Here is a 67191-nt window from a genome sequence, read left to right on the forward strand (position 1 = left end):
TAAAATTGAACAGCTTGATTCTACAAGAGTATGAATGCACGATTGCACACAATTCATTTCCTTAAGGTCGTTTACGCCAACCTCCGCTACGTACAGATGTTTAGGAAACATGTCTTTATAGTAACTGCTTCACACATGCATATTACATCTTTCAATCATTTAATCATACTAAAACACCCAAAAATGTTTAAATTTAATCTTTTAAATTTGTAAATTGAATCGTCAAATCTCAAATCAGCAACTAAAATTGTCTACCGCATGATTTCTCTATGGCGAAAAATCCAGGTCCATATATTTAAAACATTCACTAGAGTGAGCCCGTATCCTATGCATGTTTTCAAACAAGACAAAATATATTTTTTCACCCAACAACATAAATAGACAAGAATATATATTTGGTGGGTATGAAACTATGAATCCCAATGCAAATATTTGGAGCATTCTCCATCTAACGGTGGAAATTGAAGTTACATATTTAGCTTACGTGGATGTTTCATGTCCGGAATTCTCATGTGTGATTGGTCTAGTTAAAGCTAAGAGCACTCATCTTTGAATTGGGCAGAACTAAGTTACAAAACCTCTTAGCGAGTGCTCTCAAAATTTTCTTGGATGGAAGATTTGTGGGAAAATTGGATTTCTTCTTTGGTAATGAAACATTAATATTAATTATAGTTTGATAGTTTGATTATTCTATATACAATGTTGTTTTATTGCATGAATATATATGATATAATGATTGATGAGCAAAAAAAAAATGATATAATTTTTTTTTTTGGAAGGAAATGATATAATAATGATTGATTTCTACATAGAATATAATATTTTTTTGCCCATGTGTTTAATTATAGGAAATGGGTGGTGACAAATCTCTCTCTATGGATGATGACAAGTTTCTCATAGAGAATGTTCAAGAACCAACTTTCCCTTTTGAGAATGCTAATAATTCTCAATTTTCAACCATTGTTCATAATGTTTGTGTCACCACCACAATTCATGAGAAAATGCTCAATAATAGTAATAGTTCCAACTCTCTCATTTCTCAAGAATATTATGATGCTACTAATTCAAAACAATTAGAACCTTCTCAATTCATTTTGTCTTTTGAAAACACAACTGTGGAACCTTCTCCTAATAGTGCCACATTTTTATCTATCATGGATAACAATGTGAGTGAATTACCAAAGGTAAAACAAAGAACCAAGAATCATAGAAGCTCTTCTGAAATACAAGAACATATCATAGCTGAAAGAAAAAGGAGAAAAATTATTAGTGAGAGGTTCATAGCACTTGCTGCCATCATACCTGGATTGAAGAAGGTTAGTTAATTTCTTATACAACTAACATCATCATTAATAAATGTTCAAAAGTTTGTTTCTTATATAATTTTTTAAGTTATTTCAATATCTATTAGTATTTTTTCTTCCTCTTAATTAGTTTTATAAACTTTTCTTATATACTCAGGGAAAAAATAAAACACAAGTACGCTTATTAAGAAAAACTACTACATTTAATTTTATGAGAATAAACAAAAAAAAATTCTTGAAAAAAATAAATGTTTATATTTTTCTCTTATAATTTGAGACACAAAAAGAGAGATTTCTTTAACATGAATGAATATCAATTTGTACTATGTAAGCGAGGATTCAATGGGACTGCAATGTTATTTGAACCTCAAAGGCGGAAAAGTACTCTCAATTCAACTCCCTCGTTCAGATTCCTATGTAGCAAGAAAGTTCCAACATGATGAAAATAAAATTAAAGTTTATAAAATTAATTAAAAGGAAGAAACTTTATTTAGACAAGATATTGAAAGAACTTATACTCCTTTAAAAACTAAAATTGTGAAAGTATGAAATAAATTTATTAATCACAAACAAATAATTATAAAAATTAATTTTTGTGAGATTATTAATCGCATGGCTCAGGACAGAGACGTTTAACAACTCTTACAAAATTTGATGTTGTCTGTGAAAACCTTGGCTGGTGAATGAATTCTAGATATACCATTAATGCACATAATCTGTTGTTTTGTTTTGCTTTCATGCACACACAAAAAACAACAACATGATCTGAAAAGTTCGACAAATATGTACTTTCGGCCCTCTCCACTCCACCATTATTCTGCCAAATTGTCAATTGCCCATGTGCATTCCTTTACATTATTATCAATTATCAATAGTTATCATAAAAAATTGTTAAAAAAAAAATAAAATAATTATCATAAAAAATTACTATTATCAATAATTATCATTCATATGTATGAATTAACTCATTACTCATTCATACTAACTAGAGCCTAGATATTAGGCACAACCTCAAATTTAATATGTTGGACATCGATACTCCTCCGTATAAAATATAAACAAAATTTATCCTTTTAAGTAGGGGTGATCGCGGTGCGGTTTGGTTCGGTTTTGAGCATAAAAGTCATCCTAACCGCGAGATAAAAATGCATGCGGTTCGGTTTGGTTCGGTTGATTTTTAAAAAGTCATCCAAACCAAACCAAACCAAACCAATGCGGTTTGGATGGGTTCGGTTGGTGCGGTTTAAAACATAACGATTGTACCGAACAATTTTAAGCATAAAAAAAAATAAAAAATTGAAGTTCCAAAATAACATTGTAGTACCAACAAAAATTATTTATCCAAAATAACATTATAGTAACTTACAATTTTAAATATATAAAAAAATTGAATTTTCAAAATAACATCACGGTACCGATAAAATTTGTTTATTTAAAATAACATTACAACACCAAAATAAAATTTCAGTACAAAAAATAAAAACAACTTGAAGTTCGATTAATTTGGTCGACTGACTTGGTAATTGGGCATGTATATTGGAATATAAATATATTTTTTTTTACGATATTGGAATATAAATATATAATAGTAACTTAATGCGGTTTTTGCGGTTATCCGCGGTTTTTGCGGTTTTTGCGGTTTGCGGTTTTGCGGTTTGCGGTTCAGTAAGAAAGCCATCCAAATACATCCAAACCAAATGCGGTTTTTGCGGTTTTCGGTTTGGTTTGGTTCGATTTGCGGTTTTACTTTTGGATTGGTTCGGATACGATCACCCCTACTTTTAAGTATATATATAATGAACTTAATTTTTTTTTCCTTATCACGGAAGGATATGTACATTACTTTAAAAATTAATTAATATTATATAAAGTGATTAAATTTTTTATCTTTATTGTACCAACGAAATTATTTTTTATCTTTAAAAAAAAATCATTTTTGTGTACATCGTGATTCCGGGTTGTGTCCATGAAAATTTTGCTCTATATATAGATGAACAAAATTAGCATCACATATCTTAGAATTTGGGTTGAGAGATGAGACTAACTAACTCAATTTTACAAAATTAACTTGTAAATTTTTTTTTTTTGTCTTATCTCATGTCTAGAATTGAAATTACTATTAACTTTTTTATCCGGTGTTTTTTTAAAATATGCGTAACATTTTTTTTTTGGCTTAAAAATGCGTAACATTTTAATATTAAAAAGTCTTTCAAAAAAATTCAATATTATTAGTAAAAAAAAATTAATATGAAAAAATTGATATTAAAAAGCATTTCTCTCTTCACTTCTTCTTTATGTAAGTTTATAATTCAATTTTTTTTTTCCTTTGTATAGACAGATAAGGTCTACATACTTGGGGAAGCATTCAATTATGTAAAACAACTTCAAGAAAAAGTAAAAGAATTAGAGGATCATCAAAACAAAAGGAAAAATGATGATTCAATAATACTCATCAAGAAATATCAAGGTTGCACAATAGAGGAAAAAGGAAATTCTTGTGAAGAGAATAGTGATGAGCATAGATATTATTATTCCAAGCAAGAACTACCTAAGGTTGAAGCAAGAGTGATAGAGAAGGAAATTCTCATTGAAATCCATTGTGAGAAACAAAAGGATATTTTGGTAAAATTAATGGCATTGCTTCAAAATCTTCATCTATCACTTGCTAGTAGTAGCGTATTGCCATTTGGAACTTCCACTCTAAAAGTTACAATCGTTGCTCAGGTAATAATCAAACAATACTTTATTTGTTGTTTATTATAATTTTTTTTTAATTCATTAAACAACTGATGTGATATATATATATTTTTTGATTTACTTTTTTCGTAATAAAATATAAGTAAAATTCTACTTTTTAGTACATTACATAATTGATGTATATTTAGTTTATATTATTTTGATCAGATACATCAATTATGTAATGAATTTGAAAAATAAAATTTTAGTTATATTTTATCACGGAAGAAGTAAAATATAAATTGAATATAACAATTATTTAATTAATCTAAAGAATGAATTTTTGCCTCATTCTAATTTCAAAAACAATTTTGAAAGTCAATATTTTATAGAAAATATTCATTGCATTAGATTTTTTATTTAGTTTAAATTTTTGGTTCTTATAAGTATAAATATAATATAATTTTTTTGTCTTTAATTTCTTTTTCTTCGGTCGGTATTTCTTTTCCTTTTTTTAGTTCAAAATTTTGAATTATTTTTTACAATCATGTGTAGTATATTAAAAAAAAAATCTATACTTTAATGAAAGAGAACATTATATTATTCTTAACATGTGTGCAAAAGCTTATTCACAAATAAATGTGAAGGGTACATGAATTGACTAGGCCCTTTATAGGTACTTTCATTGTGGAACTATTCTTGAGGGCCTCGGGATCCTTATCTTCTTTTTAAACGAGATTGCATAATGTCTCTCAAATAGGTGATAGAGATCCAAAAATTGAACTGATGATTTTTTTTTTGGAGAGTCACGTTAATGTTATTAGCTATACCTATTACCAACACGATATTTACAAGTCAAGTAAAAATATAAATAACAATTAAAAAATGATTTTAATATTTTTTATAAACATTATTAATTGCAATTTTATTTCTCTATTTTTATCATTTTATATATTTGGTTCATTCCATTTTAAAATCTGAAACTTTTGGTCTCTTCATCATACTTTTGAACTACAAAATTAGTGATGTTATAAGGTTCTCTTAAAAGTTGTTTCAAACAAGTTATATATAAGACATTAAGATTCTTTGTTGTACTTATTTCACGCAGTTAATAATCTCGAGTGTAGAAACATAATCATATCACCGTGATTAATCTAGTATAATTTAATTAATAATATTTCACAATATCAATCTTAATTGTTAATATTTAATCGGACGGTCACTAGTCGTTACTGCAATAAATCTATTTCCATATACGTAAACATGTTTTAAATCAATACTCTTTTTCTGTCCTTTTTATTCATCTTTTTAGATTTATTGATCAATAATTAATATATTTGGTTATATTATATTATAATTAAAACATTAAATATTCAATGAATATAAAAAAATAAAGTGTCTATTAAAAAAAATGGAAAAATATTTAATAGAAAGACTAAACTGACAAATTATTTTTTGCTCATATGTGTAATTATCTTATATATTAAATAATTATATAAAAAAATTATTTGACGAAATAGTAAAAATACAGACCAAATATAAGAAATTAATTAAAACTACACTTATAAACCTAAACGTGATTGTACTAGTATATATATGATAAATATAGACAAAAAAGATGAATATAATAAGGCACGAAAAAGAATTAGCGGCACAGTTTGTTGTCCATTTATTTTCAATTTAAAAGTGAAAGAAAGTTTATTTAAAAAGTTATATTTTCTTTCCTTCGCCATTAAAAAAAATATTTTCTTTCTTTTGGTTTCACCACATGGTTATTGAAAGAAAAATTAAAAATATTTGTTTCTTATGATGTTGACGTGACAATCATGCAGATGGATGATGATTTCTGCATGAGCATGGATGATCTAGTTAAAAACTTGAGGCAATATCTCTTGGAGTCACGTGACAAACAAAATAATATTTCTTAGTGGGCCAAATAAAATTTCAAATTAATTGTTATGTTATCTTTGAAGTTTGTAGAAACTGTGTGATTGGTATTAATTTGTTTGTTTGTAATGGAATGGACAAATCTATTTTGAAAGATAGAGGTAGATGAAGATTATGGTGTGATTAATGTGTGATCTTAATTAAGATTTGGTAAGCTCCACATATAATGGTTATCTTGTGATGTTTTGTGTGGAACTTATGTCATGCTCATATTCCACCGTAGAAAGTCATGTTGAAAAATATGCTCTACCTATTGTGAACAAATTCTCCATAGTCAAAAGATTATAGGTACAAGTCTTAAGCGTGCGAAGGATTTGGCCCGGCCAACACGATAACGAATCCACGCACCAACCACATATTTAGTGAGAGAGTTACAACAAATTTAAAATCATTTATGATCTAGCAATCAAACTTTGATCATAATAGACTGAACTGAATTGGAGAACGATGACACTATGACGGCGAATCAAAGATTAAAGTCGTGCACCAACAATCACCATGGAAGGTGGTTTAAAACTACCCATATGGGTTAAAAGAGAGTAAACTCACCCATCAAAATCTAAGACGAGCTAAGAAGGTGGCACCAACGGAGGTTAAACGACCTCGGCTAGGTAAAAAGATGGTGCTGCCATGAAAGACTAGTGCACCACTGATTTCGACACCATGTAGGCTTAAATTAAGAGAGAAGAGAGCTTTCTTTGTTTAAGAGAGCATGAATAATTATTATGTATTTAATTTAAGGGTATGTTAACATTTTCCTTAATTTAATATAAGGAGCTATAATCTATGATAGAAATAACGGTATCTTGGAGATATTTCTCTAGCTATATGATCGTAATGATCATCACGATTTAGCAAGCACCCATGAACGGGTATGCATTTTGATCATTTCTTCATTAGTTTGGCTATGTGGAGTAGTTTACATCTATTGCGAAAAGGAAAAAAAAGTGGAATAGTTTACGTGGTGTTCTATCATATATTGAGGACTAGTTTAGTGTAACGAAAGTACAAAACCACACAATTTGCTACAGAAAAAAAATCACAATTATTGATATTAAAACTTTTGGCCCCATAAGTTTCAGAAACTTGCAATTTTGGCCCCTTATGTTTCAAAATAGCACTTATAGCCCCCTAAGTTTCAAAAAGTTGCGATTTTGGCCCCCTATGTTTCAAAATAGCAATTTTGACCCCCTAAGTTTCAGTAGTTGCGATTTTGGCCACCTATGTTTCAAAATAGCACTTTTGGCCCCTATCTTTACCCCTTTTGCAAAAGGTCAATTTTGATCGAGTCAAAGTTGATGTGGCAAGTCACTTAAGTGACTCAGCTGCCACGTCAACATTTTTTTGTCATCTTATAATTAAAAAAACTAAAAGAATAAAAAAATAAAAGGAAGAAGTCACATGCTTTAAATTTATTCTTTCACTACGTTCAAAAAATAAAATAAAATTTATTCTTTCACTAACACACATATATAATCTCAAATCCTAAAGAATTAACCAAATACTTCGTGACGTTTATTCCAAAGGATTTTTCACTATACGTAAAAAAAAAACCTAATTCCAAATCCAAAAATAGGAAACAATGGAAATTGAAAACTCTTCGTGCTTTTTGTTATGTCTTTTTAATTATGTAATGACTTGATTTGTTATGTCATTTTGATTTAGAAAAGTGTCTTGAACTTCCATTTAGAAAAGTGTCTTGAACTTTCATTTTGCAAAAGGGGTAAACATAGGGGGCCAAAATTGCTATTTTGAAACATAGGAGGCCAAAATAGCAACTTTTTGAAATTTAGGGGGCCAAAAGTGCTATTTTGAAACATAGGGGGTCAAAATTGCAACTTCCTGAAACTTAGGGGGCCAAAAGTGCTATTTTGAAATATAGGGGACCAAAATCGCAACTTTCTGAAACTTAAGGGGCCAAAAGTACAATTTAGCCTAAATTAAATGGTTAAGATTTGTTAAAAAAATAATTAAATGGTTAAGATTACATATAAAAAATTAAATAAAATTGATCTTGGCCGTTAGTTTAAAATTAAATGGTGTAGCTGTAACGGTGGGAAATCTATTTCCATATATGATGAGTGAGAAAAATAAAATCGTTTACTCGATCGTAATTGCAGAAAATCGAACCGTAATTTTATCTTCCAAACTCAATGCATTACCATGAACTAACTGACGATTGATATTTTCGTGAAGAATTTTATTGATTCATTAATTATCGGTCAAAGGCATCATCTCCATCGGTCAAAGGCATCTATGTTACTATGTGCTGTATCTCATTTAATAGTACTACTACCTTAGTACTTACTGTGTTAATAGGCCTAGCTTAGCTAATAGGCGCAAGCTTTTTCCTTTTTTAGTAGTATAATATTTATTTATATTTTTACAGTTTTAATATGGATTGCAATTTATTACGATAGAAAATCATACATTTTTTCGAAGGTTTTAAATCTTAGTCGTTGATGATAGATTTGACGGTTTAGATTAAAGAAGTTTTAAAATTGCTCTAAATGATCTTGGCCATGCGTTTTAAATTGGATGGTTGCAATTTGCGGTAATTCACTACCAAATGTCCAATGGAAAAATAGTGAGTGCAATATTTAGGAAGACGCTCATAAAGCACCTCACATAAAACGTGTAACCGTCTCTTTCAACCATAATTTCATAAAAAATTCTCTTCGAAAGATCAATATCAACGAGAATCTTAGCATAATTTCTAAATGCTCCCTTCCTCGTCGGGTCGTCCAACATAATTAAAGGTATGCCATTTGCTATCTCAAACAACAAACGAGGCTTCCAATACTCTTGTGGAAGATCCAAAACACGAATTTACACCTGAATTACCCTTAACTTTAAACTAGAATAAATTTATGAGACAATATCAATTTTACTTAAGTATTTAGGTAGTAGCTAGATGTCTTGAGTTCGATCCTCAACTCAATTATAAAAAAAGGTTTTGAGTTCGATCATCAGCTCTATTCTAAAAAAAATAAATTTAAAACATGTCAAAATCATTTATGTCTTGAATCTTAATACATGTTCACCTTTAAATTGATTTTAATTTTATTTTCTTTTTGCAAACATAAGTACAATTTATTATTTTAATTTTATTTTCTATTTCAAAATCATTTATTCACCTTTCTTATTTCCATGTAACCGCAAACACAAACATGCCATGCTCTTCATGCCCATGTCCATGCGAATTTTATGGCATGCTATGACTATGAGTGTAACCGTAAATCATAAATTAACCATGAGAAAACCCTTTTACTAAAAATCACTACAAAACAAAATGAAAAACTCATAAATTAAATATTAAAAAATTAGAAAATTATCACGAAAATAGAAAGGTGCGTCCGTGCGTGTAATGCAAGCTTCTTCATAAATCACTTATCAAATCAATCACAGTAACATTTTTCATCATCACAAAAAAGGTAAAAAAAAAAATTTAAAAATCAGATTCTTCATCTTCTTCACACTCTCACATTTCTCAATTTTTTCTGATTTTCACATTTTTGCTTGCTTGAACTTGAAAATCACAATGTGTGTGTGTGATTTAGGTTTTTCTGTATTGTGTTTCTGTTTTTCTACTTACTCAGTGTGAATTATTTATTTTTTTTGGTTTTTTTTTTTTTTTTAAAGAAGCAAAATGCGTGTTGGATTTAGGGTTTTTTGTTTGGATGATGCTGAGAAAGTGTGGGAAAATGGAGGAAAATTTTGTGGAAAAGTTGAGTGGTAGTTATAAGTAGCTATAGCAGCATTTTCTGGAAACTCAGGAGCTAAGAAAAGGGTTTGGAGAGTTAAAGGTGGTAGTAACTTCAAATTTCAACGGTTGGGTTTGTTTATGTATTTGTATTTTTCTTTATTTTATATTGATTTTAGAGATGTGGAATTGATTTTGACAACAAAAAAAAAGTGATTTTTAATTGAAGCTAGAATTTGGGGTTGTTAACATGTTTCGTTGCTATAATTGATTTTTGACTGAAGTGTGATTCTAACTTGAAGTTAGAATTTGGGGTTTTTAACATGTTTGGTTGTTCTCGAGTAGAATTGATTTTGACTCTAAAAGTGATTCTAACTTGAAGTTAGAATTTGGGGTTTTTGACATGTTTGGTTGCTTTTGAGTAGAATTGATTTTGACTCCAAAAGTGATACTAACAAGTTAGAGTTTGGAGCTTTTTAATTGTATAATTGATTTTTAGTCTCAGTTTTTGTTTAACTCAGTTTTACATGAATGTTTCCGAATATAAATCATTTTATCTTCAACTCATCTTTAGCAGTAATCAATTTTTTAAAAACCAATTTTTGTCACCGTTGAAGCAAATATACATTAAAAAAAAAAATCTTTCTTTCTTTTTGTGTTTGTATAAGTAAGGAAATACATCTAGCTTCCATTTTTTCCGTCACTTTAGTACAAGGAAAATTCATTGGTATTGTTAATTTTGTTTTATTTTGAGAAAAGTAGAAATGCACTGAAAGTGTTTACAAATTTTACAGTGAGAAAAGGGGAAATGCATTACTAGTTTTACAGTGAGAAAAGTGGCCTTTTGTGGCAATAGGATGAGTTCTCATTGAATATCGGTGTAAAACTAATTTACATCGACATTACATTCCCATTAAACTCTTTTGTGCGACGGAGTAAGTTAAATAACATGAATGATTGGAAGGGGTATTGTATCTTATTATGAGTACTTCACCTATGTTAAATCAGATTTTGTACAGGATTAGAATTAGAATTGTAATGCATCTTTATACTTTTCTTGCAATTTACAAAGTCAATGTTTATTTCTTAGTAAATTAATAAAGATTATATGATTGAAAGGGGTGGACTACTAAAACTTATATATTTCATATTGCGCAGATTTTCTGAACCTACTTTTGAGCATTTAATGGCATCATCAGATTCAGATGAAGAGGGTGAGATTGTTCCAGATTCTGTTGATAGTTATTGGTTTGAGAATGATAAGGCGCAATTTGAGTCATTTTTTAATTTGACATTATTGTGGAGTGTTGATGAGGTCGAGTGTTTCTCAGAAACAAACGTGTTTTTACGTGGCACCACTGATAATGGCCTCCAGAAAATTCACAAACAAATTATAGGATGGAGATTTGAACTTTCATGTGAGCAGCCTGTGATTTCAGTGCTCTTGAGGCAGAAATACTGGATAACACTTCTAAAACCGAGAAAATGCTTTGAAAATACTATTAGGTCAGTCTTGGTCACAGTTTATTGGTTGCATTGTGTGAAACGGTATCCAGAGGAATCAAGAGTATCTATTTTGGTCAAACTTCTGAAGGAATTTAGGTGAGAACTTACTTTTAATCCTTGGTAGATTATTTTTATTCACGTATTCCAATTCAATTAATGAAATTAATGTCTGTTTTGTAGCTCATTTGATAATCCACCATCTGAGAATGATGTTCGAAGTCATATGACATTGATTCACGAGGCTTCCGAAAGGGACACTGATTTATCAAAATCAAAGGTTCATAATTCTGTTTTTGTTTTGTACTTGAATGTATGTTTGGATTTACTTGAGAGAAAATATCTCAGCTTCATGTAGTTATATTTATATTCAGAAATATATCTATTTGCATCAAGTGAATATTCTAGTTCTTTTTCTAATTGTATAAGATATCAACCAAATCAAATATCAATACTCCCCCTAAGCAAATGCATATATGTCACATTCATCAAGTTTGATACATGAGCATATTTTTAGTTAAGATGTTTACTAGTTTATCATTAGAATTCACAAACAAGGTGGTAATTTCTCCAAAAAGATATTTTCATTGATGAAGTCACAGTGAAGCTCCATATCTTAGTCTTCTCGTGAAAGACTAGTTTCGAGGCAATGTGCAAAACTGCTTAATCAGAAATCAGTTTCATAGAGCTTATTTAGCAAAATTGAAGTCATTATTTCATCCGTGTTCATACATAGGAGTTACTATGGCTTGATACTTTGATTCTACTACCCTAGATCTTTCATTTACATTTTGCTTTTTCATGAAATGGTATTTGTTGTATAAACACTACTTTACGATAGAATATTACATTCGTTCCTCCTCTTGATAATGTGTAGATTTTATTTCCTTTTTCTCCTTATTAACATCTATTGGGATTCATGTACAATAGTCTATGTATTAGAGCCAGTAACGTATCAAATGATCTTTCAAGTTGGTATCAGAGCCTCCGATCCAGGCGACTTTGCTTCCATTTCAAAACCGTAGCCACCACTTTGTGCTGCCTTCATTGTTGTGGCCTCTAGCACCTTCATTATGTCCTTGAGCTACATTTTTTCCAATTATTAGACTAACTTGATAATTAAATGTACAAATTCTCTTGAGCTGTTGTGCCCCTTATTTTTTTAGCAAAATAAATGGAACCCGTGTGCCAAGTATATTAGAATTCATGGTAACTGATATTTTTACTAATTTTTTTAAATTTTATTGGACAGTATCTGCTTAATTTCATAGGAAAGACATGTTCAAATGAAGACTTCCCCGAGGTGAGCATGACTTTTTTTCCCCTTGTAGTTTGTAATATTTCATGTTCTTTCTTATTCATCATCATATTGGTTAATTAGCAGGATGTTCACACTACAAAGAAAACAAAATTTATAGTTGAATCAGAGGAAGAGGAGGAGGAGGGGGAGGAGGAGAAGGAGGAGGAGGAGGTGGTGGAGGAGGAGAAGGAGGTAGAGGAGGAGTTGTTGGTGGAGGAGGAGAAGGAGGACGAGGTGGAAGTGGAGGAGGAGGAGAAGGAGGACGAGGTGGAGGAGGAGGAGAAGGAGGAGGAGTTGGAGTTGGAGGAGGAGAATGACAAATCTGACGGTGAAGGCGAACTCATTGTAGATGAAGAGCAAAATATTGGATACGATACTGTTTGTGCAATTTGTGATAATGGCGGTGAAATACTTCCGTATGTATACTAGTCTCTGACCATAAATACATATTATTGTTCTTTTCTTATCATCCTTAATTGAAAAGTAAATAACCCATCTCTTCGTTTACTTAACTGTATATTTTTATGTTTTAATAATCCAGTTGTGAAGGAAGGTGTCTGAGATCCTTCCATGCCACCATAGAGGCTGGCAGAGATTCACTTTGTGATTCTCTTGGCTACACTATTACTCAAGTTAATGTAAGTGCTGTATCCCAATCTTCCTTTACAATATATTTTAATAAAATCCCAAACTCCTAGTTAGCATTATTTTTCTTTGATTTCAAATAAATTTGATAAAACCAAATCTTAACTTTGCAGGCTTTTCCAAACTTCTATTGTGAAAATTGTAAACATAAGAAGCATCAATGCTTTGCATGTGGCAGACTAGGTTCATCGGATGAATCATCTAACCCAGAGGTATTTTTTAGTTTTTTTCTTTCCTAATGGTTTTCTGTTGCTGATTTACAGAAGAGTTTCTTTATAATTTTGTGCAAAAAAACCAGGTGTTTAAAAATGTGTAGAACCTTTATTTCATTTATTTTCTGGCCTTCTGATTTTTAACCTTAATCCAAAACTCACTTTATTTAGCATGTCATTATTCTGACCGTCTAACTAACTGCTCCATAATTGTATTATCAACCATTTCATTAATATGCAAGTAAATTTAAATGTAGCGATCAATTGATGTGTATTTAAACATTTCTTTTGTTTCTTCTTAGGTATTTCCTTGTGTTACTGCAAATTGTGGTCACTATTACCATCCTAAATGTGTTGCAAGACTACTCTACCCTGGCACTGACCCCAAACAAGAGGCAATGAGGAAGAACATTGCAACCGAAAAAACATTTGTCTGTCCTCTTCATATATGTTCGCTATGCAGAAAAGGTGAAAATAGAAATGTTCATGATTTGCAATTTGCGATGTGTAGACGCTGCCCCAAGGCTTACCACCGGAAATGCTTGCCCAAGTAGGTTCTTGTTTTCATTTCTTCCTGTATCCACTTCAACAGTTTCATGTGTTCTATGTTGAATACCCTTCTATTTCTATATTTTTCTTATTTATGCTTCATGCATGCTATGTCTCATTATCACAAACTCTTTCACTTTCTTCAGGGAAATTTCCTTCACATTTGATTATTATTTGGGCATTGAGCAGAGGGCTTGGGATGATCTTCTTGACAACAGAATTTTGATGTATTGCTTGTAAGTTGTTAGTGTTTAGTAATTGGAGATTAAAATGTGTTTTGATACATAATCCTCATATTAATAGCCAAATAAGGCCTTACACTGTTATTTACAACCCATTGTTGTTTAGGGATCATGAGATAGTTTTGAAACTTGGAACTCCTGCTAGAAACCATCTGATATTTCCTAATAAGGAAGTCAAAAGGAAGTTAGTCAGTTTCAAATTATTAAACAACGAGAAGGTTGCTATACCGTTGAAGAGAAGTTTTGATGACCTTCCTCCTAACAAGACAGTGGTGCCAAAACTAATTTTAAAGGAAAGAGCTGGCCTTCAAAGTGGCAGTTCTTCGAAAATTATGGAGAAAATATGCTCTAAGCCAGATACACATCTGTCAACTGGACCAGATAATTTTGACAGGGCTAGAAAATATTTGAAAGTTGAAACGGCGTCTGGGTCAAATAGGTCATTACCAAATTATGAAAACAGAGTGCCTTTGAAAAATAATAACTTGTCCTGTATTCCAAGGCAGCCTGAAGCTAGATCCCAACAGCAAAAATCTGTTGGTAGAATTGAAGAAACAAGCTTAAAGATGCCTCTGGTAAAAAAAGTCAAAACTTCACTCGAGCATAGAAAAGCAGAAATGGAAAGCCGGTATTTTATGTGGATTATGATATGATTGTTCTTTTTATTGGGTTAATTGAAGAAAAAGATTGATTTGTAAATTCACCTGTTTATCTTTGGACATTATGCTGTACAGAATTTTATCTTTAATGGAAGAAGTCACGTCTAATCTGAACATGGAAGAATTTAAAAAGGACCATCAACTCTTTTCAAGTTTCACAGAAACTGCATTTCATAAGAGTGTTACTCACGGAAAAGTTGAAGGTTCTGTTAAGGTTTGTCTTCTCTATACCACTTCAATGTAGATGTCAGCATTGATGTCAAGTAGAATCTGAGCAAGTTAAATTCAAATGGTTAATTATTTCATTTTACTTATAATAGTAGAATCTCTGACTATTTTGCAGGCTATTAAAATAGCTTTGCAGAAGTTAAATGAAGGATGTAGTATTGAGGAAGCAAAAGCTATTTGTGGGCCAGAAATTATTCGTCAGATTTTTACTTGGAAGGTTAAAACAAGTTGTTCTAAATACTTTTACATAGTCCTTTTTAGATTCATAGAAGTGTAATATACAAACATTCATTTCTCTTTGTCTAACTACTCAAGCTATTTCCATGAACAATTGTGCTGAAAGCTCAAGCTGTTAGGTCAAGAGTATTATGCAGACATTTTCTATTTTTCTCACCCTTTTTCTGTAAATTAAACACCTCTCGAGTAAATACTTTTCATCTGATTATAATTCACTTGCAGAAGCAGCTCAAGGTCTATCTTGCACCTTTTCTTCATGGCATGCGATATACTTCATTTGGTCGCCATTTCACTAAAATAGACAAGTTGAAAGAGGTAAGCACATTCTTTTAGAATATTTTTTCAGGCATTGGTTGTGTTGAAGCTGAACTTTTAGTACATTTCTCGGGATCTTTTTCTTGAGCTGTGTAGGATAGATGGTCATCAAAATTTATGCTTGTATGCCTTGTCTTGATGATAAAAATGAACGCTATAAAATAGTCACAACTATCACATAGTTATTAACTTATTATATAAGCATGATATTGTTCATATTTATCAACACACCTTGGGAGGATTCATTGTACATTACTAAATTAGATACCTATATTTCGAACTCCAGAACTCGGCTGTTTTACCTTGCTCTTAGCCTCAGTGATAACTGATTGAAATGAATGATTTTATGAATTAAAATGTTAGAATAACTTTAATTTATGAAGTCATTTATGTTGAATATTTCCTTGAATTCTCTCTCATTACTATATAGCTAATGTAGAGCTCTCTAATGCAGATTGTTGAAAGGCTTCATTGGTATGTGCAAAGTGGTGACACGGTATGTAGTTGTCCTTTATGCATATCTATTTTGGTATTATACACCTTACTGTCGTTGTGTAATTGATATTATTTTGTAACTCAACTCTTTTGTTTGGATAATAGAAATAAAAAATATTAATATAGATTTTGAATTCAGAGGATTTTAGATAAAATGGAGGGTAGAGAAAGATTGAAGATATAATCGGAGATAAAATGGAGAATTTTAGATTTTGTAATTATGGTTTTTTTATGATACAAAAGAATAAGCACTAATCCTTATTATTACTAATACTAGAATCCTAATACTTACCAGATAAGAATACTAATCTTAAGAGATAATCTGAGATAAGATCAAAATGTTATAAGATAATTTACATACACAATCTAGCAAAATGTTTTTTCAAATTTTAATGTTTCACGCTGCTCTTGTTCCTAATATGTATATTCTATATGTAGTTGCAGTTCGAAAGCTGCTCTTGTTCCTAATATGTATATTCTATATGTAGTTGCAGTTCGAAAGACTAGGATCATTATTTTTGCCTTATAATGAAGTAACTTTATTACGGATCCGTCGTTGTGGGGATTATTTGTGTGCATTTGGAATGTCCTACTTCAATGAAGTATGGGAGTCTGATAGTGATATAAACATTTTCATAAAAATTGGGCGGACAAACATTTCTGAAGTAGTTTATAATTGTGTGTATGCATTTGATAACATTTGCTTGGCAGATGACAAATTCTTATATGAATGATTGCTATTGACAGTTTCAATTTAACTTAATTGTTGTTTCAACTAACTTGCATCCTTTATATTTAACTGTTACCTTTGCCAGGTTTTGGACTTCTGTTGTGGCGCAAATGACTTCAGCTGTCTAATGAAATCAAAGCTTGACCAGACTGGAAAGTCTTGTTCATTTAAGAACTATGATTTATTCCAAGCTAAGGTACATTTTTCATTATATATTAGTGGCTTTCCCAGATAGCCTCTCTGCATGAATAGTGTTTTGTACATGAAATGGACAAGTCTATAGTTTAGAAACTCGAATTCTCACTCTTGAGATTTATAATTTTTAATCTTCCTTGTAACTGTAGAATGATTTCAACTTTGAAAAGAGAGATTGGATGACTGTCCAGGCTGAGGAATTACCCCATGGTTCTCAACTTGTAAGGCCTTGAAGCTATTTTTCTCAATTAGCTTATATAGACATATAACCACTTTCATGTTTAATATTTTTGTTAATATGTTCTTTCACTTTGGTACTTGATTAGATCATAGGGCTGAATCCTCCTTTCGGTGTCAACGGCTCTCTTGCTAACAAATTTATTAACAAGGCATTGACGTTTAAGCCAAAACTCCTTATACTTATTGTGCCAAAAGTAACAAGAAGGTTAGTATTGTTTCTTTTTCAGTCCCAATATTTATGACATCTATACCATAATATAAAGTAAAATAAAAACATAACAATGAGAAAAAAAAAACTAATGTTTCGACTAATTTCTACTTTGGCAGACTTGACAGAAACAAAGGTGGATATGATTTAATTTGGGAAGATGACGAAATATGTTCAGGAAAGGTGAGTTTGAGGTAAAACTCACATGATTTTAATCCAAGATTGTGTGACTAACTCAAGGGCTTATATATGTTTTGCATTTTGTTCATTCCACCAGTCATTTTATCTACCTGGTTCTGTCGATACTCAACATAAGCAATTGGAAGACTGGAACCTGAAGGCACCGCCTCTTTACCTTTGGAGTCGCCCTGATTGGACTTCTTGGCACATGGGAATTGCTCAATATCATGGCCACATAAAACACAACGTGCGTAATAATAATAATAATAATAATAATAAAGGAAAAGAAATGATGAATTATCTTATGGAGGAGAATCATGATTGTTATCAGAATTACCTTGGGTTACATGCACCTGATAATTTTTTAAGCATATTTGATGGTGTTCCAGATGATAATGGTGACATTTTGCTACAGGATTGTGCACCTAGCTTTGCTTTATGAAGTGGAATAGAATGGGAGGATGGATTACCTAAAATGAAGCTGAAGATTATTTTTTCTTTACATGGAATTATTATCTCTAGAATGAGGATGATTGGGTGTAGAAACATTACAATGATAATAATGTAAATAAAAATGTTATTGGATAAAGTATCTAGTAGTTTAGTGTAAGGTTTTTTTTGTTGTTGTTGATAATCGTAGTTTAGTGTACGTAACACTTGACCTATAGGCTAACTAATGTGTTTTGATGATGGTATATATAATGACAAAAGGGTTTTGTTAAACCCCAAACAACAAAAACTTATAAACCTTTTGGAAAGAGGTGTCAGCGCCATTGGCCAAAGCGTCAACCGCTTGATTAGCCTCTCTAAGCGTATGAGAGAACATTATGCAGTAACCAGCGATCAATAGAGTAGCCACCAGTGATAAAATTAATTGCTGCTGGGGAGTCCAATTCGATCCAAATGTTTAGGAAACCCTTAGAATGAACAATTTGAAGACCTCGATAGCGCATAATTTCACAATAGTAATAGAACAAGCTCCTATGTTCGAAGGCAACAAGGCAATCTATGACAAACTCTCCATCTGAATTTAGTAAAACGCTGCTACACGCGGCCATTAAACCATGTACGTTAACAGCATCATCGATAATTAAATTTGATCCAATTCATCGTAGGAGGTACCAACGCTTGCTTGATTGCCTCTACGGAGTTCTGAATTTGCTGCACCACAACATAAGCAACAAAACTCACATCTCAGTTTGTATCCCTACATAACATATTTACATATGTTCATGAGATTAAATACATATATAACAAACTGAGATGTGACTCAACAGAAAGGTTTGAGAATGTAGTGATAACCTTAGTGCATTTCTTCTTTTTATTGATCATGTTCCCTTCACTTAAGATGATGTCATCATCATATGTTGAAAAATTCAAGGTAGATCTATGACACTATTGTAGCTTCAAGAATCCACTATATGATTCGTATAATATGACAAAGTACAAACTCATGAGGAAGACTTTTATGATCACGTGATCATATAATAACACTCATATAATTTTTTATTATTTATGAAATAATTAAAATAATAAAATAAAAAATTCAAATTTAATTTGTGAACGTAATTAAGAAATTATATTTGATCACATGACTATATAAAAATAATTTCAAACCCATAGCACAAATGTATATAAAAATATACACATCACATCCTGGATTATTGAAGCTAGCTAAGACCCAACAAAGTAAAGGCCTATCAAGATTTATTTAGCTATATAATATTTATATCATAATAAATTCATACAAGCAAAATATTCAAACGTAACTATAGATATCAATACTACACACAAACCAAACCATGCATGGTTAGCCACAATGTCTAATTATCACGGCTTTGAGCTTTGCAGATTGGATCAGTTGGAAGACAATTGTAACAGTACATAGCACAGAAGAATCCACGTGGCATAATCGCGCACATTTCTCTCATTCGCGCGCATGGATCAACCTCCAATTGGTAACTACCTCTTCCTCCACCCTCAACTTTATAGCCATTCATAATTGTCCCAACGACAATGAGAAACAAAACAAATGAAATACTCATGATTTTTGCCATAACTATATCATCTATGAGAATGTTAATTACTCTTTCAAACTTTGTTTTATATTTTTCTTTTGATTTCATGAATGAATTGGATTCATAGTTGCACTCAATTTATAAGACTAATGTTTTGTTTATATGAAGTGGAATTGATTAAATTTGATTTTGCGTGAAGATAATTATTTTAAAAAAAATTGAAAACGTGAGGGAATTCTATGTAGCATTAAATATTTTCTAAGTGTAGTTTCCTTTTATGATTGTAGCTTTAACTTGATTAGCTTATAGTATTTATTAATTAAATTAAATGGGGGTAATTAAATGGTATAATATAGATGGCACATGGGTTTGTGGTTGGTGTGGATATATATCAAACTCAAGGCATTTTTTTGGTTACATGTTATACATCGAATCTCCGCCAAAAATATATGAGATGAGTTATTATATTTCAACCAATTTTTTTACGTGAGGATAATTAGTTTTTTTTTTTTTTGACAAAACGTGAGGGTAATTAGTTTTAAAATATTGAAAAAGTGGGAATTCTATATAGCATTAAATATTTTCTAAGTGGGGTTTCTTTTTATGGATGCAGTTTTAAGTTGATTAGCTTATATTTATAAATCTTTATTATTATTATTAATATAGAAGTTATAAAGTTTGAAGTTAACCCTAATCCTCCAAATTTTAAGAACTTTGTCTTGCCTCTTATGATATATTTTGTCCAGTCTCATAATCAGTTTCTAAATCAAACTGAGTACAATATAATTTGTCCAGTCCGATCTCTTATATATTTTTTAGCAAATCAAACTACAAAACTCAACCACTTGTGAAGCAAACTTTGTTGGTAATAGGTTCATTGATGAATTATCACTGCTTGAAGTCACAGCAAGAGTCTCATAGAAGAATGTGTTGATTGGTATGCAATGTGAGAAGAAGGAAAATGATGATATTGTGAACAAAATTGTGAGCTTGGTTACAAATCTTCATCTATCTATAACCAATACTAATATTTTCCCATTTGGTGCTTCGACACTTCAAATCACAATTATTGCTGAGGTAAATGCATACAATTATAGATTTATTGTGTTAAGAACAATTAATCGAATAAATTAACAATGAAATGAGAGAAATGGGAGAGCTGGATCCAAAATGAGAAAAGGTTAGAGACTAAGTTAAAAGAGTTTTTATTCATTAACCCTACATAATTAGAATCTTTGACCTCGAGTAGACACTCCAAAGTATCACACGACTTAGGTCATTTAAGCTCGCAGTGTTGGTAAAACATATGATATTTTTATTTTATTTAATTAGGATTGAATTATCTCCTAAATAGACAACTCTAAGAATCAAACTCAGGTTCTTTTCTTAAGAAAAAGTTACTTTGTCAAGTCTCTACTCTACGGTGTTGGTAAAAGAGAATCTTATCAGTAATGTGTGTTATTTTTTTCATTTGAAGGACAAAGTGTTAGTGTTAGTATGTTAGTGAATAGTGACCACATGATAAATGGAGTGTAAATTTTCTTTTGTTTTTTTAAGAAGTTAAATTAGTCCATCCAAATTGGCACCAAAGATAATCAAACCCAAGATCATAAAAAGCAACACACTCCAAATCCCAAGCTAATACCACCAGACAAACCTAAATTGATTAAATTTCATTTTGTCAGTGTTAGTGACACTTATTTAAACTATAATGTATTATTAGTATTATTAGTATTTAAACTATAAAGTGAGTAATTACGTTAAAGATAAAATGTTCTATACACATAATCAATTTAAAATACCATAACACACATTATGGGAAACAACACAATAAATAGTTGAGATAAAGATTAATCCTTAAATCTTCTTCTCAAACAAACGATGATCTAAGATAAAGATTGATCTCATCCGACCCCACCCTCCCCCATCAACACCTTAGCCCCTTCTAAAAATCTCTCAATTGACACTCTCGAATCAACCGCTAAACTTGCCGATCTAAAAAACATCACTCCATCCACAGAACATCCCAAACTATGTTTTTCCCCGAGTAAACTGTTAAATATCCCATTGAAATTTTAAAATTCGTCAAATACCCCCCCTGAAATTTCGAAATAGGCAAATACCCCCTAAAATTATAAAAAGTCAATCAAATTATCCCCTGACACTATCAATCAGAGTCCACACAAGGGGGTAATTTGATTGACGTTTTATAATTTCATGGGGATATTTGCCTATTTCCAAATTTCATGGAATATTTGATAAATTTTGAAATTTCAAGAAGGTATTTAGCAGTTTACTCGTTCCTCCCCATTAGCCACAAAAAATAGAAGACTATATTGATAAACATAAACCACAATATCCACAATCCTATCTTAACTAGTAAATATCAATATTGTTACTCAAGTTCGAACTTGTAACCTTGCAATTTTGTGTGTGAATTTCACTGATATTTTTCACTTCATTTTATTTAAAATTAAAACAAAAAACTTGGATATTGGGCTGGGCTACACAATAACAAAGCCCAAAGCCCAGTTACAAACATTGCTTACAACCATTCTATTCTCTCTCTGTCTCTCTGTTCATTTTCTCTTTCTCTCTCTCTTTCTCTGTTTTCTCTCTCTAACGCACACACACTCATTTCTCTTTTCTCTCCGACTTGCGAGCCCGAGCGATCCAACCCTAACATTCACCATGTTCCGCCGCGCTACATCTACTTTCCTCTCTCGCGCCGCCGCTACCCGTCGATTCTCCACCGATGTGGCTACCCCTGCCGCCGATTCCGCTTTCGTTGAAGCTTGGAAGAAAGTTAGCCCCAATCTAGACCCACCGAAGACACCTTTCGAATTCCTCAAACCTCGTCCTCCAGTTCCTACTACGCTTCCTACTAAACTCACCGTCAATTTCGTTCTTCCTTATTCTTCTCAATTGGCCGCTAAAGAGGTTTCTCTCTTTTCATCTCGATTGGTTCCCCATTGTTGTTGATGATGATGATAATTTTTTATTGTGATTTGTGAGATTGTGTATGATTTGATTTTGATTTGTGTTGTTGATTTTACATTTTTGAAATTGGTGATTTGAGATTATTGTGAATGTGGATTAGGTTTAAATTGAATCAATTGATTGAAATTAGGATTTGAGTATGATCTAATTGTTTGAGTAGAAGGGGTAAGGAAAAATATAGGAAGAATTGATGAGAAGGATTTTTGGATTGAAATATTTGTTTGATATTTGATTCATTTTTAGTACGTTATGGTATTGTTAGATGAGATCGATGTAGTTTAACCCTAATTAGTAGAAAAATGTATTTTTTGTTGTTTTTAATTTGGGTTATTTAATTGGACCTATTAATGTTTTAATTTCCAAAGAAGAAAATGATACAATATTTGATTTCATACATAGTTTTTGGTTTTCCCATTTAATTTAGCTAAAAAGACTGAATATAGGATAGTGTTCATCGCTGTGTTTGTTGTTAAATTCTCTTTGTGGAGGAGATTTCTATTTTCATGTCTAGAAATGCTGCTTTATGTTCAGTTCTGTTTCGATGCATGGTTTTGTTGTCATTATGTTAAGTTTTTGTCTTCATATTTCAATTGCTTGAGGATTGAAATTCAACTTGCATTTTTTTTTAGTGTCCTTCATGGTTTCTTTTGCTGTGTATAATTATCTTTTGCAAGCGAAAGTAGGTTATTTGATCACTTTTTTATGATGTTTTAAAAATAATATTAGTTGTGATAGTTTTTTCTGATTTTTTTTTTTTTGCTTCTGTAATGTTGACTTCTTATAGAACCATCTATTGCTGAAACGTTACAGTTAGATTATTACAATATATAATTTCGTGCATATGGACTTTCTTGTTCTTTGTCATGTGGGAATAACATAATCCTCAGATTTTAGGATTTCCTGGACAAACTAATGCTGTAGGATTTCAGGTGCTTCTCCTTAGTGTGTTTTCCTTATTTCTTGATGAATGAATTGTTTAGTGATATAGAACATGAATTGAAGCCTTGCTATCTTCTCTTGTCATCCCCTTGTTTACATCATGTTATAATATATAACCCAACTAAACCTAGACAATTTTTTAACTTACTAAAAATTTAGAGAAAGAAGAATATTGCCAAACTGCAAAACAAAGTTTGTTGTGCTTAACATCAGTTAACATGGATAGACTTTCCTATAATCTATGAAAGTGGCAATTGAAATGGGTAGCAGTGTTATTTTTTACATTTAAATTTGAACACCTGATCATGTGGTGATTCTATGATCTGTATATCAGGTGATGTATTAGTATGTACACATTTTGGTCTTGGCATCATCTCTTTAAAGGACTTGGTATTGATACTCTTCCATTTAACATGTTTATATAAAACTATTATTGGTCAAACTATTAAGAAGGATTTGGATATTGGATTTAAGCAGTCTGTCTGTAGTCTAGTTCATGATAGGACATTATAGCATTGTTTCATCTCATGTGGTTGACCTCACCTAGTAGGAAAGGGTTGTAGTTGTTGGTAAGTGTCGTTTGTTTTGCATAACTGAAAACCTTTGAACTATTGAACTGTCCAGTGCAAGGTACAAAATACAAACCTGTCCATTTGCATTATCGTTAGAAAAACTTCTTTCTTTTCTTATGGCTTTAGCAATGTTTTAATCCAATTAAGTAATGAAAAATTGTCTTTAGGCTTTAGCAATGTTTACAATGTCATTACTGCCAGAACATATGCATTGATGATTATTTGCTCTTAGTCATAACCAGTGTTGTCAAATATCGGCCACGGTGGATTGCGTGGCAGATTTTTTGACAACCGCTATGGCCAATTTGTGAAGGAGGGTGGCTTAAAATGGCGGATTTTTGGCTTTCTACCATGGTCCGCCATCAATAACACTGGTCATAACTCGTAGTAAATTTTGAAAAAAGAAGTGACTGGAAAAATATATTAAACCATGAAAACATTCTCGATGACTCCTTTTGTAATGCTGCAATCTCACTGCCCACATGGGTTCCAGTGTTTTGGGTTTTGATAATTTTTTCTTGACTCAGGGTTTCAATGTTAGAAGATTCATTAATTCTCCTTCCCTTGCGTTGAAAAATGACACAATTTATGTTTTATAGGTTGATATGGTTATAGTCCCAGCTACAACTGGCCAGATGGGTGTTCTCCCAGGACATGTCCCAACAATTGCTGAGTTGAAACCTGGGGTCCTGTCTGTACACGAAGGGAATGATACAACCAAGTATTTTGTCAGCAGTGGCTTTGTCTTCATCCATGCAAACTCTGTTGCTGATATTATCGCTGTTGAGGCTGTCCCAGTGGATCAAATTGATGCAAGCCTAGTGCAGAAGGGTCTTCAAGAGTTCACTCAGAAGCTCAACTCAGCATCAACTGACTTGGAGAAAGCTGAAGCCCAGATTGGTGTTGATGTGCATAGCGCTCTCAACTCAGCTCTTACAGGCTAAGTACCTTAGTTGAGCTTTTTACTTTTTCAATTTGTTTATTTCCCCCTCGGTTATTTGTCTCAGTGTAATCAAAGTTGCTGAAGAACATTTTCATCATGTATTTTTGTGTTGAAAACCGAATTGATGAAATAATATATTTCAACAGCTTCCATCTATAGCTCCAGGAAGTTGAGCAAGACCTTGAAATTAGAAACAAAAGCTTGATATATATATATTTTGGATTATATGCAATACGACTTCAACTTCATAAGCCTGTGCTTTGTTTTGCTTATGCAGATGCATGAAATTTTGATGAGCTCACTCACACCTTTACCCTTTCCCTATAATGTTGCTTAGACCTATGCCCTCTGTTCAAGCACAAAGCGAAAAACAACACCCTCGAACCAAAATGAGATTAAACGTATTAAAATTCCATTTGAATATCAATTCAAGCATTTATCCTTGGCCATATTAATCCCAAAACTCCTTGTGTATTTTAGGTTAAGAAGAAATATGGCATTAAGATATTATTAGATTTCAAACTGAATGTGAGAACTGTCGTCTAACATCTGAGAAAGCAAGAGCGAGTTATCAAATATTTGGATGTCTTTCTCCTAAAGCAAGGTGCTGTTTGTATTAACATGAAAGGGTTGTGTGTGATATAGAATATACCAATGTAGTGCAGATATTAATGTGAAAGTGTAATGGTAGTCATCATCTGAGAATAACTTATTACATTATTACATGTTCAACTAATATAAGATGGTATATTTTCACTATCGGTAATTCATTTTCAATATAAAGTTAGCTCATTCATACAAAATTGATCTGTCCTAAAATTTAATAGTTTAAAAGTCTAAAAAATTCATCTTTAAATTTATTGATTAGTTTATTATATTTACGGTATTTTATTTGATATGTAAAAAAGTTATTAATCCAATAATATATGATTTCAAAGAAAATTCTAACAAACTATAAAGAATTAAAAAAACTGAAAAGTCAAAACTGTGGCGGAAGGAGAGAAAAAGAAGACGGGTTCTTCTTGTTTGTTCTTTTTTACATTTTTTTTAAAGAGGGCATTTTTGTCTTTAATATTTTTATGAGAAACACTTTATGATGCTGTTTTTTTCAAAGTAAAATAAGTGAGATCAAGTATCATTTATTACTCCTTAACATGTGTCATATAAGCACATGTTAATGGCACCCTTGATTAAATATGTGAAATAATCTGATAGACTGCATTTTCACTTGTGTGTGATAAATTACAAGAAACTTATAAACAAGTTCTTCTATATAGCTGTCCAATTAAATTTCACTTCACCATGGAAAGAAAGGGGAAGAGGGAAAGTGATTTGGGTTAGTACAAACTAATGAAAAAAAATCTTCCTAGTTAATGATAGTTCCCATAATAATTTTGTTGGTACCCTCCCATGTAGAGATTACTAGGTTGTTGATGTGCTGTAAATCCAACATGTCCTTGCATTCCACTATTTGCATATAGCTGCCACATTGCTTGTTCCTCAGCTAATAACCTTTGTCTCTTCTCAATCTCTGTCATTTGCACATAAGCTGGTGGTGCCACAGCCAATGATGCTGCAAATGGATCATAAGAACCATTGTTTGATGATGTTGGTGCTGGCAATGCTAACATTGTTCCGTAACCATTTACTCCTTGCATTGATGTTGGTGCTTGTTGATACATACTATCCAATAACAATGTATCAAATCCACCACCTAATGATGGTTTCTGATTAGGTAAATTGCTACTTGATTGAACAAGTGTTGTTTCCCAATCTGATTCATCATCAAAAGCATGCCATGGAAGAGCTTGTGTGCTATTACTTGTTGGTAATTCACCATCAAATAATGCCAATGCTAATTTGTTTTCATCATAATCTTGTTTTGTCACAATAATGTCATCACCTAAATCTAACAAATCAACTTCTGTTTGCACTATTTTTTCTTCTTTTTGTTCTTGTTTTTGTTCTATCTCTTCCTTTACAACATCCTCTACTTGTTTCTCATTGAATCCTTCTGGTGGTGGAAGTGCTTTGATTTCATTCATATCCTCTTCTAGTTCATTTTCGTCATTCTTTTCGACTTCTTTTTCTTGTGTACCAAGTTTCTTCTTGGTTTTTTCTTTGATGAATTGATCCATGAGTTCCAATTTCTTTGCTGTAACTCTTTCAATCTCTGGATACTCTGAAGATCTTGCAATTCCAATACTTTTAGACCAGGTGTAAAACAAGTCTAGCTCGTCATACTGTTTTCCAACACGGCAGAAAATGTCGTAAACCTTAGAGCATTCTTGTACCTCCATTTCAATGAAACGGTCGATGAAGACACTTAGTATTCGTGTCATGTCATGGTATATTTGAAAACTTTCCTTCACAATTGGGTAGAGTGCCACTATCACAATTCTATGAGACTTTGCTCTCCCTGTTGAATTCAAATAAGTATCAGATTTCTTCTTATGCTTTTATATGTTATTTTATTTTATTGAAATTTTGTTTGCATTCATTGAAAGAGTGCATTTTTACAACACCTATTGCTCCCTAACTATATAAGAATAATGTAAGATGCCTGTAGAGGTTTTGATCATGCAAATATATAGGTTTTTGCTTTTAAAATTCTTGTAAAATAATTCTTTTATTGTCCTAAGACATCTCAAAAGTGATGTCTTTTAGTCCCCGTTGTCGATCTGTTTATTTGATGCTATCATGTCTAACAAAAACAAACACGGTTTTCGCTACATAGGATTAATAATGATACGTGGACTCCAACTCACCTACATCTTCTTCTCTTAATATCCCGGCCTCAATATCGTAATAGAGGGAGTTAAGAGTCCGAGGAGTGACCCCGAGGGAAGAAGTGTTTCTAGATGTGAGTTGGAGTCCTTCTCTATATATGTGACATTATTAAAACATATCTGACAACGGTGATAAATAGAACTAAAAGCGAAAACACCTATAATCATATGAGGCGAACTTTTCATGTTCTAATTAAAAACGAACCTGTGGGACGACAAGTCATAAAGCGCTCGAGCAACACCTGCAAATGCTGCATTTTGGAAAATAGTTGCTCCGTCTTCATTTCACTCAATGGAGGAGATCTCACAACAACCTCTTTATCCTTATCTCTTTCTTTATATCTACCTCTTTCCCTAACCCTTGATTGTTCTTCGTCATCTTCATCAAACGAGAACCTACTACGCCTTCCACGCTTATGTTGCATTCTATACTCAAGCCTTTCATCTAGATACAATGCATAAGTGCGAACAAACGCTGAAAGATCCCATGTTTCAGTCTTAGACTTGTCTATAAAATCACACATGTTAAGAAGTCGAGTACCACGTCTAGTTGAGAAAAATATTTCTTGTTCATAAGCAGGATCACCTTCTGCTAACAACCTTTGAATCAAAACAAGTGTTTTTAAAGCAACTGTCCAACTACTTGTCTTGCTTAATCTCTTAGAGAGATTATTAACACAAGCACTTATGAATACGCGTGAGTAACATGTTAAACTTAGAATCTCTCTAATGTGTTTCTCTTCAGCTGGATATTCATTGTGGCTTGTTGCTTTTACAATGGCTACTTCAAGATCACCTTGTGAGGAGCTACTTCCAACTTTTGCTAGGCCAATGCTTGTTTGATCCTTTACTGCTCCAATGGCTCTTCTTAATGTGCTTTGTGACATTTTTTTTAAGAATCAATTTGACTTGTTTGATTAGGTTGTTAAATATTATAATTTTGAAGCTCTCAAATTCATTGATTGTGACCTGAAAAACAATTTTAATCATCGAAATTGTATCATTAGTCGATTTAGTTCATGAAATTAACAAAATTCTAAAACAATATCTCAAACGTAAAAATTCTTCGTCATATTGCGACCTTCACAACCTAGAAAATAATTTCGGAGATAAAATTGTCATGCATGTGCAAAAAAATAAACTATATATTGTGACAAGGAGATTTTTTATTTCAATAAATATTTTAATTTTTTTTTATTTTAGATGCTATATTATTAACATTTCAATGATCACGTCAATTCTAAAAAACAAAAAATTATGAAAAGAAAAATGGATATGTAGGGTGTGAAAATACAAAAAGACAAATAAATGCTACCTGCTTATGAATATCTTTGTATGCAGAAAATATTATAAACCCAACTAGCACAATAAGATTTTGCTAAAGATTTTGCTAAATGTTGAGAAGGAAAGATAGTTTTTTTTTTGTTTCTATCTTTCCTCTCTTTTTTCCTCTTCCTTCCCAATGTTCTTCTTTGTGTCAAGGCATTATGACCAAACTCAAATTGGCCAAGCATAGCCCACTTTTGTAGCATTAAAATGTGGAGAATGAAATGAGATGTAATTACATATGTATTTTTTATGAATGTTAATATGATTTTATTTTCTCATTGCCCTTTGACCATTTCAAGGAAAAATGGTGACCAAAACTTAAATTAATTTTTTATTTAAGGGTATATATGCTTAGGTTTTTCACTTTGTATTTTTTTATTTTATTTTTCAAGATTTTAATCATTTTTCTTATTTATCATGCTGATTATAAGATTGGTTTTTTTTTTTTAATTTTATAATTATTTTGTAGGCATATAATGTTATGTTTAGTCTTGTATGTTTTTAACAAAAGTTTGTTGGATTGCTATCATTAGGTGTTCTTTTTGTTGAAAAAATATTAGGTTGATATAAAGAAAAGCAAGAAGTTTTTTTTTTTTAGCTATGTTATAGTTGCATAATAAGAGAAGTTTCAACCATCGTTTGGTGCTGACTAATTTTCAACAGAAAATATGTTGGGCATACAATGTGCATTCTTTCCCTCTCAATTACTTTTTTTTCATGCGCAAGAGATAAAAATTGACCTCATAAGGTACTCAAATCTTAAATTTCTGAACAATCCATTGTTGGTAAAGATTACTACTTACTAGGTTATTTTTAGTGTATTGCACTTGGAGTCATTTCTCTTTTCTTCAACAGATTACGTCAACGAATGAACCATGTCTCCTAATTTTGGATTCATTAACTCTTTCAAAGAGTGTTAAGTACAAATTTAGGATTCTTGAGCTCAATTAAGTCAAGAAAAACATAAGTAAATGTAAAGTACAAAGAAAGGGATAAATGTGAATAAAATAGAAAGGGATAAATGTAAAATGGACTAAAATTAGGAGGACAAAAATGCTATTATAAAAGTTAATAAACTAAAATCGCAAATTTGTGAAAATTAAGGGGTCAAAAATACAATTTTTCCTTAGACAATGATAGAGAGCATGTAATCATTCTTGGCCATGAACGTGACCTACAAAGACTCAACTCTAACTGTCATTTATTCGACTAAACTTGTGAGTAATGCACATACATAAGATTGTTGTTGTGTGTAAGTGGTTCAATTCACTTCCAAACACATGTTATTTTGCCTTAAACTCACTTTTATCTAAAACCAATTCATTCAAATTTTTGTTTAGACCTAGAACATTTAAAGACATTGATGTAATGTAATTTTGAATATTTGGTGATGTCCTATCCAAATTGTTGATATCTCAAGTGTGAGTCAAAAGTCTCACATTAAAGTAGAAGTTAAGCAATATATATAAGTGTTGAAATTCATTGACTTAATATATTGAGGAGTAAACTGTCAAATATCCCTGAAATTTTAAAATTCGTCAAATACTCCCCTGAAATTTGGAAATAGGCAAATACTCTCCTGAAATTTTAAAAAGTCAATCAAATTGCCCCTTGGCACTACCAGTCATAGTCCACGCCAGGGGGCAATTTGATTGACTTTTAAAAATTTCAAGGGGGTATTTGCCTATTTTCAAATTTTAGAGGGATATTTGACGAATTTTAAAATTTCAGGGGGGTATTTGACAGTTTACTCATATATTGAGGTTATAGATCAAGATGTGGTGCCTAAATTTACTTGTATAGTTACTCTTAGTTTAGTATAATAATCCATCGAACATTTTAATCTCCTCAAATAAGATGACTCATATTCATATAAGTGAAATAATTCACATATTTTATATATTGTAGTTTCAACTTATATTCTAAAAAATAAAAACAAAAAATGTTATTTTTCTTAAGTAAATTACAACCCCTTAGCTTAAGAATGCAACATTGGTTTAAAATTTATATGCCAACCTATCCACTCATAAACCGTAAAATGTAAAGAATAATAAATGTTCAACTTCTGATTGCATTTGCCTCAAATAAGGAAAAGAAAGTTTGATTTGCATTGAAAAATTTTCAATAAGGTTGTAATTCAAAATCATAGTTTTTGTTTTTGCATCCTTTGTGAGATCTTTTTAGAGAAAAGTTAGATGTAATGGGATGACTTTTTTGAGATAAGACCAGATCTAATACTTATGTTTATCCATTTATGTCTAAAATAAATAATTCTATCAAAAGAAAGAAGAAAAAAAAGACTGAAAAGGCATAACAAAGGCCAATAGATAGAATCTATGTTTGTACATCTTTAAGGTATGTGGTTAAAAGAGAAACGAATCTCAAAATGTGTAATTTAAATTAGGTAATTGCTCTTCTCCCTCTTATATTACTAAGAATTCTCTAATTTTTACTACAAAATATCTTTTAATAGTATATTTTATCTATTTAAACAACAACGAAGGAGTGTCAAATTTTTGGATAACTGTTAAGTGTATAGCGTTGAAACCACTTATCCTAAAGGTTAAACCCCTCTTTATTATCTGTTTAGATCAACCAATCATTGTCATACTCAATCCTAGAGCTTGGCAAGGACTGTACATACGGTACAGGTTGGTAACATGCGGCTAGTGAAGAGTGGTGCTTGGTGAACACCCCTCTGAAGCTACTTAGGGCTTCATTTTTTATTTATTTTTTAAATTGAATCATGTCCTTCCATGTCTCTACATCTCTCTTTTCTCTCTATCTTTCTCTTGATTTGTTTATAATTTTTTAATGAAAAGATTGAAAATAAGAAAGAGATCTGGAAAAAGAGAAATGTAGAAAAATGAAAAAAAAAAAAAAAAAAAAAAGACAACCAAATCCTTTTTTTTTTCTTCCATAATTGCTAAGGGACGATGATTATACAATTCCAACAATTCATATAAAAAATTTTAAAAAAAAATCTCCCTATATATATATATATATATATAATAGAATATAGAATAATGGCCACCTAGTCCCCTAGGCCAGGTGTTTGGTCGGCCCTCGCGACCTTGGCATAAGTCCCTTTGCTTCTATGGCTCGGTCCTCTAATTATGGCTAAATCTAATGGAGTAAATAGCAAAGTACCCCATAAAATTGCAAAATTTGTTAAGTATCCCTCTAAACTTTTCAAAATGACAAATATTTCTTTAAATTTGTATGTCCGGAAGCAATTTATTTTGTCAATGAATAACTTATTTTAAGGACTTATTTTGACTTACTCCCTCCGATCCTTAATATAAGAAAAGTTTTACTTTTTAGATTCATTGAATAATTAATATATTTGACTTTAAAAATAGACCAAATACATCAAACATTCTATAAATCTAAAAAGTAAAAAAAAAATTATATAAGGGATCATAGAGGGAGTATTACATGACCCCTCCAAAGCTACTAGCCTAGGTTTTTTTCACATAATTATTGCTAAGGGCCTAAGTTGGCCACCTAGTCCCCCAGGCCATGTGTTGGGTCAGCCCTCACATCCTTGGCATAAGCCCGCATGTTTGTACAGCACGGTTTACTAATCAAATTTAATATAAAATTTATACCTTATCAAAAAATAATTAGTAATCGAGATTAAGAGAAATTTATATACACCACTAATATTATTTAAATCATCGAAACGCTTTTTCTACAAAGACAAACCGTTATGGGTTAACTTCAAAGCGGACAATTTCTTGAAGATGTGGACGTGAGGTCAGGTCGGAACATTGGCGTCGTCTATGGGAAACGAACCCACCCATGCTCGTGGTTCAACACCCTTTAGCTTCTAATTTGCCTCGATTGGGGCTATTGTTCCAGATGCATCAAAATAGTCTCACATCAATTGATAATTAAAGCTAAAGGTAGTTTATATACACCACTCACACCTTTCAAACGATGTAGATACTATTTCTATAAAGAACAAAATCGTGATGTATTAACCCTAAAACTGACAATCTTTCGGAGAGAAAATTAATATATACTTTAAAGACGCATGTTAAAATACTTAGTATAGTCTTAAAAATCATACATTAAATCATTTTAAAATCAAAAATTTATTTTTCGGAAAATGTTAAACAGTGCCCCTAAGGCCCTGGTTAAACATTCTAATATGGAAATTTTACTTTGAAACTTGTGCATTTAATACTTTAAAAACATAAAAATTCATCTTTGTAGCATTAACTTTATCTTTCAATTTTCATTTTTAGTATGCTTAACAAGTATTATGAGGACACTGTTTAGTATGACCGTTATTTTTCTTAATTAAAAACTTCCATTATATGAAACCAGATTCTCTCTATGGTATAAATACATTATTGATTCTATAATGTATCTAAAAAATCAACATTTATATATATATATATATATATATATATATATATATATATATATATGTATATAATCGGAAAGAGTATACAATTTCAAATTTCAATGCATATTTTGTAGTAGTATTAGTATATACTACTACTACTAGTATGTATGATTGAGTTTCCTTCCCTTTTGAGCAAAACCCAAATCATTTAGAAGCACGTTGCACGTGGAATCTTTCTTTCTAACACAGTTTGGAGTTGAAGAGACCGCACGTGTAAAGATGGCTGGCTGACCGGCATATACGGGCAGTTGTTGTGGGCCCGTAAGACAAGGACAGGTGAGTCAGTAGTGGTAACGCCAGCAAACAAGACCAATACATAGTGGGTCCCATTCTTCATTGTCTTTGTCTGCTTCTCGTTATCGTGGGTCCCTTGCCCCGTCAGCTCCAGGTTTGCTCTTTTCAACCCTTTACTCACTCTCGAAACTCATTAATAATAGGAGAATGTTAACTTGTGCCCTTAAAACATATGTTAAGGAAGCAAAAATAGAAATTATTAAATGTTAATTTGTGCATTTTGACTTTTGAAGCATTAAATTTCTTGTATCATTAAATGTTGAATTTCTATTTTGGTATATCTTAACATGTGTCCTAAGGGCACATGTTAACAAGACCCTTAACAATATTACTTCCTTCGTCCCAAAATAAATGATCTATTTCATCACATTTACGTTTATTAAAAATTATAAAAGTCATATATTTTAAAAATAATTATCAAGATAAATCAAACAATATCTCATACGTTAATATTTGCATGTATAATATTAATATAAAAATATGGTCAAAATAAATGTTATGAATAGTACACCAACTCAAAATCAGATCATTTATTACTAGTACTCCCTCCGTCCCAAAATATAAGCAAAAGTAGGTCAACAAAAGTGAATGTATTTGGTCCTAATCTTTAACCAAATACATCAAGTTTCTTTGACCAATATTTACTTATATTTTGGGACGGAGGGAGTACTCTCTAATGAGAGGTTACATCATTTTCTTCAACTTCTTAGGTGATTAATTTTTTATTTATATTTGTTAAGTTCCAATTTCTAGGGGAAGTAGCTTGGTCAAAAAATTGGAGTAAAAGTTATTTTTATTTGAGCATTGAACTCAAGATATTTATTTTTTAAGTGAAGTCTATTAAACATTTGACTGCAATTACTTAATTGATAATTAATGTCACTAAATAGTATGAGTTATGTTAATTAGTGTTTTTAGAGTACTAGTTAAAAAATTGCATTAGCAACAATAAATTGATTCAAATGGTAAGAGTTTTGGTCCTCTTAAGTATGTTGTTAGAGGTTCGATTTCTGATTCGTTTGTAAGAAAAAAATTCAGTTAAGAGGGGAGAACGCATTTTGTGTGTCCCACAAGTTTCCTGATAAAGATTAATCATCGCTAACGATGGTGAAAACTTCGTACTAATATCATGGTTATAAAAAAAATTATATTTAAATTTTTTTTATTAATATTTTTAAGATGTTAACAGCATAAATTTCAAAATAACTTTCCCATATTTTATTCTAGCATTTTCCATAGTATATTTTAGTTTTGTTTAAAATAACTTCAAATTTTAACAATTTACATGGATATCTTTAAATTTATTATTAAGTGTACAAGAAGTAGAACAATAATTTTTTTTTGACAAAACAAGAACAATAATTTTAAAAAATAAAACAATAATAGCAACCAATCATTATCTCATTAAATGAGGTTAAATAAATGATTGAATAATATCATAATGTTCTATTATACTTTTTTTTCAAATTATAAACAAAAAAATTGTCAAAAAATTGAAGTATTTTATTGAAATATTAAATTAAATATAGCAACTTTCTTTCATCCATTCAAGGTCTGTTTGGTATGATGAAAAGAAAATGAGAAAAAAAAAATTACGCAAAACAATGAATGAACTTGGACTATTTATGTTTATAAGACACAACACAAGAGTATCTTATTTTTATCCAACATATTAATCTCTAGATTTTTATCCACATAGCTTCTATCTATTTACCGGATTTGGATCTCTCCAATTTTCCCTCATGTTTTTTCTCTTTTTTCTTAATCTAAAGGTTGATAAATTACAAAGAATAAAAAAGAGAAAAAATTAACTATTGAATTAATAAAAATGAAAAATTAAAAAACATGAGAAAACATTAGAGAGAATCCAAATCATTTAAACCTAGATGTTACCCTAACTCTCTTTTGTTATCATTTCTAATTCCATCGTCTAATCACACATCCAACACAACACCATCATCTTTGTTACGCGTAATTTATTTTCGTGTTGGTTCTTTACGATCCAACACTATGTCGTATGTCCCATACAACATTGCCAGTCTTACATATGTTTTAAAAAAAAGTTATATCCTTCAGCCACTTTCTTATCACATAAAACACCTGAGACTCCATCCATTTCAACCATCCAACTAGAACTTGATGGTTTATTTCTCCTTCTAATTCTCAGACGTTTTAATTTGTATTATGGACCCAATATACATAAACTTTGTAACTTGCGATATGATATATATATATATATATATATATATATATATAAGGTTCATTTTGTTCCTCCTAACCAATATCTACCATGTTATAGTCTCTGATGAGATCTCATTTCATTCCTTCATTAAGTTGTAGAAATAATTCTTCCATTTATCCTAAATCAAAACTTTATCTTCATCTTTTATACACTTCACTTGATCCAAGTTTCTTGTCTTTCTTTTCCGCCCCTTAGCATGCCCATATATAGAATTTTCTCCCTCCTTGGTGCCTAAGTATTGAACTATATATATATATATATATATATATATATATACTCCTTCCGTTCCAAAATAAATAACTTAATATTGCTTTTGTATACTATTCATATGATCTACTTTGATTATATTTTTCTAATAATATATACATGTAAATATAAGCATATGTGAAATGTTGTTTAATTTGGTTTGTCTCGATGACTGATGAGCTTATAGTGAATAAAATATCTGATTAGAAGGAAAAATGATGCGTTATAAGCTATAAGCTATAAACTCATAAACAACTTGAAATAGCGTTTGAAAAATAAGATACTCCAAACAGAATTGTTGATGAGCTTATAGTGAATAAAATACCTGATTAGAAGAAAAAATAATGCGTTATAAACTATAAGTTATAAACTAAGCAAAAATAACGTTTGAAAAATAAGATACTCCAAACAAAATTGCGTTTGAAAAATAGCATTTAATAATTAGTAAAATTAACTATAAACTTTTTTTAAGAAACGTTTACTAAACAAGTCTATTTTAATTATATGAACTTATAAGCTATAAGCTGAAACAAAACTTTAAATTATTTTTTTTCTGCTGTTGATGGAAACACTTAATTTTTTTGTTTTGTTTTTTATATCATGGAAACACTTAGTTTTTGTTCGGGAGGAGTAGAAGTTGGCAATTAAATAATCCCACTATCAAATGTCTATTGCTTTGTTTCAATTCTTCTATAGTAAATGTGTGAAGTATGAGCTGGGGAAAGCAACTGCCAAATAGAATTGCTGGGGCTGTACACTGCATTTATATCATGAGTTTATTTGATTTTTATGGTATGGGAAAAGATGCAATCACATTTTTGCCCTTCCACCAACATGAATTTTGGACATTCTCAACTTTAAAAATCTCTATAGATTATATTTACAATATTTTTTTATTGTTAATTATGTTTTATATATCATTTAAGTTCAGCCAAATATTAATTTTGTTTTTTATTCAAAGTCTAATATTTAAGGTATAATCAAAGAGTATAATTAAGGCAATTGACTGTTTTTAATATTTATATATATTGGACTCACTTAACATTGTTTTTAACCCATTTGAGATATGTCTCACTTGAACTTACACAAGTAATAAAATCTTCTAGGATGATTCATTTTGAATTTTTTTTCATCAAATAGCCTAATGGTTAGAAATTTCACTTTAAAGATGAATAAATGAAGTGTCCAGTGTTCGAACAACGACTCCTGCACATATAATATGATATCTCTACCAACATAACTAAGCTAAACTCATGGGAACATTTTGAACATCTTTAATTAGTTTAAATAATTAAGATGTGAAATAATTCATAGATATATCGATATATCTATGAATTATTTCGCTAAATTCATTATACTTTCTTTATAGTAATCCAAAAGAAGAATTGAACTCATCTGAATGTTATTTTTTATATTAATCGATAATAAAAGAAAACATTTTAGCACTAAAGGAGGATTTCATATTTTCCGTATGCTATCTAAAAAATCAAAAAGTAAATTGATTCATTTTGTCAAAAAAATATTGTCATAATTAACCATCTTAATTTAATAAAGTATTAGAAGAGTCATAATTAACCATCATATTTTAGAGGGTGTGATATTCATAGTATATATTAACATTTATCGTAAAGAACAAATTCATATATTGCTGTTGTGGTAAAATTGTTTACTTATACTTCACTAATAGTTCACCATGAACAATCCTCAATTTTTCTCATTTGCTCTTTCAACCCTTCACTTAATAGTTTTCACTCAAAAACTCTTTAGAGAAAGCTTAGATCTTTTCTCCAATGATTTTTAACTACTCAAGTTGTTTATTATGTTTCCTAATCCTCGACTCGCACCCGAAAATCTTAACCCTTAGCGTTTTGTTTTGTTTTTTAAAGAATTCTCTCTTCTAGTGATGACCTGACTCGATCAAATCTATAAGAAAAAAAATCTATTTTATTTTAGAACCCGACAAAACTATCTCATTGCGTTCAAGTGAGACACACACAATATCAGTATCGTGTTTAAGACACACACAATAGTTCATGTATAGTTTTTGTAACTAAAATTAATTCATGTGTCACTTCATTTAAAGAAATAAATACAACTTATATAGTTCCATAGAAAAATAAATAATTACAACTATAAATACTCCTCTAGTCATTATTATAAAAAAAATTAAATTTTAGATTTATTAAAATATTAATGTATCTAATTTATAATATTAACTAAATACATCAATAATTCAATAAACGTATGTAAAAAAAATTATAATAAATAAATATTTTAAAACATGATAATTAGGTAAAGATGTTCTCACTCTAAAAAAAAAAATGGGCAACCACTTGTTTCTGTCCTTACAAAATTAGCTAAATCTTCTCTGTACTCCAGTAATAATAGATCCTTTGGGAAAGAAAAAAAAAGTATAATAGAATAGAACCATATTCTAATAAATCTAGTATTTTTTATTAAATGGACACCATTATTAGTCACAATAATGGATCCATTGTTTTTTTTTTACAATCACAATTATAGATCCATGTATAGCTTCTTCTTTTTTTAATATGAACTCATATTCTATTGGACTTTATATTAAATAAAAAAGTCCAAGCATATGTGTCAAAATGTCATATGAATAAAAATAGGAGAACGTTAACATGTGCATATATGGCACATGTTAAGGTAGTAAAAATAGAAATTATGCTTTAGAATATGTGCATTTTAACTTTTCAAGCATTAAATGTCTTGTATCATTAAATGTTAAATTTCTATATTAAGATACCTTATCATGTACCCTATATGCACATGTTAACAAGACCCATAAAAATAAGCATATATGAATAAAACCATGCGTCATATACCTCTTTATTTATTTTTTATATGACTTATATTATTACTTAGATCATAGACCTCACATGCAAGTTGTGTCTTATGAGACATACCAACCAAGCAAAAGAAAGATTCTTACTTCATTGTTTTTCCCCATTCATGTCACCCTTTAACGTAAAGGCTTTGCATTTGATACACTCGCTATGACACCAAATCTTAATTAAAATTGATTTATATTTTAACATTTCATCATTTCCTATGTGCCACGTTCTGTTCATTCGTGTTAAGCTAATGAACTTAGTGTATCATCTAATAATTAAAAATTTGTTAAAATACAAAAAGAAAAAGGATTCCCGTGCCTAAAGAATAATAGTCCAAGTGAAGAGAACCTAGTTGAGGTTTGAGACAATATGATTTTATTTAAATTCTTCTTTCTTGTTCTTTTGCTATTTGTTTGAGTCATTATTTATTTATGTACTATTCTTGTTATGAGTAAAAAGCAGCAAATTTATGGGGTGTAGTAAGAAGATATTTTTTAAGATACATATGTATGCTTTTCATTATTTTTCCGCTGATGTAAATTTAGATATTGTATTTAAAATTATGAATCCTCTTGCCGAGGAAAAAGCTAAATATTGTAGTTAAAGTTGTGGTTCCTTTTGTTGATGTCAAGTTAGCTAAAATTCTACGATGTATGCCTTCATATCAGCTGAATGTTTTACGATTTTAGGTTCAATATTTAACTTCGTATTAACAAGAGAATAACGAGGAACATCGTGTTTAAAGCAGTGTAAACAACTTAAGAAAAAAAACTCGGTGAAAATAGGTTTTAGATTCTAAAATTCAAATGTAATTTTAAATTATAGAATCAAACATGTAAATTTATGGGGTGTAGTAAGAAGACATTTTTTAAAACACATAATATATGTAATTTGGATATTGTATCTAAAATTTTATGTTGATAGATGAGTATTTCAAACCATGCGTTTGAATCCTAGAAACTAAACATATAAAATGAAGTTTGGATTCTAAAATCCAAAAAAAAAAAAAAAAATTGAAATTTAAGTGATGCGAGATGTGTAGGTATAAAAGAAATTAACTTGTGTTAGAGCATCCATAATGGAGATACTCATTTTTTAGTACTTAACTGAGCCCAACGTGTATATATCACTTATTTATAATTTTTTAATAATAATAGCTAATAAGTATTCAATCCCTCCAACCCAATATCTCTTAAAAGTTCTAAATAGATCCTACCAATAACACATCTGACCAATAACTATACATATTTATAAATGGGAGCCACAAAAACAAAATAGGTATTAATGCTTATTGTAGAAATAATACCTATTAGATGCTCAAATGAATATTGATCTAATGGTAGTACCTAATAAGTACCATGAGTACCTAATAGATACTACACCATCGAATATATGAGAAGGGACCCCATAGGGACCTCCTCTCATTCCATCCATGTCCGGACACAAATACCTAATAATAATGTGATGTGGAGTGCTAGCAACTCTCTTTTTTTTAACACTTACTCAAATCTTTATGCACTTTGAAAATAGGTTCACATGAAGTGTTGAGACCCCTATAAATTTTACTACCAAATTAGAGAGCATTATTGTTTACGTTTCTTGTTATGAGGTTTTTGAATTCTAAATTATTTTTTCTTTCTTTTATGTGCACTTGCTTTCGTATCTCAAAATTAATATTTTTACTCAATTATATAAGAGATGTAATGTCTAAAATTACGTGATTAATTAAATAACGCAATTGGACTGTGAAATACTCTCTTTCATTACTATTATAAATAAATTTAACTTTTTTTAGACATTGAAAAATAGAACTTGAACCGTTTTATATATAAGAAAATTTTTGTCTTTTAGATTCAAGTTTATGTATTTAGATAATATTATAGTCTAGATACATCAATTTTATAATGAATATAAAAATTAAATTTTTTCTTATATATAAGATCGGAGAGAGTAATGTATAGTATATGATCCATTATGAACTAAATATATAGTTTTTCTAATATACCAAAAAAACAAAATTACTTATAATAGTGAAAGAAATGAGTAATACAGCAGTAACATAAAAAAGGCCAAATATTGAAAAGGTTGGGGAAAGTTCTTTTGGAAAAAAGTGCAAAATGCATCAACTGGTCCCAATGGCTTTAACTTTCAAGTTTCAATCTCATGAGTCATGACCTATGAAAACAGCCATTGCCTTTATTATAATTTTATTTAATTTTCTCTCATATTTATTTTTTCAAAAAAGATGAGTTAATATATGGCCCAAGTGTGGGCGATTCTGGTACACCATGAATGGTAAAGCACTTGGATGGTCCCTACTCGTCAAGCTCTCATCTCTTAACTCATTACATGATTGATTTTATTGAATAAAAGACAAAGTGTATAGACTATTGAATTATACTAGAAACACCTATTTTTAAAATATAAAAAAATAAAAATAATGACACCATTTTTTTTTTTTGCATAAATCTTATATTTAAAATAATTCTATTCTAATCATATTAGATAATAAACTTAAATATTCTTTTAATTGAAATTTGAACATTAATTTACACAACGTAAATCTAACTTTTTCTAAACACAATTTCTATTGATTTTTACTATTTTAATTGAATTCATATTATTCTCACTATTTCATACATACGCTCTTTTATTGAATTTAAATTATTCTCACTATTTTACGTGGATCTACATACTTTTGTAAAATACTATTTGAATTTCAACTAATACTATTTTAGGCTTACTAAACTTTCAATAAAAAGATATATATGCATCCATAGAAAGAAGGTATTGCGAAATATATATATGAGCTAATTTTTTTTATCAGTAGAAAAAAAAAATATATATATATTCTAATGTCTAGTTCTCAAAAAAATAAGATAGTTATAAATGAAAAATCAGAAATATTTTAATTTTTTAAATATGTGGCATCTTTAATACTTTAATTTAAGGTTCAATTTTTAACCGTGCATATAAAAATGTATTTATCGAGAAAAATAACTCTCTAAATAAATTGGTTTTGACATTTTTTTTTGCATTCATTGTGAATATTGAATTAAATAAATAAAAACTATGCATTTAGCTACATTATTTACAGTAAATAAATAAAAAAAAACTTGTAAAGTAATTAAATAAAAAAAACTTTTAAAAACTACAAAAAGGTAATTAATACTATTTTAGTATATTCTCAATCTTCCTTAAATACTCCCTCCGATTATATATAATTAAAATTCTATTTTTTAGATTTATTGAAAAAGTGATATATTTAGTCATTAATATATACTAAATATATTATTTTTTGAATGAATCTAGAAAGTGTTTTAATTATTATTTTTCAATAAATCTAGAAAGTAATATATTTAGTCTTTAATATAGACTAAATACATTATTTTTTTAATTGTAGTAAATGAATAAATTGTTTTAATTGTTTTTTCTTTTCTTTTTTTGGTACATTTTTTAATTGTTATTTTTTTCTAATTAAGGGAAATAATAATATTATTATTATACAATAGAAGGCCCCATAAAGAAAACAAATATTAAAAGCTCATGATTATAGAATACCTTTATTATATTACTATTATACTTCTATGATTATAGAATACCTCTATTATTATATTATTATTATACTCTATACTATGCTATGTGCTCTACCCTATACCGTCCAATTTTTCTAAACCTTTCATTATATAATTCCCCATTCTCCTTCATTTCTGCTCCCTGCTTTTTCCAACTCCTTCTCTCTTAAACTCACCTATGGCTTCTAACTATTCTTTCTCTTCTTCTTCTTCAATTCCTTCTCCAAAATCTAGCATGTTTTATTTTGGTGGAAGTGAAGATTTCTATGATGAACCTCACTTCCTCCAAGCTTGTTCTCTTTGTAGAAAACATCTTGGCCTTAACAAAGACATTTTTATGTACAGGTTAGTTCATAATTCATCACCTCAATTTAATTATAATTCATATTTTAGTCACACCCCATCTGAAATCTCTACTTTATATTCATAATATTAATTTTTTACACTTAATTTTCATGTGGGATAAGAACTATAGTCTTTTTTTTTACTATATGCTTTTGACTTCAATTTTCAAGTACAAGATTCATTACGCAAGTAGACGGTGAGATTGGTGTTCCTTAAATTAGCCGGTCTTTGGATCGGATACTGAGTTAAAAAAAAATACAATATTCATTGAATAATTCAGATCTAAAAAAAAATCATTTGGATGATTATATTTTTTTTATTTTATTTTAATTATGTGTATGATTGGAGAACTTATTTTGTTGATGAGATTTGTTTGATTAAATATTTTTTGGAATTTTTATTTTGCAGAGGGAATACACCATTTTGTAGCAAAGAGTGCAGGCAAGAACAAATAGAGATTGATGAGTGCAAAGAAAAAAGCTGGAAAATTCCATCCAAAAGAAGTGTTAGAAATTCAGAAACCAATCAAAATTCTAAAAATAATAAGGCTGTAAGATCAGAATCAGTTGCAGTGGCCTAAGACATGTATGAGTGATGAAAAAAAAAATCCAAATTTTTTGAAAAACATGAAGAAGTGGAAAATTAAGAGTAATTAATTTCCATGATGAAAGATTCTGATAAAACAAGGATGAATCTTTGCTCTACCTTTTGTAAAGAAATTGTTGGAGTTTCATGAGAGATAGAAAAAAAAAAACTCAACAAGGAATTTTGGCTCTTTTTTTTTTGTTTGTGTTTTTTATTTGATCTTTTTATTATTTTTTTCTCATATTTAATCTTTCAAGTTCTATGAGAAAAATGGATCATATATAATATGATGCTGTTTAATTTTCCATAAAATTGAGGTAACTAAAAGAAAGTATCAAAGATACTTTATGGAGGATCTAGATGGAGTGAAACTATGTTACATCATTTCAATGGAAAAAATATATTCATTTGAAAAAAAATCCATTGGTTACTAAAAAAAATGGAATTTATTGTAAAAAAATTGGACTTTATTCTATTAAAAAAATGAATTTATTTGCAGCATCAAAATCTAAATTTTAGGACTTCCATGATCACCGTCCTGCTGTTCATAATATATAAATGGAGGGAAGGGAAAATGATGAAAAGATAAAAGTTTTTTTTTTTGACACAAAGATAAAAGAAAATTTTAAAAGTGAGTTAATTAACCATTAAATTATTTGACAATTTTTTTTATTGATAGCTACAAAAATCTCGGATCTATCTATTCATTGGTAGAATCTAGAATCTAGAATCGATATTATCATAAAAAAAAAAATCTAGAATCGATACATGGAATTATGACATGGTAACAAATTAAAATTGGGTCAATAAAACCAGTCAAATAAATTTAAGACCTTTCGTAAAAAAAAAAAAAAATTTAAGACCAAGATCTAATTTAAGCACAAAATCAAAGGACAGGCAGATTAGGCTTAGTCCAGTTGCATCAAACAATATTGTTCCTCAAAACTATCGATTCTCCAATGTCACTCAATGGATCTTCTTAGTTCTTACTAGTTTATTTGGAAAAGACAAAAATTGGAAGGAGAGAAATTTGAGGAAGAGAAGTAAATACATAAATAAATTGCCTGTTCGGTGTGTGTGAGTGGTACAATGTTTTTTTTTTTTCTCGATTAGAGAGATATAGTTGATAGACGGAATGAAAAGTTGTTAAAAACTCACGCACACAAAGTGGAGTGACAATCATTGACAACATAACTCCTATGTAAGAAAAATCAAATGTTTCATTGATACGAAGATTAGTCTCATAGCAAGTTTAAGGGTCTGTCTGATCTACAAAATATAAGTAATGGATATAATAATACATGACATAATAGCACAGAAGACAGAACAAAGCTTAAAATGTTATTTTTGTATTTTAAACAAGGGTCGTGCTAACATGTGTCTTAAGGGCACATATTAATGAGCTTAAAATGGAAGTTTTGCATTAAAAAAAAATAAGATTTTGACTTTGTAAAAGTTGAATGCACAATTTTTTAGACTAATTTTTTATATGAAGTACCTTAAAATGTGTCTTTAGGGCATATGTTAGCTTTTTCCTTTAAACAATTGTGCAGAAGAAAAAAAAGTTGTACCGTGCAGATACAATGAGAAACAAAAATTTTAGTTTTTGTTCAATACCTTAACCTCAGTTTGTCCAATCCGGGTAACAATTTTAATTACAAACACAATACAACTAAAATTATTTTATCTAATCTTTTATTTTTAACGGATCAAATACACTATAAAATGCGGAGATAACTAAGATTACTCAAGAAGAGTTGAGAGTTATGGAATCACCAAAATAGCCTTAGAATTGTTTAGCGTTGTATCTTAAATTAATTAATAATATTATAAAATAGTTCTTTGAAACATTCAAATTATTTGATAAAGACATGTAGATTTAATTTATATGTTACTATCAATGTTAAAAAATTACACAATAAATTCACTGTAATTTCCAAATCATTAAACTCGTTTGCTTTTTTAATTATAATAATTCTGAAGTCATCAAAATAGTTGGTTGATTCGTTGACTTATATAACTCTCCCGTATCATTTCATAAGAGACATTTCACCTTTATAGATTTATTGAATAACTAATATATTTAATATAGACTAAATTATAGACTATATACATTAATTATTCAATGAATTTAAATTGTCACTATCATGAATTATTTTAAATTTCAATGATTTCTCTAGATTGTTATCAATCAATATCAATAATTAAATTGTACGCCCCTATCATGAGAAACATAAAATAACCTCATATGAAAGAAAAAGGCAAAGAAAATAGGCAAAATTACTAAAAAGTCTTTGATAAAATAATTGTATATAACTTTATGTGGAGCTATCAATGTCAATGTGGGTTAAAAGCAACAAACAACCATCCCATATGCTTCAACAAGATTGTTGAAAAAGCACAAAATGAGGGCGCCACTCTTGTCTAATTAATGAAGAGAAAGTAGATGGGAAATTTAAGTGAAAATACAATTGATATTTTTTATCACAATTTCGAAAGTTAATCATATACTATGTATATATAAGGGATATATCAAATGAAAATAGTGTTTTATTGTGAGAGATAAGATGATAAAATTGTGGCCCTTAGAGCATAGAACATAATTGGTTAAGTTTGTAAAGTGAATAATAGTTGAATTATAATGTAGTTAGTTCCTTTTTTTTATTTATTTTGCCATACAATAACCTATTTTTTTTGACGATATACAAGAACTTTTTGGAAAATACATTATGAACTTTATTCGCAGGGACAAAAATGAAATCTCAAAGGTATTGGAGTCTTGGAGAGTGTTTGGGGGAGGGTGGATTTTTCGTGAAAATCTGAAAAAGACCAAATGAACTAACTAGAAATATATTTTCTCTTCGGGCCCCTCATGTATTTTTTATACCCCCCAATATTCCAATTTTGCCCTTGATAAAAACTTCGGTTCGCAGAAACCGAAGTTTTTTCTAGTTCAAATTCAGGAAAATTTCGGTTAACAGAAACCGAATTTTGTTTTCAAGGCAAAAAAAAATCGATTCGTAGAAACCGAAGTTTTTATTGAAGGGCAAAAAAGTAAAATCCAGAGGGTGAAAAAGAACCATGGGGGGCCTAAAGAGAAAATATCAACTAGAAAGGGTAGTCAGAAAACAAAGACAGAAGCCCAAATCATAGGCCCAAGTTAAGCTGGCCAAAGAGAATGATTTTTTCTCTTCCCACCCACATATTTCTTTGTACCCCTGTTTTTCTATTTTTACCATTATATAAGAACTTCGGAATGCGTTTTTCGAAAAAAAAATTAGTTCCAATTCGAAAAAATATTCGGAAGACGCGTTCCAAAATTTTACACAAGGGCAAAATTGGAAATTCGAGGAGTAGAAAAGAAACACAGGGTGAGAAGACAAAAATTCGAAGAGAATGACAACAAACTCATCTCAGTGGGTGGATGTCTAATAAAAAACTCATTTTACTTTTGAAAATTAAAAAAAAAAACTAAGCATTACCCATATCTATTTTACACAGATAGGAATAATTTTCTTTTGTTGATATTAACACAGATAATTAATCATATTTCACCTTGTAGATATATGTGCATATATTCTAAAAGAAAATGTTATGTTGTGATTTTGCAATAAAAGATGATTTAATACACATATCAGACTCTTTTCTTAAAATTATATAATCAAGTTTTACTGGCTAACAATGGAGGCCAAATATTATTGTATGGAACATGGAGACCTCATCCGATGGTTTGTTGGGCTAATGGTTAATATTTCATTTTATTATATTACTTGGTAACCGAAGGACCAAGATTCGGTGCAATCACAAGTCGGTGACTGTATGCGGTTGTGAAGTTTTTGACCGTCTGATTTTGATGGTACTGTCCATACTTTAGCATCAAAATTTATATTAAATAAAATCGAAAACAGCTGTCTGATGAAGATATGATGGTTTTGATCTATTGACTGCATCTAATCCAACCCTCAAAGAAGACTTAAGCCTGAAAGAAAAGGAAAACAAAAGAGAAATTAAGCGCGGAGTACAAACTCCAAAACATTAACAAAGAGCAGATGACTAATTTTTGTAGGACACGACTCAAAGAACATCTAATGAATATCACTATCACATTCCATATTAGCAAGAGTATTGATATGTACAATGGTTGCATCCATAGTACGAGTGCTTCAGTGTTAGGGATAAACGAATGCCTTATGGTTGATTCTCTCGCCGGATAGACAGATCATGGTCCAAATATCTTCGAAAGGTTATAACTCGGTCAAAGCCTGATCCGATATATAAACTTAATATGATAGATAAAATATATATATATAAAAAAGCTACAAGTTATATACCATAAAATATTTAGTTCACATTCATACTAAACAAAATATATGGCTACTCAAAAAAAAATAAAAATCATTAGTAATGTAATGTTGCCATCATTCTAAATCTATACATAATCACATAAAAATTTCATGCTTTGTTTTATATATCAATCATTCATCATTGCTCAGAAAGGACCAAATGGATTATGGAAGTAATGAAACTATGTAGACACATTGGCCCTAAGTTGATGTTGGATCATAAACCTTCTTCTACTAGAATCTTCCACATGTTCACCAAGTTTTGCAAGATGTTCCATCCTCTTTCTCCATAACTCAGTTGAGCCTGATTGATTTGTCTCTTCTTGATGTTCAGCTGAATCATTTTCAGATACCTCAACGGCGTTTACCTCGTTAGGTTCATGTTCTTCTTGTTCTTCATCAGAAGATTGAATTATTTCCTTCAATCTCTCTACCACTTGACTCATTGGAGGCCTATCTTTCGAGCTTTTTCGCAGACAATGATCTGCGAGCTTAGCAATTTTTCGCGCTGCGTTAATGGAATACTGTCCTTCAAGTCTTGGATCCATTATTGTGTCGAACTTTTTGCTATCATGAGGGTAGTTCTTCACCCATTCCAATAGTTTTTGTTCTGTTTTCGGCCTGTGTCTTGCCAATGAACGCCTACCGGTAAGTATTTCGTATAGAACTACGCCGAAACTCCATACATCACTCTTGGCTGTGAGATGGCCTGTCTCAATGTAATCTGGAGCGGCATAACCATGTGTCCCCATTACCTGACATAAAACAACATTTTGAGACCATGGTTATCGAACTGAGATTCAAACCGTGAATCGAAAGACCAGTTTTCATAATAATAGTAAATAAAATTTTAGCATAAAAAAAAGTCATAAGTAAATGACAAAAAGAGGTGGCTGGCTACACTAAGTTTAGGTAGTGATTCATTAGAGCGAATTGGTATTCATCATAGTGATTCAGGATTCAATATTAGATTCAAGTTCAATTAGATACACACTAGTGATTCATAACGATTGAGTTCAGTTTTGTATCAAATCGAGAGATATACCTCGCATGTATTGTAAGATACTGATAACCATGTTTGAGACAGCTATCAATGCAGATCTGAATTCCAAATATAATCAAGTAGTAAATGATTTGCTTATGCTCCTAAACTCGGCCAAAACTCTAAATCCATTTCCTCTACTATACGCAAATTGAAGTTAAGGAATATTGTTTTGTAAACTATCATTAGATGATGTGCAATCTATATCATGGAACTCCAAAGTATCTTTAAGGGGATTCGCAGGTATCCTATTGTAGCTAGCTTAGAGAAAATAGTGGGGTTCGAACCTACAACTTAGTGCCTACACACGCTTTGGAGTAATTGCGAAATCATTTTCATCAGTTCTGCTCTATTTGTTGCTGCATCCTCATCCCACAAACATTTTATCCAACAAAACTAATGATAGGTACCAGAAAGGAAAAGTTCATTCTCATGAAATTTCATGTATCTAACCAAATAGAGTTATTGTTGCGGAATGCGGAGGATCCGCAGAAAATTCCAACATAATAGCCTCCAGTATTCAAATTCTATGAGAACAAATGCAATAAACTAATGCAAAGTGAAAAGGCCAGTGATTAAATATAGGGAACACAACACTTACAGCAGTTGAAACGTGAGTATCTCCAGCTACTGGTCCCTCTCTCGCGAGTCCGAAATCAGAAAGTTTTGGCTTAAAATTTTCATCCAGTAGCACGTTTGAGCATTTAAAATCGCGATATATCACCTACATCAACACAATACAAAATGTTAAAAGTAGAGTTCAGCAGAACATGTAATAGAAGATGTAAATGATATCTAAACTGAGAAAAACAACTGAGTGATAGCCAATATTTCCATTAATAATATAGACTGCAGTGATGTTCTATTAACATGTGTTTATATACTACGGTCCAATTTACAATACTACCCCTGTACCATACCTTCCCTCGAACAACCTGCTCACTAATCAGTGAACTATGAGTCATACGCAACCAAAACATTATTTTTCTAAATGGATTTGAGATTTCATGTATCTTAAACGTAAGTTTCAACCATTAATATGATATTGAACTTTAAGCTTATTCAAATTCTTAAATTTAATATAGTTATACATTGCAATGTTATGGACTAATTATATAATTCTTAAGTTTAATATAGCTTATTGTGATAGGCAACAAAAAACATTATTTTCTCAATGGATTTGAAATTTCATGCATCTAAACATAAGTTTCTGCTATAATTATGATATTGAACTCTAAGCTTATTCAAATTCTTAAGTTTAATATATAGTTCTACATTGAAATGTTATGGATTAATTCGTAATTCACTTAAAAAAAACTTAAATGAGTAGGTCTAGGCATGTGAAGGGAAGCAGGGATAATATATAATCATTCATAATGAAATAATTAGAACCTGGACTTCTAACTCTTCATGGAGATAAGATAAGCCTTGAGCTGCTCCAAGTGCAATTTCAAGTCTTGTTTTCCAAGGCACAGGATCATAAGCTTTATTGAAAAGATGAGCTTCTAAGCTTCTATTAGGCATATATTCGTACACGAGTAATCTTTGGATCCCTCTCTCACCATCCACAGCACAGTATCCAATAAGCTTCACAAGGTTTGGATGATCAACAACACCAAGAAACTGAACTTCTGTCAACCATTCCTTATGACCCTATATGACACAGAAAAACAAGCATGATAAGGAAAATAATAAACGCGGTGAAGCAAATCTCTATCTACGAAATTCATTGCAAGGTAAATGAAGAATCTTGGATACATGAATGGAATTCAAGTTTCAAAGCAGTTTATGCACATCCTTGATGATAATTGAAACAATTGAGACATTCTTAGTTTAAAGCGGCCTTAAACTTTGTTTCTAAATCTTGCAGACTCTAATTTAAAGCAGATAGGTGCAGACTCTAATATCCACAAACAAGAGTTCAATGGCCTGATTTTTCAAAAACGAGACTTTCTTCGAAAAGAGCGCCAAACAATCTGTTGTTTCTAATTCTTAATACTAGACTAAGATAAGCAAGAATATCAATGTAGCACCAACACTTCATATGAAAGGTGTGTTTTGAGTCTGAGACCGAAATGACACTGAAACATGCGATGAAGCACGGACACTGACACGTTGACATCGATAATAATTTTGAGAAAATGACACAATTCAATGTAATTATAAGTTTCGGTGTCGTGTCAGTGTCCGACAGAGGGACACACCTAATCCAAGAAGTGATCGTGCTTCATACAATTACTTTCAATCACTTCTATTTTCTCAAACTATTACTAGTGTTTGTGTGAGTGCTTCATAGAAGAATAGCGACTCTTATTTTGTAGAAATAGCTAAGATATAAAAAAGCTATAAACTACAAAACTATTACATCAGTGTACGTAACTTTACACTAACAGTAAACAAGAATATGCAATAATCATATGTTTGTTTGAAGCATTCTATGACAAATGACTTCCAAAGATATTTCATGAGTCTCAATCATACCTGCAATGCATCCTTGTTAAGTCTTTTGATGGCAACTAAGATAGGATCACCATTTCCATCAACAGGTTTAATTGAACCTTTAAAAACACTTCCAAATCCACCTTCACCTATCTTAAGAAGCCTATTGAAATCACTTGTTGCACGTTTAAGCTCGGAGAAAGAAAACACCCTCAAATTATGACCCTTTTCCTCATAAAGTTTTGGTATACCCCTAGGTGAAGAGGTAGATGAACAAGAAGACTTTGTAACTCTATCAGATCCTGAAAACTGATGTTTCTCTTGCCCTTTTAGCTCAGGTGCTGATCTTTGACCCCTACCCTTGTATTTGTCTTTGAAAATGGAAAAGCACTTCATTTCACACAATTTAATCAGCTATGATTCTCATGTACTGTCACTAATCAACCTGCAATCATTTCAACAAATCACAAAAACAATGATTATCAGAAATGTCATATATGTCAGCTCAACATAAAAGTTTAACCTTGTAACCTCAAGAGACGGAATTCAAATGGTTTCTAATCACAGACACTCCTCAGTGTAGGACAAGCGTCGGTGTTGGACACCTACACGGCACCAACACTTATGCTTACACTGACTTGTATCATTTTCTCAAATTATATCGGTGTCGACGTGTCAGTGTCTATGCTTCATGTTCGTTGTAAAATAGTCATGCAACATTAATTAATACTTTTTTTTTCTTTCCTTTTTCAAATTATTTTAAATGATTATCAAGAACAAAACATCATGATACAATTTCCAACTAGAAAGAAAAATACAAACTTTGAATACCCCATATGCATCTAAGATCCAAAAATGGTAAAAAAAAAGTTTGAAACTTTATGCAACCCAGTAGAAAATTGAAGAATACAAAATACATAGAGGATTAACAATGAAAACCCATATGAAAATTTACATAAAAAAATACAACTTTGCATACAAAAACACTTACAAAAAAAAAAGCAGAATATGGTAAATCACATGAACAAGCTTCAGAAGGAAAAACAATTGAAGAAAGTTGAAAGTAAAGTGAAAATATTGAAATTCTTACACATTCTAGAGGTTTGGTTGTGATATGCACAACATGAGAAAGTTGATATTCACGTTTATTATATGCTTTGTTTTTTGTTTGTTTTCTTTTTTGGTACTGTTTGTGTCACGGAAAATGAAAGAAGTAGGAAGAAAAAAACAGAAAATTTGTGAAGTTTATGTCTTCTTTCATTGATTGACAAAACCGCCACCTCTTTCCTTGTATCTGTTTTTGTTTGGTTAGTCAAACAGGACTGCGTTGACCAATTAATATCTTAAATACTACTCCGTCCCATAATATAGGCAAAAAAAATATTTTCACACTTATTAAGAAAAGTAAAATATGATAATTTCAAGGTTGACTTTTTGTGTGTTTGTTGAAATAAGTTTCATGAGAAGATGTAAAAACAATTTTTATTGGTTATTGATTATGGGGAAAAGAAGAGAGAGAGTAAATTAAGTAAAAGTTTATCATGAAAATGATAAAAGTTAGTTTTTTTTGCTTATAATTTGGGACATGAAAAAGTGATTTTTTTTGCTTATAATATGGGACGGAGGGAGTAAATTGGTTGAACTTGAGTTGGACATTTTTCATTTTTTTCTCTTCAAATAATAAATTTAGTATCTATGTGGTGAAGGGTCATACTCATATTACATTCTCTTGGTTGGATTTGAACAAAATACCATTTGTTAATCCTAAACTTAATATTGGATTTTTAGTTGTTTTTATTTTTCTTTCTTTTCGAAGTAAAGAAAATATTATTAATCAAACAAAACGAGAGATTACATTGCCTTTATCTTTTTGGATAAAAAATAGGATATAATAGGAGATATCATTGATCAATTCTTTGTTGGGCTCAAATTCGGCCCATTTTGCCAGTTCATGGGCTGTCTGGTTAGCCTTTCTTCGAACCCACCCAAAATATCAGAATTTGGGTTGTCTTTGAGAAAGAGCTTGCATCGCCGCACAACACTCCCCCAGCTTCTTCAAATCTCATCGTTTCCCTTTACAGCTCTGACTAAAGTTTGCGAATCTAGCTCAATGAACACGTTTCGTTCTCCCATCTTCTCCATCCAATCTATCGCATCGATTAAACCCATGGCTTCTCCCGTCACAACATCCGCAATCCCTTTGTGAGCCCTAGTTGCAACTCTGACGGTGCTTCTGTCCTACCGTCTTAGGACCAAACCTGTCGACCAATGGCCATCACTGCTTAGGTTTCTTTTTTAATTAGTCTAATGACTAGAATTTTGTTTCAGAATGAATAACTAAAATATTAAGATTAGAAATTCAAATCTCTCTTACACTCCTGGCTCATCTTGGTAGTTTCATCTCTAACTAGTTCTAATATTTTCGTTGATGTGCGGATATATATTCGTTATTTGGTTATGAATCAAATATTATAAGCTCCTTTAAGTATATGATATGATATTTCAACTGATTGAGTTTTTTTTTTTGAAAAATCAACTTAATTTTTAGGAAAACAACATTTATTAATAATCAGGTTCTAAACTTAATTTTGTTCTTTAGTTGGTTTCCATAGTTGCATTCTCTTATAAGTTGGTTTTTCGAGTTCGACTCCTGATAGAAAATAATTCTTAATTAGATTTTATTTACCTTACGGTCAAACTTTATATTATCATACCTCTTTTCTTGACGACTAGAAGGTTAATAGTAAAAAAAAACTAAGGTCAATGCATACTTAGTTTACATGTTGGTTTTCAACTGCATTCTCTTAGTTCAATTCATAAAATTTGAATTTGAAACATTGCTAAAGAAGTTTAATTTCACTAGAATTATAAAGAGATGTTTGCAACTAAAATATCGAATCATATTTGTAATTATATTCCCCTTCATAGCACAGATATCAATTGAAAGAAGAAAAAAAAAATAGTACTCCAGCACTAGTATATATATCTAAATCTAACCCAATGGATACGTTTAGAATTTAATACTATAATCAAACAGAAACCGTGTTTGAAGTTGGTGTTGAACATATACATTGCTTGAAGTTAGCTTGCGCCACAAGCCAATGGTATATGGTAGCTGCAGTAAGAATAATGTAGGCTAGAAGTAACACTTGCTTAGCTGGCAAGTTTGTTACAAGTTTGTTACAAGTTTGTTGAAGTTAGTTCAAGTTTGTTAGAGCTAGTTCTTTGTATATAAGCCAACTTCATGTATCATTACATTTGATCAATTCAATAATAAAGAATCCTTTTCTTCTTTGCTCTCTAATTTGCTTTCATTATGAGTTTGTTACTCATCTTCTTCAAGAACTTCATGATGGTATCAGAGCTCTTCTGAGCTCTGCTGCGCATCCCTCTCGTTTTTCCTTGTTTCCGTTATGGCTCGCGGTGGTCACAACAACACCGCCGGTGGCAGTTCAGTCTTGACATACACTGAACCTTCTAACAATCCCAGCGACATATACTATGTGCATCCTTCTGATGGTCCTAGCACGGTAGTGGTGAAACCGTTGCTCAACTATTCGAATTATCAAGTTTGGGCGCGTTCTATGCGCAGAGCACTTGGAGGTAAGAACAAATTCGAGTTCGTTGATGGTTCCATTCCAATTCCTACTGATTTTGATCCGAACTTCAAAGCTTGGAATCGTTGTAATATGTTAATTCATTCATGGATTCTCAATTCCGTGGATGAATCTATTGCTTCGAGTCTTGTTTTTCTTGAAAACGCCATTGACGTTTGGAATGAACTCAAAGAACGTTTCAATCAAGGCGATTATGTTCGCATTTCTGAATTACAGTGTGAAATCTTTGCTCTTAAGCAAGATTCGCGTTCAGCTTCTGAATTTTTCACTTCACTCAAAGTTCTATGGGAAGAACTTGAGGCTTACATGCCTACACCTGTGTGTTCATGTCCTATGAGATGCATCTGCAATTCTGGTATTCGCAATGCAAAGGAGCAACATGAAATCACGCATTCCATTCGATTCTTGACTGGCTTGAATGAGCATTTCGATCCTGTGCGTGCTCAGATTTTAGTGATGAATCCGTTACCTTCTCTTAACAAGATTTTTTCTCTGGTACTGCAATTTGAGAGACAGTATAATTCCACACATCTAGATGAATCTAAGGTACTCATCAATGCTAGTGATTCGCGTAGAGGCCAAGGCAGAGGCCGTGGCGCTGGTGGTTATTCTCCAAACAATGGAGGCAATAGGTCGAACACCTTTGGTGCAAAGACTAAAGAGTGTTCTTTCTGCGGAAAATCTAATCATGTTGTTGAGAATTGCTATAGGAAACATGGTTTTCCTCCTCATTATGGACGCAATTCAGTTGCAAACAATGCTTCTTCCCAAGCCTCAGAAGAAAGGGAGGATAATGATGACACAAAGAGTATTCGAGACAGCAACACTGATTCTTCTTTTGGCTTGACAAGGGAAGAGTATAATCAGTTGGTTAACTTGCTTCATGCTTCAAAACCAAACAATTCCAATGCCTCCTCCAGCAAGGTGAACATAGCTAGTGGTCATGTCACCTCAGGTATAACAAATCTTGCTTATTCACTCACTAGTTCCACATGTGCACAATGGATTGTTGATTCTGGTGCAACAGATCATATATGTTCTTCTCTGAAAAGTTTTAGTTCATATAAATCCATACCTCCTGTTCATATCAAGTTACCTAATGGTAATGCATCTGTAGCAAGATATGCTGGAACTATTTGCTTTTCACCAGAATTCCTTGTGCAGCAAGTTTTGTATGTTCCAGATTTTAATTTGAACCTGATTTCTGTGCCTAAACTTTGCCTTGATAATCAGTACATAGTTAGTTTTGATAATGAAAAATGTTTGATACAGGTAAGGAAGAATTTGAAGATGATTGGTTTGGCTAACCTTGTGGAGGGATTGTATCACTTGACCATACCTGATCAAAACATACCTTTCACAGCTTCAACTTCCATTAATGCCTCATCTCAGCTTCCTTCACCTCATCACATACCTTCTGCAGCTCTTTGGCATTTCAGGCTGGGCCATCTTTCACACAATAGATTGATGGAATTACATAAAACTTTCCCTTTTGTAATCCCTGATAATAATTCAGCTTGTGACATATGTCATTATGCTAGACATAGAAAGTCAAAATTTACTCTTAGTAACACTAAAGCAAATAAATGCTATGAATTGTTTCATTTTGATATTTGGGGTCCCATTTCTACCACTTCTGTTAATGGTCACAGATATTTTCTTACAGCCCTTGATGATTATAGTAGATTCACATGGATAATATTGTGTAAAGCTAAATCTGAAATACCTAAACTTGTTCAGTCCTTTATAAACATGATTGAAAATCAATTTGAATGTCATGTTAAAACTATAAGAACAGATAATGGACCAGAATTCTTAATGCCTGCTTTCTTTGCTTCCAAAGGCATTATACATCAGACTACTTGTGTAGAAACACCACAACAGAATGGACGTGTTGAACGAAAGCATCAACACATCTTGAATGTTGGTAGAGCCCTTCTTTTTCAATCCAAACTCCCTAAACAGTTTTGGTCATATGCAGTTTTGCAAGCCACATATGTAATCAACAGAATTCCCAGTCCTTTGTTAAACAACAAATCTCCATATTTCCTTCGTTTTAATAAACATCCTGATATGAATGAATTGAAAGTTTTTGGCTCATTATGCTATGCTTCCACTATCCAAAATCATAGAACAAAACTTGATCCTAGAGCTAGAAAATCTGTTTACTTGGGACACAAGCAAGGTGTGAAAGGTGCTCTTTTGCTTGACCTCAACACTAAAGCCATTTTTCTCTCTAGAAATGTCACTCACTATGAACATATTCTACCTTACCAAAACCCTAATCCTACATTCCATTGGGAATATCACTCAGATTCTGCACAATCTGATGATACTCCAACAACCCCATTTGTTGATGTCATTGAACCTTCACACATTCCATCTGCCACTCCATCCATTCCTCCCATCATTGACCAACCTTCACCATCACTTTCTAACCCTGACACTGGCACCAATGATCATACTGCAGATCATGGTGACACTGACCCTATACCTAACAATGATCATCTGAGAAGATCCACTAGACCAACACATAGACCAACACACTTGTCTGATTTTGTTTGCAATCTCTCTACAGGTTCAGTACAACCATCATCTCCAGGTATTTCTTATCCCATCTCTCATTTTCATTCTTGTACTAACTTGTCTGCTACTCATAGCAAGTTTGCATTGTCCCTAACCACTGATGATGAGCCAGTCAGTTATCACCAAGCTAGTATGCAAGAATGTTGGGTTAAAGCTATGAATGCTGAACTTCAGGCTTTACAACAGAACAAAACATGGATATTTGTTGATGCACCTCCCAACATTAAGCCCATAGGGAGCAAATGGGTTTACAAAATCAAGCACAAAGCTGATGGGACAATAGAGAGGTACAAGGCACGTTTGGTAGCAAAAGGGTATAATCAGGTGGAAGGGATTGATTTCTTTGAGACATTCAGTCCTGTTGCTAAGATTACTACAGTGAGAACCCTTATTGCATTAGCTGCTATAAATTCTTGGCATTTGCATCAATTAGATGTCAACAATGCTTTCTTGCATGGAGATTTGCAAGAAGATGTATATATGTCCATTCCACAGGGTGTTCATCACTCTAAGCCCAATCAAGTTTGCAAATTGCTCAAGTCACTTTATGGATTGAAGCATGCCAGCAGAAAATGGTATGAAAAACTGACAGGAGTACTACTTGATCAAGGATATGTGCAATCCATTTCTGATCATTCCCTTTTCACTCTTCATCATGGAGACAAATTTACTGCTCTCCTAGTGTATGTTGATGACATTATACTAGCAGGTAACTCACTTGAAGAGTTTAGCAGGGTCAAACATTTGTTGGATATGCAGTTCAAAATCAAGGATCTTGGACAGTTGAAATATTTTCTAGGGATTGAGGTAGCTCATTCTAAGGTTGGCATTACTATCTGTCAGAGAAAATATTGCCTAGATTTACTCCATGACACAGGGTTACTTGGAGCAAAGCCAGCTAAAACACCACTTGACAATTCAGTCAAGCTTCATCAAGATGCAGCAAAACCTTATGAAGATATAGCTGGATATAGAAGATTGGTTGGCAAATTATTGTACCTCACAACCACTAGACCTGACATAGCATTTGTAACACAGCAGCTTAGTCAATTTCTTTCATCTCCTACTCAAACACATTTTGATACAGCTTGTAGAGTGGTGAGATATCTCAAAGGATCACCAGGAAGAGGTCTTCTCTTTCGCAGAGATGCTACATTGCAGTTGCTTGGCTTCACTGATGCAGACTGGGCAGGGTGTTTAGACACTAGAAGGTCTACTTCAGGATATTGCTTCTTTCTTGGATCTTCATTAATTTCTTGGCGAGCTAAGAAGCAACACACTGTTTCTAGAAGTTCTTCTGAAGCAGAATATAGAGCTTTATCCTTTGCATCATGTGAGCTACAATGGCTGGTGTATCTACTTGCTGATCTCAATGTCAAGTGCATCAAACCTCCTGTTCTCTATTGTGATAATCAGAGTGCCTTGCACATTGCAGCCAATCCTGTCTTTCATGAACGAACGAAACATCTAGAGATTGATTGTCACTTTGTTCGTGACAAGCTTCAGCAAGGCATCTTCAAATTGCTCCCAATTCATACTTCATGTCAGCTGGCTGATTTCTTCACCAAACCACTGCCTCCAAAGTCTTTTCTGTCCTTTATTTCCAAGCTAAACATGCTAGACATCTATCATGCTTAGCTTGAGGGCGGGTGTTGAACATATACATTGCTTGAAGTTAGCTTGCGCCACAAGCCAATGGTATATGGTAGCTGCAGTAAGAATAATGTAGGCTAGAAGTAACACTTGCTTAGCTGGCAAGTTTGTTACAAGTTTGTTACAAGTTTGTTGAAGTTAGTTCAAGTTTGTTAGAGCTAGTTCTTTGTATATAAGCCAACTTCATGTATCATTACATTTGATCAATTCAATAATAAAGAATCCTTTTCTTCTTTGCTCTCTAATTTGCTTTCATTATGAGTTTGTTACTCATCTTCTTCAAGAACTTCATGAGTTGGGGCAAGACAAAATAAAATAGGTAGTCCTATTATTTAGGTTTCAATAATTAAGTCATAGGTTTGACCAAATGGATCACAACTCTCACAAGTCTTATTTTCTGTTGAACCTACCGATAGAACCTCCCATTTTTAAGAAATAAATATAATACTGGGTCCGTTTAATCTGCAAAATATAAATACTGGACAGAATAGTACAGGACAGTACAAGACAGAATAGCACAAAACAAACGTTCAAGGTATTGAACAAACTTTATGTTGTACGATATTTGGTGAACAAAAGGTTATTTTGGTATTTTAGACAATTTGTGCTGATGACAAAAAGTTGTCACGTGGTTCTGTGGGGACAAGAATTTCTAGTTTTGTTCTGTCCCTTGGCCCTTAGTTTGTCCAGTACCAGGAACAGTTTTAAAATCAAACACAGTACAGTAGGAGTTGTACTGTCCATTCCTTATTTTTAATGTGGTGTATACTATTTGAGAAAGATTGAGTTAGATATAATTACACGTAATTTTACAGCTTTTATTTCAACTATCAATCTGAGACTGGGCACATTTAAATTGAAAATTGTCTTTTTCAATTAAAATGATTTCGGTCATTGATTTATGATCAAACAGTTAAGATCAATTATAGGACTTTATTGTAGCTGCATGTAATTATTATCGGTGTATATATTCATAGCATAATGCTATCCAGCTTTACTCTCTTATTAATTTAACTCCGCATAAATACTAAATTGAGAAAGAACTAATTTCATACGAGGATATTTTAAAGAGAAAATAATGTTCATATATTTATATTTACTAGCCTAAGCCCTGTTCAAACAAATAAAAAATTACTAGTGCATGAATGAGAAATATCATAAACCATGCAAAAAAAACTTAGTACGTGTGCAAGTTTTAACCTCTATTGTCATACTAGTACTAGTAAAAGATTTACTTCTCTTGTCTTTTTGTGCTTTATTCGCAAACACAAATTTACGTACGTACAGGGCCGGCCCAACATATTATGTGGCCTAAAGCGAATATTAAAATGAGGCCTTTAGTTTTTTTTTTTTTAAATAATAATTTTACAAAGGCACAGATTATCTATAATTATTTAAATAACAATAATAATATAACTAAATTATGAACTAAAAAAAAAGGCATTGCACTTTATTTTATGTCTATTTTATTGCATAAGTTTAACTCTAATTTAATGTTTGTTTTTTAGTTCAAAATATCTATATTGATTTTTTTAATTTAAGATTCAATATTCATATTGTATAATATTAAATTTAAGTTAAAAAAACAACTTTATTTTTAAGAGCACGTTTTTTTTTTTAAATTACATCAGGCCACAATTAGTTCAAAATTAAACAAACTATACTAATAGAGTATAATAGTAAAGCATTATTTTTCATAATAAAGAAAAGTTATGGGCCTTTTCTTTCAAATAAAAAAGGTGATGGCCTTCCAAAACAGTTAGAAAGGAGAAAATACAAAAAAAATCAACAAAAAATGCTGCTTGCATGATTTGAGCATGAGACCTCCTTTCAAAACTGCAAATGCGCGCCAACCGAGCTACATTTCTTCTATGATATTTTCGGACATGAGGCCTATATATTAATAAAACAAAAATTATTTGGAGGCCTAATAGACTTTAAAAAATTCGGTTTTTTGTGAGGCCTAAAGCCCTAACTTGGGCTGCTTGTAGCTTGGGCCGGCCCTGCGTACGTAAGACGTAGCTTATTGTCCAAGAATTAGGTAATCTCCCCGTTTACCAAGTCAACGGAACTTGGTTTATTCGATGTTTACCAATTACAGCTAATAACAAATTTAAAAATGTCTATTAGGTATCATAACATACTTTGATTTGGTTTGACTATATATATTTGAGATGAGATTTATAAGAGTGTGTTTGGATGAGAGATTCTAGAAATTTAAGGGATTTTAAATACTAGGCAATTCAATTAATGTCAATTGAATTCCCTTTATTTTCAAATTCCAGTGTTTGGATGAAGTGTTGAAATTCCATCAATTGTAAAATTATTTGTTTGGGTAATGTAATTGAATTTCCTTCATTTAATTTTATTTATTTTAATAAAATCGACCCTAAACCCAAAAATTGGCAGAAAACCGAAAAAATCGGTCAAAAACCATAAATCGGCTGAAAACCTAAAATCGACTATAAACCATAAAATCGGCCGAAAAACCTAAAATCGGCCAAAAACCATAAAATCGGCCGATAATCCGAAAAAAATTGGCCGAAAAAACTAAAATCGGCCAAAAACCCTAAAATCGACCGTAAACACAAAATCGGCTGAAAAACCTAAAATCGACCAAAAGCCCTAAAATCGACTATAAACTCTAAAATCGGCTGAAAACCCAAAAAATTAATCGAAAACCCAAAAATTGACCGTAAACCCAAAAAATCGACCGAAAAACCTAAAATCGGCAAAAAATCCAAAAATCGATTAAAACCCTAATATCGGCTGAAAAATAGGTGTATAGTCGATTTTAGGTTTTTCGGCCGATTTTGGGGTTTATAGCCGATTTCAGGATTTTGGGTCGATTTTAGGTTTTCAGACGAATTTTTTGGGTTCAGGGACGAATTTAGATTCTTCGGCCGATTTTTTGGATGTTGGCCGATTTTGGGTTTTCGGTCGATTTTTGGTTTTTCGGCCGATTTTTTGGGTTTTCGGCCGATTTTAGGATTTATAGTCGATTTTAGGTTTTTTTGCCGATTTTTCGGGTTTCCAGCCGATTTTAGGGTTTCAGACGATTTTTTGGGTTTTCGGTCGATTTTTGAATTTTTAGGTTTTCGGCCGATTTTAGGTTTTTTTTGCCGATTTTTCGGGTTTCCGGCCGATTTTAGGGTTTATAGTCGATTTTTTGGATTTTGGCCGATTTTAGATTTTCGGCCGATTTTTTGGGTTTTTGGTCGATTTTTGGTTTTTCGGCCGATTTTTTGGGTTTTCAGCTGATTTTAGGTTTATAGTCGATTTTTGGAATTTTGACCGATTTTAGGTTTTTCTGCCGATTTTTTGAGTGTTCAGCCGATTTTAGTGTTTATAGTCGATTTTTGGGCTTTTGGCCGATTTTAGGTTTTTTCTGCCGATTTTTTGGATTTTCGGCCGATTTAGCGTTTATCGTAGATTTTAAGTTTTTCAGCTAATTTTAGGTTTTACGATCAATTAGTAATTTTTAAAAGTTTATGGAGAAGAAGGAATTTCAAATTCTTTGGTTTTAGGTGTCATTTTGAAATTCTCTAAATTTAACTTGAACAAAATACTTCATAAATTTCCATCATTTTGAAAATTCTTCAAATTTTCATCCAAACAATGAAATTCATCTCAAATCATTTAAATTCCCTCAAAATATTACTTTACCTCAAAAAATTCTCTCATCCAAACACTCTCTAAGTTTTTGGGCAGATAGTGACTAGATGGACCACAATGATATTGTTTGGTTTGACTATATATATATATATATATATATATATATATATATATATATATATATATATATATATATATATATATATATATATATATATATATATACTCCCTCCGTCCCGATTTATAAGGGAAAAAAGACTCTTTTTTTGTCCCAAATTATAAGGAAATTTGTTGAAATTTAACCAATTTAATTTTGAAAATCTAAAATAGAACAACATTTGCTCTTTATTTTATTGTTTTACAATTTTTTATTTTGATTCTGTTTGGCAACATAAATTTGTTTATTGAGACAAATTTATCTGCACAACATTACTCTTTTATTTTACAATTTTGTACTTTGACCGTCTTTGGCAACATGAATTTTGAAGCCAAATCTTTTAAACAATGTTTGACTAATGAATCTCTATTGACATGTATTTTTTCTAAATTGCCATTGCTAGTTAATTTGGTCAATTAAGCTAATTGAGGAGCCGTTTTGTATCTTGTATTTTGAAAAAGAAAATGTTACTTTTATTTAAAGTATGTAATGTTCTATATATACATTTGGTTTTGGAATCTATAATATGCCTAGCTACTTTTCTACAAATGAAACAATATTTAAAGAGAATGGTAAAATATTCCAACGAAAAAGATTAGTATACTAGTAAAATATAATGTAATCAGATTAGCTCATGTACCAAAAAAAAAATGTACCATAAACTAACATTAACTAGAGATGTATGAATCACAAGATACTGATCAGACACGAAACGAATATTGACATGTCGATACCAATAATAAATTTAAGAAAATAATATTGTTCAATGTAATCATGAGTATCGGCATAGTGTCGGTGTCCGACACGGGGACACGCCTAATCTGCAGAGTGTTTGTGCTGCATACCTAAAATAGTAGTAAGAAATTACAAATACAAACATATAAATGAATCATAAACACTTCTCGGATTAGACGTGTTATCGTGTCCGACACATGTTGGTGTCATAGATGATACCGACACTTATAATTATATTGATTTAAGTTAATTTTTCAAATATTATTATCGTTGTTTATGTGTTAGAGAGTGTGTGTGTGTCTGATAGGGTTTTTTTTTGACAAATAAGTAAGTGGTAGTTTGGTTCAAGTAAAGACGAAAAATATAATTATATGGTCACAAGCTAAGCACAGGACAAATAGTGAGTATCCTTGATGGATCCATTCCACAACTATTATTTCTGTTTTAATATTGGTTAAATATAAAAACAATGATCAACAATATTTATAAAAAAAAACGAGCTTAACAACATTACTTTAATGACATTATCCACTCTTAAAATCAGGATCATATATTAATTTAACTACATATAAATTGCTTTAAGGAAAAATAGTAGTGACCAGAATCATTGATTATGAATTCTAAATTGAAAATTTGAAGACCATCAGAAGATTAAAAACAGAACTATCCACACTGGATTCATAAATCTCTTCTGCATCAATGGATTCATTTCACAACTATACTATTTTACTGATTTCTTGCACATAGAGAGATTCAGATTCCCTAATAGTATTGTGAAATGTTAACTCAATAAGTTTTGCAATCTCATTAAAGAAGAACAAGTTATGATGTAATAACACTCAGATCACTTACCCTATTGATGCAACAACAGTGGAGATAACAAAAACACGCAATGCAGTATCCACAATGTCTTGAAGTCAGCAGTCCTAATTTCTCTAACGTTTAAACTTAACAACAATACAGATGAAATAAATCCACATGCCGCCAATGATGATTGAAGTGATCGCAGAGATGATCCAAACCATCAAAACACACACAACAAAGTCAATGACCATGAAAATGACAAATCCTAGATCACTAGTGTGAGGCGTGTCTTCCTTTGCAACAGAGATTATCGGCATGACAAAACTGCAAAGTACAAGAATCAACAGCATTCTCATGTGAATGATGTCTTTCTTCAGAAAGACGTCGGCATAACCAAATATCTCCGCAGCGACAAAAGCTCCGACTGCCAAACATGGGAGAATGAATACCACAATCCTAAATTTTGTGCCAAAGACAGAATAAGTAACTTCCTCCTGAAAAAGAGTAACAAAAATTCGAAAAATTAAAACAACAGCAGCAAGACTAAAAATCAGAATTGTTTCCCAACAATATATTTGAAATTCTTTGACTTTTGCTTCTTAACCCTCATGCATATACAATAACACAACGCAACAATAACCAGCAACCATGCTACAAAAACAATGTTTTATAGTCCAGAAACACTACAAAATGACAGTTTATAAACACACTACATGTTGCGCTTACATCTGGTGTCTTCTTTTGCTTCATGTTGCGCATTTGGCTACAAAATAAAAAAATTAATCAGACACAAGGTAATAAAAACAAGTAATCATACAAAATTAAAAATAAAAAAAATATATTAATCAGGGCACAATGTAATAAAAAATTAAACATGCAAAAACACCTACCAATCGGTTCCAATAATTTAATGAGACACATAAATACCTCCATCCCATGCTACAATTACATCTACCTCAACTATATCAAGATAAACATTTATGAGGAACGTTCGTACCATTATATATCTACTTAACATATCGGTAACAATCTATGAAGCACAAACACCAATAATAATTTCTGAGAATGACATAATTCAATGTAGCGATGAGTGTTGGTGTCGAGTCCAAGTTGGACACGTAGTCAAATCGGAGGAGAGTTGATGTTTCTTATCATATATGTAACAGTTAAAAGAACAAAGGAACAACCACCAATCACCATGTTAAGACAATTTACATAATAATAATAATAATAATAATAATAATAATAATAATAATAATAATAATAATAATAATAATAATAATAATAATAATAATAGTACTATCTATCTATGAACACACAAACAACTAAAAACTCATCAAATTCATTCTTAATCCAAGAGGGAAACTAACAAAACGAAGGGGGAAAAACATCTAAAACCAACGAATTAGCTTACCCTAACCGCGACTTGTTTGCCTGAGGTGAGATCTGATCAGAAGAAATGTCTTTCCATTTCGAAATAATCACAATACAGACAGTAATAATCAATGGATTCTGGATGGTGTTTGCAAAGGCAGGAGAAGCCAAATCCATGATGAACACACAAGTCATAGAATCAACGATCATACTTGTTATAATCAGACCTATTCCGCCAGCATAATCAGGGCGGCGAGAATGAATGACATAATGAAATGTTAGACACAGATAACCGTTCAGCTCAAATATTGCATGATAGGACACTATTGTTTTGAAGAGTTAAGCATTGCTCGCTGACAACAAATTGGTGAGCATACAAAAAAATCTTAAGTGGAATCCTTGACAGTTGACTCCAATATGTATGATTTTCAAAATGTTTATCCATCGTTTACTTGGAATTAATACAACTTAAGTCGTCAATAATAGCAAAACTTAAAAAACAATTCTCCACCAATCATATAGGTAACAAACAATGAATGCACCCTGCTTCTTTTCAGACATGTTTCACTATACTCTTCGAATTTAGAAACTTGTTAACTGAACAAGTTGATGATGACACAGATCTGATGAGAAAAGTCTTTCCATCTCAGAACAATCACAGTGGAGATGGTAACAATCCATAAAATCCAGACGATTTTTTTTTGAAATGGAAAAAATCCAGATGATTTTTGCAGGAACAGTGGAAATAAAAAAGCATCAGCAATTCACAATTAGTAGAATAAACCATCAAACAAACTATAATGAGCATTATACCACCCGCATAACTAGTACGACGAGGGCCATATTTGTGTGATAAAATGTTAGCGAGTATTTGAATGATAAGAAAAGCATGTTTGAGAACCAATAAGATGACTTCATAGGGGTGTTTCTCATGAATAACAAACATGAGTGTTATGTAATATAGAAAGATAAACAGATATTGTTTGAACAAAAAATATGTGTTTGGTCAATAGCCATTGTAGAGGAGAGAGATATTGTGTGTAAAGAAATTTTGATTGTGAAATTGTTAAACGGAAGATTCTAGAAAGATAGTTTTTGCCAACGAC

The 67191-nt window shown here is 31.2% G+C and overlaps 6 protein-coding genes across 11 annotated transcripts; 4 read left to right on the forward strand and 2 right to left on the reverse strand.

Annotated features, from left to right (window-relative positions):
* Nucleotides 1-526: 526 nt before the first annotated feature.
* Nucleotides 527-6082, forward strand: LOC123885314 (transcription factor bHLH19-like). The gene is made up of 4 exons (XM_045934590.1): nucleotides 527-645; nucleotides 849-1316; nucleotides 3639-4028; nucleotides 5813-6082. The coding sequence occupies exons 1-4, from the start codon at nucleotides 610-612 to the stop codon at nucleotides 5906-5908; spliced, it is 990 nt and encodes a 329-aa protein (XP_045790546.1). The 5' UTR covers nucleotides 527-609; the 3' UTR covers nucleotides 5909-6082.
* A 3158-nt stretch (nucleotides 6083-9240) lies between these two features.
* Nucleotides 9241-18307, forward strand: LOC123885693 (protein ENHANCED DOWNY MILDEW 2-like). 5 transcript variants are annotated; one of them, XM_045934992.1, is made up of 21 exons: nucleotides 9241-9361; nucleotides 9570-9733; nucleotides 10789-11232; nucleotides 11317-11413; nucleotides 12386-12436; nucleotides 12518-12849; nucleotides 12975-13071; nucleotides 13192-13290; nucleotides 13593-13840; nucleotides 13986-14075; nucleotides 14188-14709; nucleotides 14816-14954; nucleotides 15084-15185; nucleotides 15428-15520; nucleotides 15975-16016; nucleotides 16831-16941; nucleotides 17090-17161; nucleotides 17267-17385; nucleotides 17508-17571; nucleotides 17666-17815; nucleotides 17984-18307. In XM_045934992.1, exons 3-21 carry the CDS (start codon nucleotides 10817-10819, stop codon nucleotides 18008-18010), a joined length of 2871 nt encoding a protein of 956 aa, XP_045790948.1. In that variant the 5' UTR covers nucleotides 9241-9361; nucleotides 9570-9733; nucleotides 10789-10816; the 3' UTR covers nucleotides 18011-18307. The 5 variants fall into 5 exon arrangements, with proteins under 5 accessions (XP_045790948.1, XP_045790952.1, XP_045790949.1 ...); XM_045934996.1 differs by having other exon boundaries at nucleotides 9573-9733; XM_045934993.1 differs by lacking the exon at nucleotides 9570-9733.
* A 3849-nt stretch (nucleotides 18308-22156) lies between these two features.
* On the forward strand, nucleotides 22157-25291 carry LOC123885433 (ATP synthase subunit delta', mitochondrial). Its single transcript, XM_045934716.1, has 2 exons — nucleotides 22157-22526; nucleotides 24697-25291. Exons 1-2 carry the CDS (start codon nucleotides 22278-22280, stop codon nucleotides 25039-25041), a joined length of 594 nt encoding a protein of 197 aa, XP_045790672.1. The 5' UTR covers nucleotides 22157-22277; the 3' UTR covers nucleotides 25042-25291.
* A 996-nt stretch (nucleotides 25292-26287) lies between these two features.
* On the reverse strand, nucleotides 26288-28756 carry LOC123884806 (putative clathrin assembly protein At1g03050). The gene is made up of 2 exons (XM_045934024.1): nucleotides 28031-28756; nucleotides 26288-27455 (listed from the first exon to the last, which is right to left on the reverse strand). Exons 1-2 carry the CDS (start codon nucleotides 28714-28716, stop codon nucleotides 26411-26413), a joined length of 1731 nt encoding a protein of 576 aa, XP_045789980.1. The 5' UTR covers nucleotides 28717-28756; the 3' UTR covers nucleotides 26288-26410.
* Nucleotides 28757-42862: 14106 nt separating this feature from the next.
* LOC123884583 (FCS-Like Zinc finger 3-like) lies at nucleotides 42863-44032 on the forward strand. Its single transcript, XM_045933708.1, has 2 exons — nucleotides 42863-43135; nucleotides 43544-44032. The coding sequence occupies exons 1-2, from the start codon at nucleotides 42969-42971 to the stop codon at nucleotides 43713-43715; spliced, it is 339 nt and encodes a 112-aa protein (XP_045789664.1). The 5' UTR covers nucleotides 42863-42968; the 3' UTR covers nucleotides 43716-44032.
* A 3992-nt stretch (nucleotides 44033-48024) lies between these two features.
* Nucleotides 48025-52854, reverse strand: LOC123885876 (probable serine/threonine-protein kinase PBL19). Of its 2 annotated transcripts, none has more exons than XM_045935217.1 (5): nucleotides 52635-52854; nucleotides 51587-51989; nucleotides 50498-50758; nucleotides 49707-49829; nucleotides 48025-48818 (listed from the first exon to the last, which is right to left on the reverse strand). In XM_045935217.1, the coding sequence occupies exons 2-5, from the start codon at nucleotides 51938-51940 to the stop codon at nucleotides 48246-48248; spliced, it is 1311 nt and encodes a 436-aa protein (XP_045791173.1). In that variant the 5' UTR covers nucleotides 51941-51989; nucleotides 52635-52854; the 3' UTR covers nucleotides 48025-48245. The 2 variants fall into 2 exon arrangements, with proteins under 2 accessions (XP_045791173.1, XP_045791172.1); XM_045935216.1 differs by having other exon boundaries at nucleotides 52536-52818.
* Between the last annotated feature and the right edge of the window lie 14337 nt (nucleotides 52855-67191).

This window comes from Trifolium pratense, linkage group LG5 (assembly GCF_020283565.1).
Source record: "Trifolium pratense cultivar HEN17-A07 linkage group LG5, ARS_RC_1.1, whole genome shotgun sequence".
Taxonomy (NCBI): domain Eukaryota; kingdom Viridiplantae; phylum Streptophyta; class Magnoliopsida; order Fabales; family Fabaceae; genus Trifolium; species Trifolium pratense.

What these genes read in the sequence shown, in the direction of transcription:
- LOC123885693 (XM_045934992.1), top strand. Translation starts at nt 10,817, where the DNA reads ATGGCATCATCAGATTCAGATGAAGAGGGTGAGATTGTTCCAGATTCT. An exon ending in GTCAGATTTTTACTTGGAAG is followed by an intron (nt 15,186 to 15,427) that starts GTTAAAACAAGT and finishes ATTCACTTGCAG; the next exon opens with AAGCAGCTCAAGGTCTATCT. An exon ending in TACCCCATGGTTCTCAACTT is followed by an intron (nt 17,162 to 17,266) that starts GTAAGGCCTTGA and finishes GTACTTGATTAG; the next exon opens with ATCATAGGGCTGAATCCTCC.
- LOC123885314 (XM_045934590.1), top strand. Translation starts at nt 610, where the DNA reads ATGGAAGATTTGTGGGAAAATTGGATTTCTTCTTTG. An exon ending in AAAATTGGATTTCTTCTTTG is followed by an intron (nt 646 to 848) that starts GTAATGAAACAT and finishes GTTTAATTATAG; the next exon opens with GAAATGGGTGGTGACAAATC. An exon ending in AAGTTACAATCGTTGCTCAG is followed by an intron (nt 4,029 to 5,812) that starts GTAATAATCAAA and finishes ACAATCATGCAG; the next exon opens with ATGGATGATGATTTCTGCAT.
- LOC123885876 (XM_045935217.1), bottom strand. Translation starts at nt 51,940, where the DNA reads ATGAAGTGCTTTTCCATTTTCAAAGACAAATACAAGGGTAGGGGTCAA. An exon ending in TTAACAAGGATGCATTGCAG is followed by an intron (nt 50,759 to 51,586) that starts GTATGATTGAGA and finishes TGTGTCATATAG; the next exon opens with GGTCATAAGGAATGGTTGAC. An exon ending in ATGAAGAGTTAGAAGTCCAG is followed by an intron (nt 49,830 to 50,497) that starts GTTCTAATTATT and finishes GTGTTGATGTAG; the next exon opens with GTGATATATCGCGATTTTAA.
- LOC123885433 (XM_045934716.1), top strand. Translation starts at nt 22,278, where the DNA reads ATGTTCCGCCGCGCTACATCTACTTTCCTCTCTCGCGCCGCCGCTACC. An exon ending in CTCAATTGGCCGCTAAAGAG is followed by an intron (nt 22,527 to 24,696) that starts GTTTCTCTCTTT and finishes TATGTTTTATAG; the next exon opens with GTTGATATGGTTATAGTCCC.
- LOC123884806 (XM_045934024.1), bottom strand. Translation starts at nt 28,716, where the DNA reads ATGTCACAAAGCACATTAAGAAGAGCCATTGGAGCAGTAAAGGATCAA. An exon ending in ACTTGTCGTCCCACAGGTTC is followed by an intron (nt 27,456 to 28,030) that starts GTTTTTAATTAG and finishes TTCAACAGGGAG; the next exon opens with AGCAAAGTCTCATAGAATTG.
- LOC123884583 (XM_045933708.1), top strand. Translation starts at nt 42,969, where the DNA reads ATGGCTTCTAACTATTCTTTCTCTTCTTCTTCTTCAATTCCTTCTCCA. An exon ending in AAAGACATTTTTATGTACAG is followed by an intron (nt 43,136 to 43,543) that starts GTTAGTTCATAA and finishes TTTATTTTGCAG; the next exon opens with AGGGAATACACCATTTTGTA.